The sequence below is a fragment of the Pelobates fuscus genome, chromosome 6 (assembly GCF_036172605.1).
Source record: "Pelobates fuscus isolate aPelFus1 chromosome 6, aPelFus1.pri, whole genome shotgun sequence".
Classification (NCBI taxonomy): Eukaryota; Metazoa; Chordata; class Amphibia; order Anura; family Pelobatidae; genus Pelobates; species Pelobates fuscus.
In genome coordinates, this window is record NC_086322.1 from 246,047,980 (window position 1) to 246,120,068 (window position 72,089).

Sequence of the window (72,089 nt, forward strand, 5' to 3'; positions counted from 1 at the left end):
ACGCAGAGAGACAACAACTCCAAACACCATGGTACAGCAGCCAACATTGAGGTATACCAAGCTGAGGTTAAACAATATACAGGGCATAACGGAACAAACACCCACATTGTACATAGTTAAGTAGTTAGATAAGGGAATAGACCCGGTGACCGCACACAGCGTGCTAACTAAGAAGGAGACAAAGGGTGATGAGGGGCTTCCGACGTCTATTTCCCCCGTTCTTCTTCCCCTACCATAGCCTGTCCCCAGGTTTCCCCCTTCCCATACCCCAGACCAAGCCCAGGTTTAGGACAGAAAGACAACCATGACACGGTACTAGACCAAAGGCACAAGGGCAGCGGAAAAACTCCCACGAGAATGAATAACCAGTTTGCTCTTGAATGTATAAGATGTAAATAAGATCGATGTACCTTAACCGCTTACCCTCCCTTTTTTACTTTCTGTATCCCGAACAAGTTCTCTGATAAAATAAAAATTGTCAGATTCAAGTTCTTGTGCCCCACAGTTCAAATTAACATTCAAATGACAATTCATGACAGATCACACAAGTGAATAGCCCTGCCAACGTCGTCTCAGAATGTTTTTGTTATCTAAGAAGAAATAGAAATGCAAGAGCAGAATAGAGACTGTTCCCCGTCCTCAGAGACCAAGATACACACTGACACAGAGCAGAATAGGGACTGTTCTCCCTACATAGGGTTACTATGTGCCTTTTTTTGGTTTGGTTTTTGAAGCCACAGTGCAGCACCAGAGGGCCTAAAAATGAGGCATGTACACATGCCTGAAAAATTTGGTATTGTTGCAGCCGCTGCTGTAGCAGCGGCCAGAAAAATTGATGTTTGTTTCATAGGCAGAAAGTGCCCTAAAACATGGCGGCTTGAACCCTAGTTGGTTGCGGATAAGTCACGCAAGTCAACCGGCATTCAGAGCTAAAATACAGCAGCGTGTGGACCATTTTTAGCCCAAGGCAGCTCATCTCATCAGGCCTTTTTTAATCGAATGTATCGCCCAGTGTCAGTCCCTTCGGGATCCATCCCTCATTCATCTTAATAAAGGTGAGGTAATCTAGACTTTTTTGACCTAGGCGACTTCTCTTCTCAGTGACAATACCTCCTGCTGCACTGAAGGTCCTTTCTGACAGGACACTTGAAGCGGGGCAGGCCAGAAGTTCTATCGCAAATTGGGATAGCTCAGGCCACAGGTCAAGCCTGCACACCCAGTAGTCAAGGGGTTCATCGCTCCTCAGAGTGCAGTTAAGACGAGGTAGTCTGCTACCTGTCGGTCGAGTCGCTCTCTGAGGGTGGATCCCGAAGTGCTGTGGCGATGCATAGGACTTAAAAAGGTCCGCATGTCCTCCATCAACAACACGTCTTTAAAGCGTCCTGTCCTTGCCGGCGTGGTCGTGGGAGGAGGAGGATGACTTCCACCTCTCCCCCTGTTAGATTCCCGTTGTGCTGTGACATCACCCTTATACGCTGTGTAAAGCATACTTTTTAATTTATTTTGCAAATGCTGCATCCTTTCTGACTTGTTGTAATTCGGTAACATTTCCGCCACTTTCTGCTTATACCGGGGGTCTAGTAGCGTGGACACCCAGTACAGGTCGTTCTCCTTCAGCCTTTTTATACGAGGGTCTCTCAACAGGCACGACAGCATGAAAGACCCCATTTGCACAAGGTTGGATGCCGAGCTACTCATTTCCCGTTCCTCCTCCTCACTGATGCCAATGAAGGTATGTTCTTCCCACCAGCCACGTACAACACCACGGGTACCAGATAGGTGACAACGAGCACCATGGGATGCCTGTTGTGGTTGGTCTTCCTCCTCCTCCTCCTCAAAGCCACATTCCTCCTCTGACTCCTCTTCCTCACAATCCTCTTCCAGCGTTGCCGCAGGTCCAGCAAGCGATGCTGATAAGGCTGTTTCTGGTGGTGATGGTGACCACAACTCTTCCTCTTCACGCTCATCTATGGCCTGATCCAGCACTCTTCGCAGGGCACGCTCCAGGAAGAAAACAAATGGTATGATGTCGCTGATGGTGCCTTCGGTGCGACTGACTAGGTTTGTCACCTCCTCAAAAGGATGCATGAGCCTACAGGCATTGCGCATGAGCGTCCAGTAACGTGGCAAAAAAATTCCCAGCTCCCCAGAGGCTGTCCTAGCACCCCGGTCATACAAATATTCATTAACAGCTTTTTCTTGTTGGAGCAGGCGGTCGAACATTAGGAGTATTGAATTCCAACGTGTCGGGCTGTCGCAAATCAAGCGCCTCACTGGCATGTTGTTTCGCCGCTGGATATCGGCAAAGTGAGCCATGGCCATGTAGGAACGCCTGAAATGGCCACACACCTTCCTGGCCTGCTTCAGGACGTCCTGTAAGCCTGTGTACTTATGCACAAAGCGTTGTACAATCAGATTACACACATGTGCCATGCACGGCACATGTGTCAACTTGCCCAACTTCAATGCCGCTATAAAAATTTTTCCGTTGTCACACACCACTTTGCAGATATCGAGTTGCTGCGGAGTCAGCCACTTTTCCACCTGTGCGTTCAGGGCGGACAGGAGTGCTTGTCCGGTGTGACTCTCTGCTTTCAAGCAAGTCAAATCCAAGAAGGCGTGACACTGCTGTATCCGGGATGTGGAATAGTACCTGGGGAGCTGGGGGGGTGCCGTTGATGTGGAGCAAGACGCAGCAGCAGAAGAGGACTCAGCCGAGGAGGTTATGGAAGAGGATGGAGTAGGAGGAGTAGAGGAGGTGGCAGCAGGACTGCCTGCAAGTCGTGGCGGTGTCACCAACTCCTCTGCAGAGCCATGCATTCCATGCTTAGCAGCAGTCAGCAGGTTTACCCAATGTGCAGTGTTGGTGAAATACCTGCCCTGACCATGCTTTGCAGACCCGGTATCAGTGGTCAGATGGACCCTTGCCCCAACACTGTCTGCCAGACATGCCATTACTTCCTTTTGCACAATCGAGTACAGGTTGGGGATTGCCTTTTGTGAAAAGAAATTTTGGCCGGGTACCTTCCACTGTGGTGTCCCAATAGCTAAAAAATTTTGAACGCCTCAGACTCCACCAGCTTGTATGGTAAAAGCTGGCGGGCTAATAGTTTGGACAAGCCAGCTGTCAGACGCTGAGCAAGGGGGTGACTTTGTGACATTGGCTTCTTACGCTCAAACATGTCCTTGTCAGACACATGACTGTGGGCAGATGAGCCGGAACTGCTCAAGGCGGGAGACGGAGTGGCGGATGGTTGAGAGGGGGCAAGGAGGACAGCAGTGGTTGACGTGGCTGAAGATGCTGGACCAGGAGGAGGATGGCGGCTTAGAGTAGGCGTGCTGCTAGTGTTGATCCCATAGGCGTTTGTGATGTGAGATCATGTGCCTACGCAAAGCAGTTGTACCTAGGTGGGTGTTGGACTTCCCACGACTCAGTTTCTTTTGGCACAGGTTGCAAATGGCATCGCTGTTGTCAGAGGCAGACACACAAAAAAAATTCTACACTGCTGAGCTCTGCAATGACGGCATTCTGGTGGTGGACACAGCATGCGTTGATTGGCGTGCTGTCGGGCTGACCCCGGGTGCCGATGCATGCTGTCCTGACTGTGCCACTACCTCCCCCTGCTTCCAACTCGTCTCCTCCTCTTCCTCTCTGTCTCCCCATCTGAACTTTCGCCCTGTTCTTCTTCTTGCCGAGAGGGCACCCACGTGACATCCATCGACGCATCGTCATCATCAACCGCTTCACTTGTATCTGACAACTCAGCAAAGGAAGCAGCAGCGGGTACAACATCATCATCACACTGTACATCCATGTGTGTAATGCTGCCTGCCTGAGACATATCCCTGTTATCTACATCCTCTGGCAATAATGGTTGCGCATCACTCATTTCTTCAAACAGATGTGTGAATAACTCCTCTGACATACCAAGTAAAGCGGCTGTATTGCTAGTTTTGGTGGTGGCGGCAGGCGGGTGAGTATCTTGAGAGGTGCCTGAAGCTAAGCTGGAGGAGGATGGTGCGTCAAGGTTCCGAGCGGAGGCTGTAGAAGATTGGGTGTCCTGTGTTAGCCAGTCAACTATGTCCTCAGAACTTTTTAAGTTCAGGGTACGTGGCCTCTGAAAACTGGGCATTATTCTAGGGCCAAAGGGAATCACAGCACCACGACCACGATTGCCCCTGCGGGGTGGCCTGCCTCTGCCTGTCATTTTTTTGGGGATTAGTGGTACTATGCGTGCAAGCTACTATGAGACCAGATATGAGTGGCAATGTGCAATGGCAGAGGTCTGCAGAGTACACGCTGTAGGCCTGACACACCCGCTTGAAGACAACTAACTGCTATTCAATCTATAACAGTGAAAAAAAAATATGTTTTTAAATGCACGCTATTGTGACACCAGAAATAAGTGGCAATGTGCACTGGCAGAGGTTGGCAGAGTACACACTGTGGGCCTGACACACACGCTTGAAGACAAGTAACTGCTATTCAATCTATTACAGTGAAAAAAGTTTTTTGGTTTTAAATGCACGCTATTGTGACACCAGACATGAGTGGCAATGTGCACTGGCACAGTTCTGCAGAGGCCACGCTGTAGGCCTGACACACCCGCTTTAAGGACACTGACTGCTATTAGCTTACACTGGAAACCTTTTTTTCTTTGTAAAAGCACGCTATATAGACACCAAATATGAGTGGCAACTGTCAAAGTAGGCTGGCAGTGTTCTGCAGGACACACGCTGAAGGAAAGCCTGACACACCCGCTTTAAGGACACTGACTGCTATTAGCTTACACTGGAAACATTTTTTTTCTTTGTAAAAGCACGCTATAGAGACACCAGATATGAGTGGCAATGTGCACTGGCACAGTTCTGCAGAGCACACGCTGTAGGCCTGACACACCCGCTTTAAGGACACTGACTGCTATTAGCTTACACTGGAAACCTTTTTTTCTTTGTAAAAGCACGCTATAGAGACACCAGATATGAGTGGCAATGTGAACTGGCACAGGTCTGCAGAGTACACGCTGGAGGCCTGACACACCCGCTTGAAGACAACTAACTGCTATTCAATCTATAACAGTGAAAAAAAAAATATGTTTTTAAATGCACGCTATTGTGACACCAGAAATAAGTGGCAATGTGCACTGGCAGAGGTTGGCAGAGTACACGCTGTAGGCCTGACACACCCGCTTGAAGACAAGTAACTGCTGTTCAATCTATAAGAGTGAAAAAAGTTTTTTGGTTTTAAATGCACACTATTGTGACACCAGACATGAGTGGCAATGTGCACTGGTACAGTTCTGCAGAGCACACGCTGTAGGCCTAATAAAAACCTGCTTTAAGGACACTGACTGCTATTAGCTTACACTGGAAACCTTTTTTTCTTTGTAAAAGCACGCTATAGAGACACCATATATGAGTGGCAACTGTCAAAGTACGCTGGCAGGGTTCTGCAGGGCTCACGCTGAAGGAAGGCCTGACACACCCGCTTTAAGGACACTGACTGCTATTAGCTTACACTGGAAACCTTTTTTTCTTTGTAAAAGCACGCTATAGAGACACCAGATCTGAGTGGCAATGTGCACTGGCACAGTTCTGCAGAGCACACGCTGTAGGCCTAATAAAAACCCGCTTTAAGGACACTGACTGCTATTAGCTTACACTGGAAACCTTTTTTTCTTTGTAAAAGCACGCTATAGAGACACCAGATATGAGTGGCAATGTGCACTGGCACAGGTCTGCAGAACACAGGCTGTAAGCCTGACACACCCGCTTGAAGACAAGTAACTGCTATTCAATCTATAACAGTGAAAAAAGTTTTTTGGTTTTAAATGCACGCTATTGTGACACCCGATATTAGTGGCAATGTGCACTGGCACAGTTCTGCAGAGCACACGCTGTAGCCTTAATAAAAACCCGCTTTAACCCCTTAAGGACCAAACTTCTGGAATAAAAGGGAATCATGACATGTCACACATGTCATGTGTCCTTAAGGGGTTAAGGACACTGACTGCTATTAGCTTACACTGGAAACCTTTTTTTCTTTGTAAAAGCACGCTACAGAGACACCAGATATGAGTGGCAACTGTCAAAGTACGCTTTCAGGGTTCTGCAGGGCACACGCTGAAGGAAGGCCTGACACACCCGCTTTAAGGACACTGACTGCTATTAGCTTACACTGGAAACCTTTTTTTCTTTGTAAAAGCACGCTATAGAGACACCAGATATGAGTGGCAATGTGCACTGGCACAGGTCTGCAGAGCACAGGCCGTAGGCCTAACACACCCGCTTGAAGACAAGTAACTGCTATTCAATCTATAACAGTGAAGAAAGTTTTTTGGTTTTAAATGCACAAAATTGTGACACCTGATATGAGTGACAATGTGCACTGGCACAGTTCTGCAGAGGCCACGCTGTAGGCCTGACACACCCGCTTTAAGGACACTGACTGCTATTAGCTTACACTGGAAACCTTTTTTTCTTTGTAAATGCACGCTACAGAGACACCAGATATGAGTGGCAACTGTCAAAGTACGCTGGCAGGGTTCTGCAGGGCACACGCTGAAGGAAGGCCTGACACACCCGCTTAAAGGACACTGACTGCTATTAGCTTACACTGGAAAACTTTTTTTCTTTGTAAAAGCACGCTAGAGAGACACCAGATATGAGTGGTGGCACTGGGCAAATGGGCACAGTATCCACTGAGCCTGACACAGAAGCTGGCAGACAACTAACTGCTCTTCTTCAATCTATTACAGTGAAAAACTTTTTTTGGTTTTAAATGCAAGCTTAAGCTATTGTGACACCAGCAGTGAGTGAGTGGTGGCACTGGGCAAATGGGCACAGTATCCACTGAGCCTGACACAGAAGCTGGCAGGCAACTAACTGCTTTTCAATCTATTACAGTGAAAAAAGTTTTTGGGTTTTAAATGCACGCTATAGAGACACCAGATATGAGTGACAAATTACACTTGCGGAGGTTGGCAGAGCACACGCTGAAGGCCTGACACCCAGACGCTTGCAGACAACTAACTGCTATTAGCTTACAGTGAAACCCTTTTTTTGTTTTTAAAGCCACGCTATAGTCACACCAGATATGAGTGGTGGCACTGGGCAAATGGACACAGTATCCACTGAGCCTGACACAGAAGCTGGCAGACAACTAACTGCTCTTCAATCTATTACAGTGAAAAAAGTTTTTTGGTTTTAAATGCACACTATAGAGACACCAGATATGAGTGGAAAATTACACTTGCGGAGGTTGGCAGAGCACATGCTGAAGGCCTGACACCCAGGCGCTTGCAGACAACTAACTGCTATTAGCTTACAGTGAAACCCTTTTTTTGTTTTTAAAGGCACGCTATAGTCACACCAGATATGAGTGGTGGCACTGGGCAAATGGGCACATTATCCACTGAGCCTGACACAGAAGCTGGTAGACAACTTACTGCTCTTCTTCAATCTATTACAGTGAAAAACTGTTTTTGGTTTTAAATGCAAGCTTAAGCTATTGTGACACCAGATATGAGTGGTGGCACTGGGCAAATGGGCACAGTATCCACTAAGCCTGACACAGAAGCTGGCAGGCAGGCAACTGCAATTACACAAAAAAAAAGAAGCAGACTGATGTTCTAGCCCTAAAAAGGGCTTTTTGGGGTGCTGTTCTTACAGCAGATATCAGATGAGTCCTTCAGGATTGTATTGGACACTGAATACCGTAGCCTAGAAATCAATTTCCCTATCTAATGAACAGCAGCTACTCATTCCCTCCTCTCAGTAAGCATGCAGCTTCAGAATGAATCTAAAATGGATGCTGGGAGGGAGGTGGGAGGGTGTGGAAGGGAGGGTCTGCTGCTGATTTGCTGGAATGTGTCTGCTGACCGTGAGGCACAGGGTCAAAGTTTGCTCAATGATGACGAATAGGGGGCGGATCGAACCGCGCATCTGTCCGCCCGCCGTGGCGAACGCGAACACGCTATGTTCGCCGGGAACTATTCGCCCGCGAACAGTTCGGTACATCACTAATCCCTGAGGAAGTCCCCCAATTGGACGAAATGCGTTGGACATCTATATTAGGACTCTATATGGACTTTTATTTGTTTTATTTGTTTGTTTGGTTTTAATACCTTCTGCTGCACTGTGAAGATAACCATGCTGTAACCTGGTTCCACATTGCGTGGAGACATGCCCAGATTTTCTGCTTGCTTGTAAGTTCAATCTTAATAAATCTTTTGTGATTTTAACTGTACTTCACCATATATGGCTCTCTTTCCTTCATTCCTTTAAGGAATTTATGAGGATTCCTATGGTTGATACCTACCAGCTCTTCAATTTTATTGTTACTGTATTATGCTATGTAATGTTAATTATTATTACAAATCTATATTGATTTTGTTATCCTGGTTCATCTTTCCAGGTTGTATTTAACCATTTTTCCGTGTACTGGGTGGTTTCTTCCCACTTCTTTCTACTCTAACTTGTAAACACGTAGGAAAACTGGAGTGCAAAACCCATGGAATAGTATGTATCTTTTGGATTCTATATGCACATGTATCCAGTTTATGCACCCGCTCTGCTGCTAATAATTAGCAGATTGTGTGTTGATAAGCATACATTGACCTTTAGAAGGACATTACTTACTTATTTTTTCACTGGTTTTTTCATCTTTTGGATTTTTAAAGAGACAGTTTGAAATTAATATTTTTTTGTTTTCATTTTTACTAAGATTCTGTACCCAACATCCTGGCACATCTACTATTTTTATTGTGCAGATGGATGATTTTTTGCAAGAAGCGGGGGCCATGGCTCCACAAACTCATACACTTAAATTTGCACAAGAGGATGCCAACAAAATACTGTTAGAATACACTAGTGCAGAATTACCTAACACAACGACTGAGCAGGATGTTTATTTCCAATTATTAAAACTGAAAAAGAAAGAAATAGACCTGGGCTTACATGGGTTGTTCCTCTCTGATAACTATCATGCTAAACAAATCCCTAGGGGATTTAGAGTCAGCAATATCCCCACCATTGGTCGTCTTTAAGCTAATGTTTGTAGAGATTGGACGTCAGTCCCGAACTAATGTTCAGTTAATCTAATGTTAACAAAAGATGTCAAGGAGGATCTAATGAGTACTAGAAAAAAGATCATGGATTTGGAAAATCAATATGCTGTATTGTTGAACACAGGAAGGGGTCTCACTGAAAATGAAAGTGGCAGAAGAAACCTTGAAGTATAAAAAACACTTATTAAATGCAAAACCCATGGAATAGTATATTTGTTTTCGGTGCAGCCATTGTAATGTTAACGTATACTGTGTGTTGATGTAACCTGTATATATGACCAAGTCGATAGAAGTGTGCCAAAATGGACATATGCGGTAAGACAGTAATAAAGTGGGCCCACTCCATTAGAGAAAAAGAGTTAAGGGAGTGGTGGGTGGAGCATGCTGAGCGTCAGACCACTACGGTAATGTAGGTAAGGAGGGAGTCCCTTAAGTAGGTCTCACATGCCTCTCCCACAACTCCAGGCAAAGCCTTCACATTTGTGTTTGGTGCAACCATTGTAATGTTAACGTATACTGTGTGTTGATGTAACCTGTATATATGACCAAGTCGGTTGAAGTGTGCCAAAACCGACGTATGCGGTAGGCCAGTAATAAAGTGGGCAAAAATAGAAGTGTCTTGCCAAAGAATATTTATTCATACATGTAAACATAATACAAATAATATACCTCAAGATGACAGTTTAACAAAAGCTGACCTCATTTCTAGCACAGGTTGAGGTGTGTACTTCCAATGACTTAACGACTTGATGACATGAACTGGTATGTCATGATTAGAGGCCGTAGAAGCCACCCCTATCCTGAAAGAGTGTCCTGAAAACTTACTAGCGTGCAAACCTAGTCTAGTCAGTAATACCCGTACATACTGCATGAACTTTGAGGTGGTCAGGACGGCCCTGTTGAGGACCAGCAGAGGGATGTCTGGGGTGGTAATTGTGACAGTAGTCACCATCACTGGGGATGGAAGACAGACACTATAGGTGGGCTCCCAAATTCCTTTTGTGTTCTGTCACATTGTGCCTGTTATTTGTGCAGGGTATGTTGGATGTATTGTTGGTCTGTGCATCTTCCCCCTCCCCCCTTTTTCCTGTCCTATTGTTTCCTCAGCAGGGCATTGTCCCAGGGACACTGCCAGACCAGTTTAATCTAGTTGATCTGTCATTCCTCAATCTCCCATCAGCCCTTGCTATTGTCTGACCCCACCCTTCCTTGTACTATAGTAATCTATGTAACCTATTGTTTGTAAATGAGGCTGTTGGGGGCTTAAACTATGTGTGCTGTATTCATTAAAGAGTTGCTGTTTAACCTTCACCATGTGTCGTCTGGTGTTTGGTCCAGGGTGGAAAAAGGCCCTAAGTGATCCCAGTCAAGCCTCAGCGTCTGGGTCTGAAGTGTTTTAGGTACAAAAAATCTTAATGTACAGGCACTCTTATATCTGTATTGGTGCAAAGTATCAAGGTGGCCCATTAACCTTCAAATATATAATACATACAAATTGATACTGCACTCAAAGTAATGCAAAAAATGATGCGTATTTAATCATAAGTGGTGAAACAATTTCATATATATACACAAAAAAAGAAATGAAAAAAGTTGGATACTATATATGACAAGTATCCTATGGCAACCAATGTGATGTCATGTAAAAAAACAATATCCTTACAAGAATCGAATTCATATGGGTATTTACATTCATATAGTTAAACGCTGTAGTAGTATGAGAAATTCTCAGTCTTGTGATATGGACCAGTATGGACAGGTAAGTATATACAGTATATACGATATATACAATAATGGTAGAAAAAATAAATAAATAAATATATACAGTAATAGTAGAAAAAATGAAAAAATGAAAAAAATTGGAAAAAATTGAAAAAAAGAGAGAAAAAATGAAAAATAGAAAAAAAAAAATTTTTTAATGGAAAAAAAGGTATATACAGTCACCAGTGTGTACACACTATTATATATGGATCGATCTCACCAGAATATTCTGCTGAAAAAAGAAAGCATCCAGTCCCAAATATGTCTGTCTTTGTTATAGATTGCAAACTGTTCCTCCTCTGTCGCTGTTGCTTGCTGATGATGATTTTGGTCGATACTTGGTAAGTGCTTGATAAGTTCTGGTGAGTCTTTAACCGGTCCGGGTCAGGTATATCCAGAATGTAGATTTCTTGCATCAGATAAACGGGCTATCCAGAATATAGATTTCTTGCATCAGATAAACGGGCTGCGCGCTCGGGACCCTTCAGCCCCTTCAATGGCCCTGTGTGAGTAAAATGAGATAATGAGTCTCTTATTTATGTCCCTAATTCGGCGCGCCCGCTTGTTCGCGCGGGTCGCGACCGAATGACGTAATGACGCACATGACGTCATTACGTGCTCCCCTCCGTGTACGCATGCGTGGATTGATTCTGCCTGCGCATGCGTCTTCCTGCTGATTGCGATCTGTCTGAGGTAGATTACTCAAAGCAGAGTGCATTATACCAAAATCATGGTCTTGTACAGAAATAACAGGATATTAACAACTTGTAATATATACAGAAAAGTGTAAATTCGGGGAACTTATGGACAAATACAGGCTCTTAATATATTTATAAAAACACAGAAAAAATACAGAAAAAATACATGACAAGACCTGCATATATTTTGCAGGATATACAGAGGGGTATTTCTTTGAATATGAAAGGAATATTATAATAGCAATGGCACTTGTAAAAGTTTATTTATATTGAAACAAACCTATTCCCATGTCTAAAAAGTGTATTCATATTTAAAGGATGTAATATTGCAACAGATAATCAAAAGATCAATGATTAGCATAATCAAAATAGTCTATGATTAGCATAGGCGAATACATTTGTGAAAAATAATGAATAATGGAAAATGAAAAAATAATAAGAACATTTTTCTAAAAAAATGAAAAAATATATTTTTTTATTTTTTTAAAAAGGAATATGTTTTAGCAAAAAAGGCATACTCACCAGCAGTGTAGCGTGTGAAGAATGCTCATGGGTTCTCTAATGTTGGACCCCGCTTTCTGACGGGTTGCGGACCAAACTTGGTCAACTGTTATGGAGATCCTTAAGGGATAATCAAGACCAGCGTGCCGGGTATAGACCACAGTGCATACTGTAAGATAGAGATAAAGTACAATATTTAGTCTAGTGGACAGGAACAAATGTTCTCGAAGATATACACTCCCCGTGGATAACTTCACAAGAAGTGTTTGAGGTCATAGTCCTCATTCAGACCATCCGGGTATAGTGTCTCCAAGATGCTAATCCACCTTGTTTCCTTGCGTAGTAGTGCTTTTTGTCTATCTCCCCCTCTCCGTAGGGGCTTAATACCATCTATAACTTGGAAGCGCAGCTGATTGACATTATGTCCTTGTTGTAAGAAATGCCTCGGTACAGGTTTCTCACCGGTCTCTCTCTGAATAGCTGTTCTGATATCCCTCTTATGCTCTCCAATGCGTTCTTTTACTGGTCTAATTGTTTCTCCAACATAGAGAAATCCACATGGACACTTCAAAATGTATACCACATAATCGGAGTTGCATGTGTAGTAATCAAGTATCTTATATGACTTACCCGATCGTGGGTGTACAAAGCATTCGCCCTTGATTATGCTGTTGCAATGTATGCAATTAAGACATGGGTGTGTGCCCCTCTTGGGTTCTGAAAAAAATCTTTTATATTTGCGACTGGTCCCTATGTCAGAGTGTACCAATTTGTCTCTCAGATTCTGCGCTCTCTGATAGGAGAATAAGGGAGGACTTTTAAATTCGTTTGGTAAGTTAACATCGCCCTCAAATATGTTCCAATGTTTCATGATAATTTTTTTAATATCCTTGCTATACGGTGTGTATGGCGAAATGAAAGGTATTCTACCTATCGCATTTCTAGTGCCAGTTGGATTAAGTGCTAAGTCTCTATCCATTTCTAAGACTTTGTTTTTATGTTGTTCAACTAATTCCTGTGGGTAGCCTCTATGTATAAACTTATTGCACATAAACTCCATCCCTAGATTGACCTGATCCTATTGTGAGATTATTCGTTTAACCCTCAAAAGTTGACTGTATGGGAGTCCATCCTTAAGATGTTGCGGGTGATAACTAGTGTACTCTAAGAGATTGTTTCTGTCTGTTGGTTTAGTGTAAATGTTTGTATATAGTTTACCTGCGGACAGATATACTTGAGTGTCTAGGAAGGGAACAGTTATTTTATCGCATGTCATTGTAAATTTAATGTTAGGGTCCAAAGAATTCAGCTGGTCAAAAAATGTGTCCAACTGTGCTTTCGTGCCCTCCCAACACATAAATATGTCGTCTATAAATCTCTTCCACACCAGGGTCTTCTTAAATAACGGGGCGGTGTATATGTGTACCTCTTCTAATCTATTCATGTATATGTTGGCATAAGTGGGCGCTACATTTGAACCCATTGCAGTTCCTTTGACCTGTTGGTAATATTTATCTTGAAGAGAAAATAATTTTCTGTTAGGACAAATCTTAGTAGGTTCAATATATATGTCTTAGTTTCTGGGTGTATAGTTGTGGTCAAGTCCTGATCCATAGTCCACCCTACTGCTTCAAGGCCCCCTATGTGGTCTATGGCTGTATATAGTGATTGTACGTCCAGGGTTACTAGCCAGACCTCAGTGTATTGTCCAATGTTAATAGTTTCAATGATTTTCAAAAAGTCATTCGTGTCCTTAATATACGACCTCTGTCTGGGTACATATTTAATCAGAAACTTATCCAGAATCACTGCTGGGGGTTGTAAAATGGAATCTGTGCCACTTACTATGGGTCTGCCAGGTGGTGCCTGTAGATTTTTGTGTATCTTAGGGAGAGTATAAAATACAGGAATGGTTGGATATTTTTTGTACATGTATTTATATTCTCCCTCTGTGATGATGCCCTTGTCAAGAGCTTCCTTGTTTAAGCTCTGTAAAATGGTTTGTAGCCTATGTACGGGGTTCCCATCTATCAGTTGGAAACTAGATATGTCATTCAGTTGTGACCTAATTTCCTTGACGTAGTAGTCACGATCCATTATCACCAAAGCCCCGCCTTTGTCGGCGGGTTTAATGATAATAGAATTATCCTCTCTAAGGTTGTTCAGGACTTGCCATTCTTTCTTAGTGAAATTGGGTCTTGGTTGGTAATGACTACTTTTTCTCTGTTTCTTTTTCCTCAATTTCTTAATATCCCTTTTCACCAAATTAGAGAATATATCTATAGATTGGTTAAAAGTGTATGGTGTGAATGTGCTATTAGGTTTCAAACCTGTATCAAGTCGAAGTGAAGGATCACTCATAGTGGGTACCAGATGTTGTGTAACTGCTGATGTTTCCTCCTGTCCCTGGACACTGTCATGGAATGTAGAGGTCATACTAATATTCGCCATAGTTGTCCTTGTAGGGTTCATGCGCCCCCTGTCTGTGTCAGGAGTAAAAAAATAGGCTTTTAGTTTCAGTTGTCTTAAAAATTTATATAGGGCAACATCATATTCATACCATTGTGGTGTGGGGGTGGGGACAAAGGAGAGACCTTTACTGAGTACCTGTTCCTCCTGTATTGTTAGTGGCCTACCTGATAAATTGTATATCAGTTTCTCCTCCTGTTGGATAGCGGTTTCCCCCTCTTTTTGTCCTGTGAACCTCTTGTGGTAACCCCCCCTCCTGACTGGTCTCGATGGTCTGTGGTGTTCTCTAAAAAAGTAGCCCCAAAAGAAGAGGCAGAAGAGGATGTGGAAGGTGCATCTGAATCCTGTTGCCATTTTGTATTTTGCCTGCCCCTATTGGGTCTATATTGTCTGTAATTTTGTTGATACCAAGTATATACTTGTTCCTTCTGGTAATCGTTTGTGTCCCTCTGAAATTTCCTTTTCTTATATTCCTCTGTATCTTTCTGGTATTGGACTAACTTATCTTCAATATCTTTTTTCAATTTCTCCAATTCTGTCTGGGTTGTAGATAATTCCAATTCTCTTTCCAAAGTTGCTATCTCCTTGATAAGTTTAACTAATTCTTTCTGTAACGTGTCTATGGTTAACACCATAAGGTCAACTGAGCACTTATTTAGTATCTTATACCAGATCTCACAATGGTCAGGGTTGTCTTTCCCAAGGGTCGGGTGTAATCGTACTCTTAAACCCCTCGGAATGCGTTTCTGTCTAAGATATTCCCCTAAGGTGTTGACATGTAATTCCCAACTTGTTTTCTTTTTTAATTCCTTTTCAAGTTTGAAGGCTATATTCCTCTCATTATCTGTTGTCAAAAAGTCTCTAGTTCCTTTTAAAGCAGAAGTGATTCGACTGATATCCCCTTCTGTATACGCAAAGGTTGCCATAGAAAAAATTTATCACTTAAGTATTGAATAATCTTTAGGTAAGAAATAATTTTCTAATGTCTGCTTGTAATTCAAAAATGAATATAGATAGTGGTGCTCCGTACAGAAGGGCGTTTATATACAAAAAATCTTAATGTACAGGCACTCTTATATCTGTATTGGTGCAAAGTATCAAGGTGGCCCATTAACCTTCAAATATATAATACATACAAATTGATACTGCACTCAAAGTAATGCAAAAAATGATGCGTATTTAATCATAAGTGGTGAAACAATTTCATATATATACACAAAAAAAGAAATGAAAAAAGTTGGATACTATATATGACAAGTATCCTATGGCAACCAATGTGATGTCATGTAAAAAAACAATATCCTTACAAGAATCGAATTCATATGGGTATTTACATTCATATAGTTAAACGCTGTAGTAGTATGAGAAATTCTCAGTCTTGTGATATGGACCAGTATGGACAGGTAAGTATATACAGTATATACAATATATACAATAATGGTAGAAAAAATAAATAAATAAATATATACAGTAATAGTAGAAAAAATGAAAAAATGAAAAAAATTGGAAAAAATTGAAAAAAAGAGAGAAAAAATGAAAAATAGAAAAAAAAAAAAATTTTTAATGGAAAAAAAGGTATATACAGTCACCAGTGTGTACACACTATTATATATGGATCGATCTCACCAGAATATTCTGCTGAAAAAAGAAAGCATCCAGTCCCAAATATGTCTGGGAGTGCAGTATCAATTTGTATGTATTATATATTTGAAGGTTAATGGGCCACCTTGATACTTTGCACCAATACAGATATAAGAGTGCCTGTACATTAAGATTTTTTGTATATAAACGCCCTTCTGTACGGAGCACCACTATCTATATTCATTTTTGAATTACAAGCAGACATTAGAAAATTATTTCTTACCTAAAGATTATTCAATACTTAAGTGATAAATTTTTTCTATGGCAACCTTTGCGTATACAGAAGGGGATATCAGTCGAATCACTTCTGCTTTAAAAGGAACTAGAGACTTTTTGACAACAGATAATGAGAGGAATATAGCCTTCAAACTTGAAAAGGAATTAAAAAAGAAAACAAGTTGGGAATTACATGTCAACACCTTAGGGGAATATCTTAGACAGAAACGCATTCCGAGGGGTTTAAGAGTACGATTACACCCGACCCTTGGGAAAGACAACCCTGACCATTGTGAGATCTGGTATAAGATACTAAATAAGTGCTCAGTTGACCTTATGGTGTTAACCATAGACACGTTACAGAAAGAATTAGTTAAACTTATCAAGGAGATAGCAACTTTGGAAAGAGAATTGGAATTATCTACAACCCAGACAGAATTGGAGAAATTGAAAAAAGATATTGAAGATAAGTTAGTCCAATACCAGAAAGATACAGAGGAATATAAGAAAAGGAAATTTCAGAGGGACACAAACGATTACCAGAAGGAACAAGTATATACTTGGTATCAACAAAATTACAGACAATATAGACCCAATAGGGGCAGGCAAAATACAAAATGGCAACAGGATTCAGATGCACCTTCCACATCCTCTTCTGCCTCTTCTTTTGGGGCTACTTTTTTAGAGAACACCACAGACCATCGAGACCAGTCAGGAGGGGGGGTTACCACAAGAGGTTCACAGGACAAAAAGAGGGGGAAACCGCTATCCAACAGGAGGAGAAACTGATATACAATTTATCAGGTAGGCCACTAACAATACAGGAGGAACAGGTACTCAGTAAAGGTCTCTCCTTTGTCCCCACCCCCACACCACAATGGTATGAATATGATGTTGCCCTATATAAATTTTTAAGACAACTGAAACTAAAAGCCTATTTTTTTACTCCTGACACAGACAGGGGGCGCATGAACCCTACAAGGACAACTATGGCGAATATTAGTATGACCTCTACATTCCATGACAGTGTCCAGGGACAGGAGGAAACATCAGCAGTTACACAACATCTGGTACCCACTATGAGTGATCCTTCACTTCGACTTGATACAGGTTTGAAACCTAATAGCACATTCACACCATACACTTTTAACCAATCTATAGATATATTCTCTAATTTGGTGAAAAGGGATATTAAGAAATTGAGGAAAAAGAAACAGAGAAAAAGTAGTCATTACCAACCAAGACCCAATTTCACTAAGAAAGAATGGCAAGTCCTGAACAACCTTAGAGAGGATAATTCTATTATCATTAAACCCGCCGACAAAGGCGGGGCTTTGGTGATAATGGATCGTGACTACTACGTCAAGGAAATTAGGTCACAACTGAATGACATATCTAGTTTCCAACTGATAGATGGGAACCCCGTACATAGGCTACAAACCATTTTACAGAGCTTAAACAAGGAAGCTCTTGACAAGGGCATCATCACAGAGGGAGAATATAAATACATGTACAAAAAATATCCAACCATTCCTGTATTTTATACTCTCCCTAAGATACACAAAAATCTACAGGCACCACCTGGCAGACCCATAGTAAGTGGCACAGATTCCATTTTACAACCCCCAGCAGTGATTCTGGATAAGTTTCTGATTAAATATGTACCCAGACAGAGGTCGTATATTAAGGACACGAATGACTTTTTGAAAATCATTGAAACTATTAACATTGGACAATACACTGAGGTCTGGCTAGTAACCCTGGACGTACAATCACTATATACAGCCATAGACCACATAGGGGGCCTTGAAGCAGTAGGGTGGACTATGGATCAGGACTTGACCACAACTATACACCCAGAAACTAAGACATATATATTGAACCTACTAAGATTTGTCCTAACAGAAAATTATTTTCTCTTCGAAGATAAATATTACCAACAGGTCAAAGGAACTGCAATGGGTTCAAATGTAGCGCCCACTTATGCCAACATATACATGAATAGATTAGAAGAGGTACACATATACACCGCCCCGTTATTTAAGAAGACCCTGGTGTGGAAGAGATTTATAGACGACATATTTATGTGTTGGGAGGGCACGAAAGCACAGTTGGACACATTTTTTGACCAGCTGAATTCTTTGGACCCTAACATTAAATTTACAATGACATGCGATAAAATAACTGTTCCCTTCCTAGACACTCAAGTATATCTGTCCGCAGGTAAACTATATACAAACATTTACACTAAACCAACAGACAGAAACAATCTCTTAGAGTACACTAGTTATCACCCGCAACATCTTAAGGATGGACTCCCATACAGTCAACTTTTGAGGGTTAAACGAATAATCTCACAAGAGGATCAGGTCAATCTAGGGATGGAGTTTATGTGCAATAAGTTTATACATAGAGGCTACCCACAGGAATTAGTTGAACAACATAAAAACAAAGTCTTAGAAATGGATAGAGACTTAGCACTTAATCCAACTGGCACTAGAAATGCGATAGGTAGAATACCTTTCATTTCGCCATACACACCGTATAGCAAGGATATTAAAAAAATTATCATGAAACATTGGAACATATTTGAGGGCGATGTTAACTTACCAAACGAATTTAAAAGTCCTCCCTTATTCTCCTATCAGAGAGCGCAGAATCTGAGAGACAAATTGGTACACTCTGACATAGGGACCAGTCGCAAATATAAAAGATTTTTTTCAGAACCCAAGAGGGGCACACACCCATGTCTTAATTGCATACATTGCAACAGCATAATCAAGGGCGAATGCTTTGTACACCCACGATCGGGTAAGTCATATAAGATACTTGATTACTACACATGCAACTCCGATTATGTGGTATACATTTTGAAGTGTCCATGTGGATTTCTCTATGTTGGAGAAACAATTAGACCAGTAAAAGAACGCATTGGAGAGCATAAGAGAGATATCAGAACAGCTATTCAGAGAGGGACCGGTGAGAAACCTGTACCGAGGCATTTCTTACAACAAGGACATAATGTCAATCAGCTGCGCTTCCAAGTTATAGATGGTATTAAGCCCCTACGGAGAGGGGGAGATAGACAAAAAGCACTACTACGCAAGGAAACAAGGTGGATTAGCATCTTGGAGACACTATACCCGGATGGTCTGAATGAGGACTATGACCTCAAACACTTCTTGTGAAGTTATCCACGGGGAGTGTATATCTTCGAGAACATTTGTTCCTGTCCACTAGACTAAATATTGTACTTTATCTCTATCTTACAGTATGCACTGTGGTCTATACCCGGCACGCTGGTCTTGATTATCCCTTAAGGATCTCCATAACAGTTGACCAAGTTTGGTCCGCAACCCGTCAGAAAGCGGGGTCCAACATTAGAGAACCCATGAGCATTCTTCACACGCTACACTGCTGGTGAGTATGCCTTTTTTGCTAAAACATATTCCTTTTTAAAAAAATAAAAAAATATATTTTTTCATTTTTTTAGAAAAATGTTCTTATTATTTTTTCATTTTCCATTATTCATTATTTTTCACAAATGTATTCGCCTATGCTAATCATAGACTATTTTGATTATGCTAATCATTGATCTTTTGATTATCTGTTGCAATATTACATCCTTTAAATATGAATACACTTTTTAGACATGGGAATAGGTTTGTTTCAATATAAATAAACTTTTACAAGTGCCATTGCTATTATAATATTCCTTTCATATTCAAAGAAATACCCCTCTGTATATCCTGCAAAATATATGCAGGTCTTGTCATGTATTTTTTCTGTATTTTTTCTGTGTTTTTATAAATATATTAAGAGCCTGTATTTGTCCATAAGTTCCCCGAATTTACACTTTTCTGTATATATTACAAGTTGTTAATATCCTGTTATTTCTGTACAAGACCATGATTTTGGTATAATGCACTCTGCTTTGAGTAATCTACCTCAGACAGATCGCAATCAGCAGGAAGACGCATGCGCAGGCAGAATCAATCCACGCATGCGTACACGGAGGGGAGCACGTAATGACGTCATGTGCGTCATTACGTCATTCGGTCGCGACCCGCGCGAACAAGCGGGCGCGCCGAATTAGGGACATAAATAAGAGACTCATTATCTCATTTTACTCACACAGGGCCATTGAAGGGGCTGAAGGGTCCCGAGCGCGCAGCCCGTTTATCTGATGCAAGAAATCTATATTCTGGATAGCCCGTTTATCTGATGCAAGAAATCTACATTCTGGATATACCTGACCCGGACCGGTTAAAGACTCACCAGAACTTATCAAGCACTTACCAAGTATCGACCAAAATCATCATCAGCAAGCAACAGCGACAGAGGAGGAACAGTTTGCAATCTATAACAAAGACAGACATATTTGGGACTGGATGCTTTCTTTTTTCAGCAGAATATTCTGGTGAGATCGATCCATATATAATAGTGTGTACACACTGGTGACTGTATATACCTTTTTTTCCATTAAAAATTTTTTTTTTTTTCTATTTTTCATTTTTTCTCTCTTTTTTTCAATTTTTTCCAATTTTTTTCATTTTTTCATTTTTTCTACTATTACTGTATATATTTATTTATTTATTTTTTCTACCATTATTGTATATATCGTATATACTGTATATACTTACCTGTCCGTACTGGTCCATATCACAAGACTGAGAATTTCTCATACTACTACAGCGTTTAACTATATGAATGTAAATACCCATATGAATTCGATTCTTGTAAGGATATTATTTTTTTACATGACATCACATTGGTTGCCATAGGATACTTGTCATATATAGTATCCAACTTTTTTCATTTCTTTTTTTGTGTATATATATGAAATTGTTTCACCACTTATGATTAAATACGCATCATTTTTTGCATTACTTTGAGTGCAGTATCAATTTGTATGTATGAAGTGTTTTAGGGTCCCTGATAGCTACAAGGAAGCAGACTTGGCGGAGGTACTCGGTCGGAGTACTGGAGCTCCATTACATTGGTTGGCAGCGGTGGGATGGCTTCCTAGCAGCTGGAGAAACATCCCTGGACACTGGCGCCTCTACTGGGATCCCACAGTGATACCGGAGAAACTGACGGAAGCCAAGCACAGAGAGATGGACACAGGTTTCTTCAGGAAGGAAGAGATTCTTTATTCGATTCACCGAACGGAACTCAGAGGGACTAATGTCACCAAAATACAACAAGATCTGAGCCCCGGACAATAGTGTAGACTCCTTATATAGGCATGTAACTCCACCCATAATTAGCTCCACCCACACATTCTCTTACCCAATCAATCGAACAAGAACTAACTTCCTGTTTGACCACATGGCTTGCCCAGCACAATGGAGGAGGGGAATACTACATCCGGTATTCTCTCACATGCTCCGTACACTACTGATTGTATCTTTGCCACGTGCAACCAACCGACCGATACACCAGTATATGCACGTACACATTCCACGTGGTAATCTCGGCCTACTAAATTTATTTTTACCGAGATTCCACCACATTCCCCCCTTTGATGCTTCTGATATTTTCACAATTCCAGAGGCATCACTTAACCATAGTTTACATATGCCTCAGGTTGCCATGAACCAGACCAGACTTTGCGACTCCCTAAAGATATGAATCCCTCAAAATTCCTCTTCCTGTACTGGTTCTCCCTGATTTAGAGCCTCATATCTATATATAGCCATTATCTGTGCAGCAGCCTTTCTCTCTGCTATATTCTCTATAATGCTCTGCACAGACCTAACTACCAAAGGAACAAGACATGGTAGAAGAAGACACAGCATTAAGATTAGCATGACTCCACCTACCAATGCCTTAAGTCCTCCAAACTGCTCATACCAATTACCAAACCAACTACTTGGATTATATCCTTTCCATACCTGAGTAGGCACATGTGCTAGTTTAACCATATGGCTAGTTAGCTCAGCTATTGCTTGCCCTTCATCATCAATTTGAAGACAGCAATTGCTTAGATTAAACTTCCCACATACACCTCCCTCTACTGCCAATAGGTAATCCAAAGCTAATCTATTTTGGTAAACGGCTGTCCTCATCCTAGTATTATGCTTCGCTAGGAGATTGAGCGCTTGCGATGTCTCATTGGTAATTATGTCAACCACTGCCTGTAACCTTATAATACGGTTGAGCTTATATATTGGGGTTCTATATCCAAAAGTACCATCCTCTGCCCATGTAGCTGGCCCATAATAATCTATAATACGCTGGGGAGGCCATTCATTATCTTCCCAGGTACCTATCTCTAGGGGTCCCCTTTTCTTCCTATGATTCACATCATATACTTTAACTCCCAAAGTCTCTCCTGTTTCAATAGGCAACAAGAAGAAGGATGGTTTGAGCATACCTAACACACATGCCCCTTCCCAGTCCTGTGGTAACTCCGAATAGGCTTTCTTACCACAGATCCAGTACAAATTTGCTGGGGCTTTCCAACTAGATGTGATATATAGATCAAACCACACGTCCTTTAAATTGGCATAACTTGCAAACGGGTTAGGTGGTTCTGAGACATTTGAAGCCGACCACCAGGTTGTATTCTTTGTATTATCATCATAAGCTTTTTGCCCTAGACAAGTCAATTCTCCTACAGATGTATTAAACATTATTCCTTTCCTTGCTATGCAAACATAACCTATAATGGAGGTCTTTAATCGCCACTCAGATTTACCTCTAACACTCATTTGATAATCGGCTTGAGAAGATATTATTTGTTCAATTGTCTCAGAACCAGAATACATTACCTCCTTTGCTTCCCAGGGCCATTGGTCTCCCATATTAGTACCTCCACACACATAGCAGTTGGTCACATTAAGACTACCAGCAATACTCTCAGCTAGATCAATAAACAGGTTTTTAGCATTATGGGGTATCTTATTTTCTACACTCATCTCTTCATAAAAAGAATGGAAAACCTGATGAGTTTGGGATGCTACGGTATCGGTCTCTATCCCTATAAATAATATTGTCCCAGGATCCAAACCCGTCCCATATATCTGGAACCCAAATAAGTTTCCGAACCTATCTATAAATTGTTCAGGATTATTAAGTATATGGACTGGGTTACACTCCATAGACTTACAATATGGTTTGGTAGGCAACTTAGTAACAATCATATCCCTATCTACTGTCTGTCCCCAAGTTGCCCACCCCACACAAGACCAATATGGACAATAATTATAATCCCTATCTGGGCATTTTGGATTTACATACTTGTTTTTACTACTGGGGCATATATACTTATCATTGGACCCGTACGCTCTTTCCCATTTAAGATCCCCGCATACATTCCACGGTTTTCTACTACTTGATATTGCCTTACATGCATCAAATAGCAGAACACCTGAAGAATGTACGGTTTCTAATACTGTCTTATTTATTAGGGTCCCCTGTGGGTCTCCATTCCGGAGGGTCAACCAAATTGTACGGGGTTGATACTCTGGATTGAAGCACTTAGGTTCTCCTACTCCTAAATGGCATACACTATAATCTATACCTAAGTATCTACACCTTGATACATATCCTTTACACTCATATTGTGAATGCCAAATTAGGGTCTGGGAAATATGATTACCTGTTTTAGTAGTCTTAATGCAAACCTCACAGCCAGGTGTGTCGGTACCTCTACCTTCCTGAATAATTAAAATCACAAAAATATACATTATCAAGAGCACTTCTTTCGACATCTTCATCCTCATTCTTCGTCCGTGCGATGGCACCTCAGCTTCCAGGATGTAAGGGCTGCAAGGAATGGAGTTCTTCAGGTCCTCTCTTCCCTTCACAGAGGTCCCTTCAAGACACTCTGGCTATGTCACGTGGGTAAGTGGTCAGGCTTTATTATGGCCGTCAAAACACTCACTTGCTGATCTCTTTAAACACACTTGAAATCCCGATATCTCCTCGTCACTCCGACTGAGTCGTGCGCTTTAACCGGATCTTGCAGGGATTCTCTGGATCTGGTGTAGCTTGCCAAGAATCTACTGCTGCTGGTTTAACCCTGGAGTGATGAATCCACAGAGTCACTTCAGCCACCTTTATAGCTGTAGGGGTAGACAAAAGAACAACATAAGGACCCCTCCACTTAGGCCCTAACGGTACACGGTTCCACTCTTTTATCCATACTTGATCTCCTGGATGATAACTATGAACAGGGGGATAAATATTCACAGGTAATCTATCTTGTACCCATTTCTGTACCTCCTCCATAGTTTTACCCAACTCTACAACCTGCTGCCGGGTAATTCCTTCTCCCAACTGACTCAAATCCCCCCTTAAGTTACCAAGTACGGGAGGTGGACGCCCATACATGATTTCAAAAGGTGAGAGACCCATCCTTCTGGTAGGTGTACTACGAATACGCAACAGAGCTATGGGCAAAAGAACATTCCACTTAAGCTGAGTCTCTTGACACATCTTTGCCAATTGGTTCTTAATAGTTCTGTTCATTCTTTCTACTTTCCCAGAGCTCTGAGGTCTATATGCCGTATGAAGCTTCCACTTAATACCAAGAGTATGAGTCAGTTGTTGTAGGCACTGGTGAACAAAGGCTGGACCATTATCCGATCCTATAGAACATGGTAGTCCATATCGGGGTATTATTTCTCGCAACAGGAATCGCACAACTTCTCCTGCTTTCTCTGTACGAGTAGGACATGCTTCTACCCAACCTGAGTAGGTACACACAACTACTAGTAGGTAGCGATGTCCACCGGATTTAGGCATTACCGTATAGTCTATTTGAAGATCGGGCATAGGGAATCCCCCCATATACTGGACTCCCGGTGGTTTCACTGGTCCTTGCCTTGCGTTATTCTTGGCACATATCACACATCTTCGTACAATGGCTTGAGTCAAGTTGGACAATCTTGGTATGTAGAAATGTTTCCTGAGAGATTCTTCCATACTATCTCTTCCAGAATGTGTCCCTTTATGATAGTTCTGGACAATTTCTACAGCTAGTGATGCTAGAATGACTATTCTTCCATCTTCTAACTGATACCAATTGTTCTCCAGGTACTTCCCAGCTTCAGTCTTTAACCACTCTTCTTCTTGAGCTGTATAAACTGGAGTCCATTGAGACAGTGGAGTTGGTATAAGAGCAGCTATGTTCCACATACTCCTGTCTTCCTGATTCACATACTCCTGTCTTCCTGATTCAGCGGCACGCTTAGCGGCACGCTTAGCTGCCATCCGATTTCCTTTGGTTACATCACCATCTCCTTTCAGATGCGCCCGACAATGTATGATACCAACTTCTTTCGGTTCCCACACGGCTTCCAGTAGTTGTAATATCTCAGCTGCGTACTTGATTTCTTTACCCTCTGAGTTCAATAATCCTCTTTCTTTATACAAAGCTCCGTGGGCATGAGTGGTTAAAAACGCATACTTGGAGTCCGTGTAGATGTTCACTCTTAAACCTTCAGCCAATTGTAACGCTCGTGTGAGTGCAATTAGTTCTGCCTTCTGTGCCGATGTTCCTTTTGACAATGGCCGAGCTTCTATCACCTTTTCTATGGTTGTTACTGCATATCCTGCATACCAAATCCCTTCTTTCACATAACTACTGCCGTCCGTATAGTACTGGACATCAGGGTTCTGGATGGGAAAGTCACGAAGGTCCGGTCTACTTGAGAACACTTCATCCATCACCTCCAGGCAATCATTTTGACTCTCAGTAGGTTGTGGCAAAAGGGTAGATGGATTTAAGGTGTTAACAGTCTCTAGATGCACTCTTGGGTTTTCACATAACATAGCTTGATACTTAGTCATGCGGCTGTTACTAAACCAATGATTGCCTTTATAGTCTAGCAACGTTTGTACTGCGTGCGGGACTCGCACATAGAGTTCCTGACCCAGAGTAAGTTTATCAGCTTCGGCTACCAGCAGGGCGACGGCAGCTACGGCTCTTAGACAAGGTGGAAGACCACTGGCCACTGCATCTGGCCACTGTTACTGGCCACTGTTGTTTGGACATATATGCAACAGGTCGTTGCCATGATCCCAAATACTGTGTCAATACTCCCACAGCCATTCTTCTTTGCTCGTGTACATATAAGTAGAATGGGCGTGTATGATCAGGTAGACCTAATGCTGGGGCACTCATCAAAGCCTTCTTCACATCTTCAAATGCCTTTTGCTGTTCAGGGATCCACAGGAAGGGAACGTGTTCTGTACCTTTTATAGCTGCATAAAGAGGTTTCGCCAATATCGCATAACTGGGAATCCATATCGTACAGAAGCCTGCTGCCCCCAAGAATTCCCGCACTTGTCTTCTATTCTTGGGTATTGGTATTTGGCATACAGCTTCTTTTCTCTATGGCCCCATTATTCTTTGACCTTCAGAGATATGGAATCCCAGATACTTGACAGTTGACTGACACAACTGAGCTTTCTTCCTGGACACCTTGTATCCTGCCTTCCAGAGAATGTGTAGTAAATCATGTGTTGCTTGCTGACATATTTCTCTTGTAACTGCCGCTATCAACAAATCATCTACATATTGCAATAGTACACACTCTCCTGGGATGGACTTGAAATCCAGTAAGTCTTGACTTAAAGCTGATCCAAATAGGGTAGGTGAATTTTTAAACCCTTGGGGCAGTCTTGTCCAAGTCATCTGGCGTTTCGAGCCCGTTACAGCATTTTCCCATTGGAATGCGAAGATACACTGGCTTTCCGCAGCAATTCGAAGGCAAAAGAAGGCATCTTTGAGATCTAGGACAGTAAAATAGGTAGCCCCGCCCGGAATTAAAGCAAGCATGTTATATGGATTGTGCACAACTGGGTGTATACTTACGACCGCATCATTGACTGCTCTCAAGTCCTGCACAGGGCGATACTCATCTGTACCGGGCTTTTGAACAGGCAACAATGGGGTGTTCCAGGGGGAAGTACAGAATTTTAGGATACCATACCTTATGAACTTATCCAAATATGATTGTATGTTCTTCTTGGCCTTTTGTGGGATATGATATTGTCTTAAGCTCACTGGATAAACCCCAAGTTTCAGTTCAATTCAAATTGGTGGAATATTGCGAGCAAGTCCTGGTGGGTTGTTCTCTGCCCACACTCCTGGTATATTGAACAAGGATTCATCACTCTTAGGGTTTTGGCTAGTCAACACTGTATAAAGTCGCCACTCTTCTTCCTTTGGTACACATAGTGTCATTATACCTGAAGGTCCATTGAACTTTAAAGATGTTGTTCCATTAGGTAGAAACTTTATCTGTGCTTGTAATTTTGACAACAAATCACGTCCTAGCAGTTGGACTGGACATTCAGGCATATAAAGGAATTGATGTTTCACTACATGGCCTCCCAATGTACAGAGTCGACTTTTAAGAACCGGTTTAGCAGCACTCCTTCCAGTTGCTCCTATTACGGTGATAGTTCTTCCAGATGGAGGAGCAACTAGGTCAGTCACCACTGAATGTTCAGCACCAGTATTGATCATGAAAGCACTCCTTTTTCCCCCTATTGCTACATCGACCATAGGCTCGGCCAAGGGGGATGGAGCCCGGTCGGTATCAATAGTCCTCCATGACTGTGTCAGCCAACCCCACAAAGTCCCTATCTTCTCTACCGCAGGGTCTCTGCGCTGCTGGATAGTACCTGTCTCCACTAACACTTCCTCTATTATTACCACTATTGCCTCCAGGACCTCCTCTACCTCTCGCTCTGCCTCTATAATTACTATATCCTGCCCTAGGTCTGTCTCTCTCATACTGTTCCCTTTGTGGACACTCACTTCTCCAATGCCCTTCTTCCCTACAATACGCGCATTGATTCCTACTCAAGGGTTCCCTATTCCATTTACTCTCGCCTTTATCCATTCCCCTATACACTTCCTTTTCCCTTCTATCTATGCCTATCTGCATATCTGCTGGCATATCTTTTCTACGCATCTTACGCTCTTCCTCCTTCTTTGTCTCTGTTTCCCTATTCATGTATACCTTATTTGCTACCTCCATTAGTTGGGTTATGGACATCCCTACAAACCCTTCTAACTTTTGTAGCTTGCGCTTTATATCTCCGTAGGCTTGGCTGACAAAGGCAGAGTTAACCATCCGGGAATTCTCAGGAGCCTCTGGATTAAAGGGGGTATTCAAACGGTATGCCTCCAATAATCGGTCATAAAAGACACTGGTTGATTCATCACATTTCTGTAATACCTCAGCCATCTTAGACATGTTAATCGCCTTCTTTCCTCCAACTTTCATGCCAGCAATAATAGCGTCCCTGTAAGCTTTTAAATGGACCATGTCTGCACCATTGGCATTCCAATTTGGATCGGTGTTTGGATAATGTGCTGCGGCCCATGCTGCCGGGTTGGCCTGATTTTGTGTACGGGCCACTTCTTCCAGCGCTTTAATTGCCGCTTGATTTATCCTTGTCCTTTCCTCATTATTAAACAATGTCATCAATAATTGCTGGCAATCAGCCCAAGTGAGGTTATGTGTCTGGACTATTGAGGTAAACAAATCCGTCATGGCTTGAGGCTTAAATAGATCAGTGGTAGTAAAAGGGACATAGACGAAGACTGGATCAGCATATTGTATCTGGCCGTCACCGTTAATATGTGTCGGGCCAGGAGTCAATCGAAGAGGCATCTGATAATGTCGGGGTTGTAGGGTACCAGTCATTTGTCGGGTTAGTATGGGGCTTCTTTGAGATGCGTCAGTTAGGGGTTCCAGTCGAGGGGTAGCAAGATAAGGGGATGGGGACGCTTTACTAAGGGGAAGGTTGGTGAGTAAAATATTCCGGGCCGGGCTAGGAGGAGCCTGACCGGAAACTAGATATGGCGCCAAATCTGGGTAAGTGGAGTTAACGGAAGTAGGTATCGGAAGGGGAGGGATTGAAACAAGAGGGCTGGACTCTTCCAACGGTCACACCCGTTCCCTCGGCAACAGCACCACGTGGTACAGTTACTAAGCGAAACGCACACAACAAAACACTCAGGGAATTCCCGTACACACACAGCTGTTACACCAGTCACTAAATAACTAATACTGTGCCCTTTGGCGAAACTATACAGTCACCCACGCTATAATTCCCTATATCTGAATTACCCGTCTATAACATACCCCAGTAACTTCGTCTTTACAAACAGTAGTTATAGTATGGTTAGCATAGGTTAGAGTACAATTTAAAGTCACAGTTCAATTAGTAATGGTTATGGTGTTAAACATACAACATAGACAACAATTATTAGTACTTATTTACAGTGTCAGTAATTATACATGGTTATGGTACCGTGCGCTATAATACAGTTACACACTATTCACACTCTCGCTAGATGGCAGAGCTCACGCTATCTAGCCAGACATACACACTACTACAACAATCTTTAGCACATTTACAATTCCCAACTAATCTTTTTTTTTTTTTTTTAATTCTTTATTTTTATTGTGCTGTGAATGAATAACATGCAGGCTCGTGGTGCCCCAACAGCATTCCTCGAGCTTATACACAGATAATACAGTTGGCGCATTAAGATTAACGGCACATTTTTATATATGTTAAAGTAATGCTGAGTAATTCTGTAGATTAGACCTTGCGAGTGGCAATAGCATAAGATTCATTTACAAGAGATATAGACAGAACTGTCATAGGTTGCCAACAGTATAATATAAACTTATGTCTTAATGTCTAAACTATGCAGGCAAGTAGCCTCACTGTGTGAATGCCAAGCCAATATAGGTGGGCAAGCTTTCCTAGCAAGCTTAGACATGAGATGTAGTAGTTATCTGGTACACAGGCTCAAATATGCTTAAACTTAAACTTAGACACAAAAATGAGAAAAAAGTAAAAGAGAGAGGGATTTAAGACTAAGATGGTACACCAGCTTGGTAAAGGATGTTTAAACCTGGAGTGTCAGATTATTATGAGTCACAGCACCGTTGATCAGGATGAACTTCCCAGCAGGTAACCCCCGGTGGTGAGAGCAGAGGGGATGTGTGGCAGTATGGTTGCGACTGGGTAAGAAGCATTCAGCGCTCTATTGGTAGGTATAGTCCCTGGATCAGTCCATACCCCTCGAGACTGCGTCATCCCCTGTGGTTGGGTCATGCAGTCCCGGGTCGAGGCCAGAGAGGGCCAGGACAACATGCCCCGTTGTCATGCAGCAGCCGTTGCGTTCCGTGTGCCGGCGTGCAGTGCTGGAGGGAGTGGGCACTGGCAGATCTGCGGCGCTTGCTGGCCGTGGTCCGCTCCCTCATCCTCCTGGTGTTTGGTGTCTGCCTCTGCTCGGGTGGCACAACGATCATTACGCCGCCGGCATCCCGCCCAGGAAGGCAGCCGTGGAGCCGGGCTCGATCTGTGGGAGGTAAGCAGGGGCTTTTCAGAGGGTCCGACGCTTGTCTGTAGGCTCATGGTGTATGCTGCGTGTGGTCCTGTGATCAGAGCTGCTTGCAGGTAGCTGCAGATGCCATTCCTGGCATCAGTTGCGTCTCCGCCATTTTGGCGCCCAGGCGTGCGGTGCGTTTTGTCAGGCGGGCTCGGAGGGTCAGAATTAGGTGGTGATTCCCTCCAGGGAGGACCGGGATAACCCCCCCGGTCCATGGGGGGGAAGCAGGGGCCCGTGAGACACATCACTGGGCTATTGCGCGGCAGCCAGGTTCCAAAGCAGGACGGCGGCCGTCCGCCCCGCTCTCCACCCGCATAGGCCACAGACCCCGAAGCCTCGCATCTCCCCCTGGGTCTGCAAAGCTCCCAATCTCAGGGACTGCAGTGGCACCGGTAACCGCCCGGACATGAGAGGTGGCCTCTTGGCTCCGAGTCAGGCTTTAAGTTGGTATTTTCTCCCAAATTAGGCCGATTCTTGCAGGAGCCTCTCCAGCCCGCGACCGGTCAGCATGGAGGTCGGGCCCCGCCCCCCCAATTCCCAACTAATCTATTGGCTATTGGCTAATCTATTGACCTTGATGGACTACCTAAAACTATCTACATCCGTTTTGGTTAGCCACACTGCCCAAGCACCACATATAGCGAACTAGAGGGCGGAATTTACAACAGCACCCTTTTAGTCTATTTACTCTATCAAAAATCTAGTGGGTTCCAAATTTACACGCCTTCCCACTTAGCCAAGATAGGTTGAGATCTAGCGAACCGAATTTACACAGGCGCCGCTTAGTCTCCCGGTCCCTCTGACCTAGCGAACGAAATATACACCATAGAACGCTAGTCTAGACAAGACACCGGTGTCCGGCTAGGGCTATTTACACCAGAACCCCGCCTGACTTCAAACCAAAATTAAACGGGCTGACTACAGGGCGTTTAATTGAGCGGTGCGCCTTCGCTCCTTCCCTCCACTGGAGGGGGCAGATTCCAAATAACCCCTTATGGGCCTACCGCACAATCGGTATCCAATACCCCTAGTGGGTCCGCCGTCTAAAACAGCGGTCGTCTTACCTCCTCGTTCCTGAACCTGAGTTCACACTTATCGACGGGGACACCCCAGCACTTACTACGTAGAGGCCGATGATCTCCTGGACAACAGACCAGTGGCGCCGAGACGAAGGGAGGTCCACGCAGAAGTTCAGGGGTGCAGCGTTAGAGAACGTGGGCAAAGATAGACCGTCTCACGCCTCTGCTTCTCAGCTACCGTTGAACGATGAGCTTCCCGGCCAATGCACCAAATGATACCGGAGAAACTGACAGAAGCCAAGCACAGAGAGATGGACACAGGTTTCTTCAGGAAAGAAGAGATTCTTTATTCGATTCACCGAACGGGACTCAGAGGGACTAATGTCACCAAAATACAACAAGATCTGAGCCCCGGACAATAGTGTAGGCTCCTTATATAGGCATGTAACTCCACCCATAATTAGCTCCACCCACACATTCTCTTACCCAATCAATCGAACAAGAACTAACTTCCTGTTTGATCACATGGCTTGCCCAGCACAATGGAGAAGGGGAATACTACATCCGGTATTCTCGCACATGCTCCGTACACTACTGATTGTATCTTTGCCACGTGCAACCAACCGACCGATACACCAGTATATGCACGTACACATGCCACGTGGTAATCTCAGCCTACTAAATTTATTTTTACCGAGATTTCACCACAACAGTGCTTTCTGGAATTCATGGAAATGGATAGAGCTAGCACCCGTGCAGCATCCCCATCTGAGCAGGAGGTACAGCAGAGGCTACAAGCAGCTCTGTCCCAGCACGATGGCCCTTTCTTAACAAAGTGTGAACTGGACCGGCGGGACTTGAAGAGGTTTGTTGTCTCCGGGGAGAATCCCTCCCAACCATTATGCAACGATTTTGGGATCAAGTTGATTTGCGGATGCAATTCTTGGGAGAGCAGCCCCTGGCGGAATGGGTGTTTAAATAAGAGAAGCTGGTACAGAAAGAATTGTTGCTGGATGATTCTTACCGGGCCTTAAGGTGGTATGCAGTCCAGCAGTACCCATTTCTAGCAGATGATGACCCTCCAGAGGGTGAGGACTATGATGGCCCTGGCCTATTGTGGGAGGCCTTTGAGGGTAAAATTGAATTGGGACGACCTGAGAGCTTTATGACATTAGGGAAAATAGAGAACACCTACTAGATCTCTATGACAACAGGTCAGTTGCTTCTGAGAGCTTTATGACATTAGGGAAAATAGGGAACACCTACTAGATCTCTCAGAAGCAACTGACCTGGAACCGTATTCTCCACACCTGAATCACAGGGATACTGGGCCGCTATCCCAGATCGCCCACCTCCTGGCATGGAAACTCATGCAGCATAGGTAGAGGTTGTCGGTTCCCCCCTTCAGCAGCAGATTGAGTTACTGGGAATAGAGGTAGTCGATCTCCCTCCCCAGCTGAAGTTTGCGTTACAGGGAGAGGAGGCAGTTGGTCTTTTTCCCCAGCGGCAAAGTGTAACCCCAGCAGAAGAGCTGGCATCAGGACCGAGGAACACTGGCCTCTGCCCCAACTTGTAGCAACGCCGAAAGTTGAGAGAAGGGAGGACAGCCTTTTGGTGATGGTGGAACTTGAGGAGTACAACACCACCCCAGTTGAAGCGCTGGCATTGAGTCAGAGCGCTGCTGGCCTCTGTGCCCAACGTGCAATGACGCTGGAGTTGAAGAGCAGGAAGGCTGAGAACTCCGATCCCCTACCCCATGTCAGAGGGGCCCCAGCCACCCTGCCTTCCCTCCAGTGGCTGAGAGAGATCCACGCATCCCAGGTACATGCTTTAGTAGATGCAGAGGTCGGCTGGGTAAGTGCTGCTCTTCCATGGGCCATTTGTTTGGGGGTACCAATTTGGTGATGGCCATGATGATCTGGATGTAGTCACTAACTTCAGAGTCAACTAGTCTGGGGTCTCCTGTATTGGTCTCCTTCTGAAGGGGGAGAAATATGCTGGAAACTATTCTGAGCTGGAGATACAGGGTTCCAGAAGTGCTATTGGGATCTATGGGGGTCACAGTCTACCTGGTTAGTCTACCTTTGGGGGGGAAGATATGTGACGGTAGTCACCATCACTGAGGATGGAAGACAGACACTATGGGTGGGCTCCCAAATTCCTTTTGTGTTTTGTCACATTGTGCCTGTTATTTGTGCAGGGTATGTTGAATGTATTGCTGGCCTGTGCATCTCCCCCTCCCCCCTTTTTCCTGTCCTATTGTTTCCTCAGCAGGGCGTTGTCCCAGGGACACTGCCAGACCAGTTTAATCTAGCTGCTCTGTCCCTCCTCAATCTCCCATCAGCCCTTGCTATTGTCTGACCCCACCCTTCCTTGTACTATAGTAATCTATGTAACCTATTATATGTAAATGAGGCTGTTGGGGGCTTAAACTATGTGTGCAGTGTTCATTAAAGAGTTGCTGTTTAACCTTCACCATGTGTTGTCTGGTGTTTTGTCCAGGGTGGAAAAGGCTCTAAGTGATCCCAGTCAAGCCTCAGCGTCTGGGTCTGAAGTGTTTCAGGGTCCCTGATAGCTACAAGGAAGCAGACTTGACGGAGGTACTTGGTCGGAGTACTGGAGCTCCGTTACAGTAACGTTTGGAGATATGAATCCAGAATGTTAACCGGGCGCCATTTATTTAGAGTAGGATAATATCTGAACTGATTTACCAAGCTGACTTGTTTTTTTAATGGGCAAGGATAGTGATCTTGCTGTTTAACTAGATAAGAACAGTGTAGCGGATGGCATTGGACTGTCCTCAAGGGCTATGTTAAAAATGCAATTTGTGTGTTTATTTTCCTGTATAACTGAAATTGTATGCGGCGGTACCCCCATCAGATTATAGGTTCTGCCATTCTGGGATCGTCTGGAAGCATTGACTAGGTCGGTAAGGGAGAACATCTAGGCAGCTCAGACTCGCCAGCGCACATGGTATGATCAGGGCGCCAGGGACCGTAGCTTCCAGGTTGGGCAGAAAGTTTTAATTTTAAAACCTGTCCGACATGATAAGTTACAGGCCGCCTGGCAGGGCCCTTATAAAGTGGTGGAACAAAGATGTGATACCACCTATATAATTGGCCCCTGCGCAGGAACTGGAGGGCGACGCATGATTCATGTGAACATGATGAAGCCAGGAACGGTCAGAGGAGGTAACAGCCATTTGTGCCCCCTCCTCTGAGGAGTTCGACAGCCTTCCCCTCCCAGATCTGCTGGGGGACGGTCGGCTGTCCGGGGATCTAGGGGAGGTTACGCTGGGAGAGCCCACAGGAGCCCACAGGAGCGTACCGAGGTACAACAATTACTAAAGGAGAAACAAGATACCTTCTCCAATATACCTGGGTACACCCCTCTGGCCACTCACTGGGTAGAAACCCCAGGGCAACTTCCCATGCGCCAGACGCCTTACCGCATCCCTGAAGCAGTAGGGGAGAACATGCGCAAGGAGATGCTCCAACTGGGGGTGATTGAGCAGTCAGATAGCCCCTGGGCCTCCCCTGTAGTCCTCATACCTAAGCGGGATGGTACGACCTGCTTCTGCGTGGACTACCAGAGGTTAAATGAAAAGACAGTATCTGACGCATACCCTATGCCACGGATAGATGAACTGTTAGACCGGATGGCCAGGGGCCAATACCTCACTACCATTGATCTTTGTAAGGGGTATTGGCAGACTCCCTTGGCCCCGGACACCATCCCTAAGTCCGCCTTTGTCACCCCATTCGGCTTGTACCAATTTAAGGTGATGCCGTTTGGGATGAAAAACGCACCGGCTACCTTCCAGAGGATGGTGGACTGGCTCCTAGATGGGTTCCAAGATTACACCTGTGCTTATTTAGATGACATTGCTATCTTTAGCAATACCTGTCAGGAACATCTGGCCCACATAGGAGCAGTGTTAGATAGAATCCGGGAAGCAGGATTAACCTTGAAACCGGCTAAATGCTGTATAGGTATGGCTGAGGTACAGTACCTCGGACACCGAGTAGGTTGCGGGAAGCAGAAGCCCAGGACAAAGATCCAAGTACTCGCTTTTCTAGGGACCGCCGGGTACTACAGGAAGTTTGTGGCCAACTATAGCGCCCTGGCCAAACCCCTTACTGACCTTACCCGCAAAAACCTTCCCCGCCAAGTAACCTGGGCCCGGAGTGTGAGCAGGCATTCCAACTTTTGAAAAATGCACTTATCAATGCCCCTGTCTTGGCCGCTCCCAATCCAACTAAATGTTTTCTTGTTCACACAGACGCTTTTATGTTTGGATTGGGGGCAGTATTAAGTCAAGTCGGGGCCGATGGCGGAGAACATCCCGTAGCATACATCAGCCGAAAACTATTACCTAGAGAAGTGAGCTACGCCGCCATCGAGAAGGAGTGCCTGGCTGTGGTGTGGGCCTTAAAGAAATTACAAGCCTATTTGTATGGACAGTCCTTTTCTTTGCTCACGGATCACAACCCGTTGGTATGGTTAAACCGGGTGATGGGGGACAATGTCCGGCTACTGTGCTGGAGTTTGGCGCTGCAGCCGTTTGACTTTAACATCCAGTACCGTCCGGGAAAACAGAATGGCAACGCTGATGGGTTGTCCAGACAAACTGACCTTGAAAAATGATCCGTGAGCCGCCCAGTCATCCCCAAGCCGATCCGTGTTGGATCAGACTGTGTATGCCGGCTTGTGGACAAGGGGGAGCAGTGTAGCGGATGGCATTGGACTGTCTTCAAAGGTTATGTTAAAAATGCAATTTGTGTGTTTATTTTCCTGTATAACTGAACTTGTATGCAGCATTCGTATGTTTGTTCGTTAGTTTTCATCCATATTCCATACGAATGAAAACTACCGAACCAGTAGACAACCCCAGAGAGGAGTCTGTACCTTATTAGGCTTTCACACTTTTCTAACCACAGGTTAATTGGTACAATCGGTACTTTATAGATGTATCTGGGTGGTTGCCGTTCGGCATACGAACACGTGGCGGCGGCCATCTTACGCACTAAACCTCAGCGGTGTTTGGTCGTCAAGTGTCTGGAACTCAAATCGGACACTCAATTACCTGAACACCGCTGAGACCTCCAGAGCTCCCTAACTCCCGAACAGAGGGGCCAATCAGCCCCTCGTTCAGTGAATTCAAAGTACCGAACAAGGGGATTCAGACGAATACCGTTTTAACAGTGGATGGCAAGGATTTATGTGTATTTTACCTCCCGAACGGAGACTGACCGCAGGGCCAAAACACATGGAACCCTTTTCGGCTACCACCTCATGTGCGGTCGGTCAAATTGTCTCTTCCACCTAACTCCTGAACCCCTGGTCCGATCTGGGTGAATTTTGAATATGTTGGTCACCTAGATCAGGGCTACCAGGGGGTGCCACTTAGATAATTGTACCTGGATGTTTTAGGGTATGTCCAGAAACCGGGTGAAACTGTAGCATGTATAAGTGGATTATGTGTCACACTGAGGGGAGGAGATGTATGGGAGGTAACTACTGTACTATTGGCTACTGTACCAATTATTTAAATCCCTCCCTTGCATGGGAGAAGCCTTTATAAGAAATCTGTGTGATTAGAAGTTCAGTTCTGCTCCTCATGCTGTGTGTCGTCCAGTCATTGAGATTGATGTTGGGATATTGTTGGATTGTTTTGCCTGCTGGAATTATTGCCTTATGGATTTCTAATACTTGTTCCTGAGCCTTACTGGGATCTTACGTGCAGATAACCTGTGTAATATCAGCACTCCGCTACAAACAGTCTTGTGAGTTTCTGTTACTATATATAGTGAATTTGCATGGCCTAAGAAAGCCATAATAGGCCAAGTAGATAGCGGTCTTGATGAATGAATTTGTGTCATGTTCGAAAGGGGTTGTATCTAATAAGTCTGACATATCCTTGAATATCTGTTTTTTGAATGGGTAACCTTTGAAGTGGAGTAGTGTTACTGGCTTTGTGTATCCCTTTCAGTATTTTTATATGTAGTGATTATTATTTAATTTTATTATTTTCAATGTACATATTTCCATGTCTTTGTAACACAGCCTGTGCTAATCATGCAAAGTATTTTATCACCTTTGTCTTTGTCCATCATGTTAAAAGTTAGTTTAACAAGCTCAGGCCCATATATCTTTCTTGTTCTTAGCTTAATGGTTTTATTTCCCTACTTAAAATTACCTTGTAACGGCACCCTGGGTATCAAAGGGGTTAAAGCCATTTAGGATGTTCCCTTTCCAAATGCAGAGATAGCTAACGAACCTTCCAATCAGCCGAACAGGAACCATATGAATACTCCACACCATACGAATGCTCCAAACACCCGAACAGGAGAAACCATACAAATAAATCCCCCCAAGTACGAGACGAGGCTTTGTATTGAGGGTCAAGCAGTGATCTGATTTAATGTGGGCTACCTGCCCGGTATTTATGCAGGTCTTGGACACTCCCCTAGGGGACCTGGTGGAAAACTGTGACAAGAATAGTACATTAGCCAATCACAGTGTTACAGACATAATCACTCCCCTTTAGCTGTATAGGATCTTCCTCTCTATCCTGGAGATAACTGGGAAGTAACTCAATTATTTCCGAGGATAGAGGCAAAACTCCATTTTATACATGGCATTAAAAATACATAAAAATATCTAACTTCTAAACTACAATACACACATTCAACGTATCCTCAGATGGCTGGGATCTGAGCGCACAAAGTTACCGAATAGCGCTTAGATCCTATGTATACAGTTCAATCGCCATGGAGCCAAAGTCTTTCACATAGTGCTTTCGTTATACGAATAGGCTCCATGGGATGGCTGAGGGTGGCTCCATTCAAATGAAAATGTAGGTGAAACAGATGAAGGGAGGTCGGCAGTTTCAGCGGTGTTCGTATGAAAATAGTAGCCATTTTTAGTTCCACAGAAAAGTCGCCGAACACCGCTGGGCGATTGCATGTCCAAGATGGCCGCTGCGTGTTCGTTCATACGAACGACAACCACCCAGCCGACCATTAACAAGGGGAAGTGTTAACCACAACATTCTAATGAGGCCAAGAGGTTAACAAGCGGCACATTTCCCCGCTGGGTGGCCGGCCGTTCGGCAAGTCTTTCGGTAAAAAAGGGGAAATAACACAGGACCCATCCGGACAGGGAAAGGCTTGAATAAACAGACAAATGAGAATAAAATAAATGTAATCCACAGACATATGGTTCTGTCACAGACCTTAAATCAAATGTCCATCTATGCATCACCCCATCTCTTAGCCCACCTGACCCTAATATATATATATATATATATCTCCCACAGTCTGATTTTTAAACATAACCAGTCCAGCAAAGAACTCAGAGCTCAATCAGCTGTTCCACGGCCATTTGCAACATGTAGCCTTCTGGAAGACACAAATTATCATACACCATGGCATGCTCTGTTCCTGTAACTTATCTGCGGAGTGCTGGTGGAGTGTTATTAAAAAATAGCCCTCCTACCCCCACCTCACTAAATTTTAAAGTATGTAAAGTATTCAATATATGGCCAAACAAAAATGATGTCCAAATTCCTATTCCTTATGTTACTTGCCCTTGCAAATGATGTGGAGTCTAACCCTGGTCCCCCAGCTAATTCTAGTCCTAATCTCCCCACTAAAAAGGCCTCTCTTTTGTGCATTGCAACATCCGTAGCTTACTCCCTAAACTAGATGCACTGCAAGCATGGGGTTCCTATTACAAACCAAAAATCATTGTGCTCTCAGAATCATGGTTAACAACTAAAATACCAGACACCGCCATTGCAATACAGGGTTATTCATGTTTTAGAAATGACAGAGCAAAGAGAGGAGGAGGCATTGTTATTTATGTTGACAATTCCATAACGTTTACCCCCTTACAAAACTTTAACCCTTCTGCCACCTTTGATTTCCTTTCTGGCACAATTGAGATTCCGTGCAGTAAATCAATCATTCTTGCAGGAATCTACTGCCCACTTAGCTCCCCAGTGCATTGCCTATCTGACATAGCCCATCTCCTTAGTGAAACCATAGCTCAAAACCCAAAAAGGGAACTTGTTGATCTTTGGAGATTTTAATATTGATTGGCTGAATCCTAAAAATAATAGTTCTTGTTTAAGACTTTGCAGCTAACGCAATTAATCTCCTCTCCAACTCGCATAACCATTAAAAGTCATAACCAGTGGCGTACACACAACCCATGGGGCCCCGGTGCGAAAACTGATCCGTGGGCCCCCCCGCACGCTTACTCTGCGCGGGCTGGGGCCGCAACACATGGCGGCGGCACCAGGTCGCAGGGCTGCGACCTGTGTGACCGCGGTATGTACGCCAGTGCATGCATAAACACATACACTTAAAGGACCACTACAGACACCCAGATCACATCAGCTCAATGAAGTGGTCTGGGTGCCAGGTCTCTGGTTTTAACCCTGCAGCTGATAATATAGCAGTTTCAGAGAAACTGCTATGTTTCACTGAGGGTGATCCAGTCTCTAGTGGCTGTCTCATTGACAGCCGCTAGAGGATTGTCTGCGATTCTCACTGTGAAAATCACAGTGAGAAGACGCTGAACGTCCATAGGAAAGCATTGAGTAATGCTTTCCTATGGACGGTTTGAATGCGCGCGTGGCTCTTGCCACGCATGCGCATTCGGAGCTGAGAGGCGGATCGGGGCGGAGAGATTCCCAGCGCCAAGGGAGTCCGGCGCTGGAGAAAGGCAAGTGCTTAAGACACACACACACTCTCATGAACAGACGCACACATTTACTGACAGACACACACTCAGTGACAGACATACATACACACTCACTAACAGATGCACACAAACATACTCAGTAACAGACACACACACACACACACACACACTCTAAGACTAACACACACACTCACACTCAAACACACACTCACACACTCACACTAACACACACTAACACACTCACTAACACACTCACTAACACACTCACTAACACACTCACTAACACACTCACACTCACTAACACACTCACACTCACTAACACACTCACACTCAAACACACACTCAAACACACACACACACTCAAACACACACACACTCAAACACACACACTCACACACACACTAACACACTCACACTCACTAACACACTCACACACACACTAACACACTCACTAACACACTCACACTCACTAACACACTCACACTCAAACACACACTCAAACACACACTCAAACACACACACACTCAAAAACACACACACTCAAACACACACACACACTCAAACACACACACACTCAAACACACACACACACACTCACACACACACACACTCACTAACACACTCACTAACACACTCACTAACACACTCACACTCACTAACACACTCACACTCACACTCACTAACACACTCACACTCACTAACACACTCACACTCACTAACACACTCAAACACACACTCTAACACACACTCTAACACACACTCTAACACACACTCACACACTCTAACATACACTCAACACTCACACACTCAACACTCACACACTCAACACTCACACACTCACTAACACACACTCACTAACACACACTCACTAACACACACTCACACACACTCACACACTCACACACACTCTAACACACTAACATACACTCACACACTCTAACACACACTAACATACACTCACACACTCTAACACACACTAACATACACTCACACACTCTAACACACACTAACATACACTCACACACTCTAACACACACTCACACACTCTAACACAAACTAACACACACTCTAACACACACTCACACACTCTAACACACACTCACACACTCTAACACACACTCACACTCTAACACACACTCACACTCTAACACACACTGACATACACTCTAACACACACACTCACACACTAACACACACTAACACACTAACACACAAACACACACTCACACACTAACATACACTCACACACACTAACACACTCTCACACACTCACACACTCACACTAACACTCACACACTCTAACACACACTCACACACACTAACACACTCACACTCACTAACACACTCACACTCACTAACACACTCACGCTCACACTCAAACACACACTCAAACACACACACACTCAAACACACACACACTCAAACACACACACACTCAAACACACACACACACTCAAACACACACACACACACACACACTCACTAACACACTCACTAACACACTCACTAACACACTCACACTCACTAACACACTCACTAACACACTCACTAACACACTCACACTCACTAACACACTCACACTCACTAACACACTCACACTCACTAACACACTCAAACACACACTCTAACACACACTCTAACACACACTCTAACACACACTCTAACACACACTCTAACACACACTCACACACTCTAACACACACTCAACACTCACACACTCAACACTCACACACTCAACACTCACACACTCACTAACACACACTCACTAACACACACTCACTCACACACACTCACACACACTCACACACACTCACACACACTCTAACACACTAACATACACTCACACACTCTAACACACACTAACATACACTCACACACTCTAACACACACTAACATACACTCACACACTCTAACACACACTAACATACACTCACACACTCTAACACACACTAACATACACTCACACACTCTAACACACACTCACACACTCTAACACACACACTAACACACACTCTAACACACACTCACACACTCTAACACACACTCACACACTCTAACACACACTCACACTCTAACACACACTCACACTCTAACACACACTGACATACACTCTAACACACACACACTCACACACTAACACACACTAACACACTAACACACAAACACACACTCACACACTAACATACACTCACACACACTAACACACACTCTCACACACTCACACACTCTCACACACTCACACTAACACTCACACACTCTAACACACACTCACACACACTCTAACACACACTAACATACACTAACATACACTCACACACTAACATACACTCACACACACAAACACTTTTTTTTTAATCTCCCCAGCCTCCTTACCTGTGGGAGAGCTGAGGGGATTACCTGGGGTCCAGTGGTGTCACCCGGCAGTCACCCGGCTGGCGGGCGCGCGAGGGAGCACTGTCTCCTGGGTGCTTCCTCTTCAGCTCCCTCGGGCACCGCAATGATACCGGAGCCGGAAGATGACGTCATCTTCCGGCTCCGGTATCAGTGCGGTGCGCGAGGGAGCTGAAGAGGAAGCACTCAGGAGACAGTGCTCCCTCGCGCGCCCGCAGGACCGGCCAGCCGGGTGACTACAGGGCCAGCCTCGGGGGGCCCTGAGGTGGCCGGCTCCTGGTCATAACTATACCCTGCTCTCCCACATGAGTGTGTGTTAGAGTGTGTGAGTGTGTGTTAGAGTGTGTGTTAGAGTGTGTGTTAGAGTGTGTGTTAGAGTGTGTGTTTGAGTGTGTTAGTGAGTGTGAGTGTGTTAGTGAGTGTGAGTGTGTTAGTGAGTGTGAGTGAGTGTGAGTGTGTTAGTGAGTGTGAGTGTGTTAGTGAGTGTGTTAGTGAGTGTGTTAGTGAGTGTGTGTGTATGTGAGTGTGTGTGTGTGTGTTTGAGTGTGTGTGTGTTTGAGTGTGTGTGTGTTTGAGTGTGTGTGTGTTTGAGTGTGTGTGTGTTTGAGTGTGTGTGTGTTTGAGTGTGTGTTTGAGTGTGAGTGAGTGTGAGTGTGTTAGTGAGTGTGAGTGTGTTAGGAGTGGATATCTGTCATGGATTTCTCTGCACGGCCAAATCTGAAACCCAAATTCCAACTCACTTCAACTCCGCCTCTTTGACTTAGCCCGACTCTTTGACTCAGCCTCTCTCTTCCCTTTGTCTTAACTTTTTAAAGGGAAAAATTATCTGTTCGTCACTAGGTGATAGACCAATAGAAAACTGGAGGTGTGGTTACCTTCCAGATAGCAATTTAAGTATTTGGTCTATAGAGGGCAGTCTCGTCCCACTAAACATACCTATCCAGGAAAGAGTTAACTTTTCCTGGTGGCTATTCTGATGTTATTTAGCTTATCTTTATGGTTATCTATAACTTAAGCTTTCTGTCAGTTCAAAGTGTTTATTTGCGTTTTGTCCAGACTATGTGTCTGGCAAATTCTGCTATAATTTCTAATATGACAGTTATAAACTAAATCTGACCCCTAAATTACAATGGGACCTTATACAATATCGAAAGTAAAATTAAATTATTTAATCTTCTCTGTCACAAATGTCTGGGTTTAGAATTAATTCTATTCCATTAGCATGTAGACAGTCTGTCCATCCCCCGTTCTCATTTCTTATCACTTGGTTTGTATATACTAAGCATTCCTTAGCTCTGGCAAAGTGGTTAGTTTTACAGAAGGGATAGAAATCGTGTGTCTTTTGTTAGCTTGAAAATAAATAAATAAATGGAGTCTGCTCTGTTCAGAGTGATTCTGACAATATACATTTTAATTTCTATCATAGCACAAAATGTCTGCCGATATAAATACCCTGACATAACCCCACTTTACTGCATTTCATAGCAAAAATTAATTTAGCTTATGAATAAGCACTACGGAAGTTACCAGACATATTGTGCAATCACATAATTTCTAACCTAGGCCCGTGCGTGGAATAAACATTTTTTATATTTTTGTACCTGTAAGAGTTTTGAACTTTATACTGAGTACAATCAACCATAATATCATTATTATCATAGCACACCCAATAACAATCTTAACACGGATGAACCAGTCAACACGAGCAATAAGGTCAGTAGCTAGCTCAGAGTACTTAAATGTGTCCACAGAAATGTTATCTTTTCTGATTGACATTTGGATAGTGTGGTTGGGCTTATGGTCCATGTAGCGGAGTGTCCACGTTTGAGGCTCGCGTCCAGGGTGGATTATTGAAGTGCCATCTGACACGTGACAAGTTTCTCCTGTTTGCACGGCGACTTCAACATTGTGTACTGTGATCAGAGGTAGGTAACCTTAGACAGTTCAGATGCTGTGAATTACATCTTTGCCAGCATTATGGGAGGTGCAGTCCAAAACATCTGGAATACCAAATATGTATGAATGAAAAGTATGGTGTGTGTGAATGGTCAGTAACAAGGGTTGAAGCCTTGACGTGGCGTTACTGCTCACATGTGTATTCATGTGCCAATTCAACCAATGTGAGTCACTGTAATACTTATAAGGTAACCAAAAGTACTGTGATTGTGTAGAATTAAACGTCTGTATCACCTACACACTGCTTACACTGTGACCGTATCTCCTATACACTGCTTGCACTGTGACCTTATCTCCTATACACTGCTTGCACTGTGACCGTATATCCTATACACTGCTTGCACTGTGACCGTATCTCCTATACACTGCTTGCAAAAAAAAGGGGGATAAGGACCACTATGGGAGGGAGGGGGGTATAAGGACCACTATGGGAGGGAGGGGGGGGGGTAAGGACCACTATTGGAGGGAGGGGGGTATAAGGACCACTATGGGAGGGAGGGGGGGTATAAGGACCACTATGGGAGGGGGTGGGATAAGGACCACTATGGGAGGGAGGGGGGTATAAGGACCACTATGGGAGGGAGGGGGGGGGTATATGGACCACTATGGGAGGGATGGGGGGGATAAGGAACATTATGGGAGGGAGAAGGGGGATAAGGGCCACTATGAGAGGGAGGGGGTGGGATAAGGACCACTATGGGAGGGGAGGGGGAAGTAAGGACCACTAGGGGAGGGGAGGGTAAGGACCACTAGGGGAGGGTAAGGACCACTAGGGGAGGGGTGAGTCAGGACCACTGGGGGGGGTGAAGGAACACGGGGGAGGGGAGGTAAGGACCACTGAGGGAGGAGGAGGGGAAGTCAGGACATATGGGGGGGGGAGGGGGCGGCAAAAAATTTTTTGCCTACGGCGGCAAATATCCTTGCACCGGCCCTGCACACACTGCATTCACACACTGCATTCATACACACACACACTGCATTCATGCACACACACACTGCACTCATGCACACACACGCTGCACTCATACACACACGCTGCAATTCACAGCATCTGAACTGTCTAAGGTTACCTACCTCTGATCACAGTACACAATGTTGAAGTCGCTGTGCAAACAGGAGAAACTTGTCACGTGTCAGATGGCACTTCAATAATCCACCCAATAATCCACCCTGGACGCGAGCCTCAAACGTGGACTTCTTCATTCCTCTTTATGTACTTCGTGCCCCATAGGAGAACATGCTTGTCAGAGTTGTGACACACACAAAAATATAATGGTTAGAGTAAAATGGCAAAACAGACACAGTGCATGCAGACTTGCGTGCCACATATTTACAGCAGACAAACACAAAGATTGTGAGAGACACACTGTATTAAATATAAGAATTGGGAGTACTATACATACACAATGCACAAAGACACGGAGATTACAGAATTCAGTGACAGACGGATTTGGTTGCAGATGTGGGGCAGTCCCTCTGGCTGGGGTGCAGTTTCTCATCCACCCCTGGTGAGTGACTAGATGGCTGGGCTTTCGCAGCAAAAAGCAGGCCATGGCGTCTGAGATCGCTGAAACAAAATATTTTGTAGTCAAACCAGGGCTGTACACATCTAACACACAGGCCCACATACTGCACAGCCCCCCATTTAGTACACTGCCCACCCCCCTCATCTAACGCACAATCTCCCCATCCCCACATCTAACACACAGCACCCTAATACACTGCCTCCCACATCTAACGCACAGCCCCCTAATACACAGCACAGACCGCCCCAATATACAGCACAGACCGCCCAATACTGCACAGTCCCCCCCATACTGTACAGACCCCCCAATACTGTCCAGACCCCCCATACTGTCCAGACCCCCCCATACTGTCCAGAACCCCCCATACTGTACAGACCCCCCTATACTGTCCAGACCCCCCCATACTGTCCAGACCCACGCCCACACACACTGTACAGACCCCCCCATACCCTCCAGACCCCCCCCATACAGTACAGAACCCCCCCAATACTGTCCAGACCCCCCCATACAGTTCAGAACCCCCAATACTGTCCAGACCCCCATACAGTACAGAACCCCCCCAATACTGTCCAGACCCCCCCATACAGTACAGAACCCCCAATACTGTCCAGACCCCCCCATACTGTCCAGACCCCCCCATACTGTACAGACCCCCAATACTGTACAGTCCCCCCCATACTGTCCAGACCCCCCCAATACTGTCCAGACCCCCCCATACTGTACAGACCCCAATACTGTACAGTCCCCCCTATACTGTCCAGACCCCCCCCAATACTGTCCAGACCCCCCCATACTGTCCAGACCCACCCCCCCAATACTGTACAGACCCCCTCATACCCTCCAGACCCCCCCATACAGTACAGAACCCCCCCAATACTGTACAGACCCCCATACCCTCCAGACCCCCCCATACAGTACAGAACCCCCCAATACTGTCCAGACCCCCACATACTGTCCAGACCCCCCCATACTGTCCAGACCCCCCATACTGTCCATAACCCCCCCATACTGTACAGACCCCCCAATACTGTCCAGTCCCCCCATACTCTCCAGACCCCCCCATACTGTACAGACCCCCCAATACTGTCCAGACCCCCCAAATACTGTCCAGACCCCCCCATACAGACTCCCCCAATACTGTACAGACCCCCCCAATACCCTCCAGACCCCCCCATACAGTACAGAACCCCCTCATACTGTACAGACCCCCCCCACACACTGTACAGACCCCCCAATACTGTACAGACCCCCCATACCCTCCAGACCCCCCCATACAGTACAGAACCCCCCCAAACCCTCCAGACCCCCCATACAGTACAGAACCCCCAATACTGTACAGACCCCCCATACCCTCCAGACCCCCCCATACAGTACAGAACCCCCCAATACTGTACAGACCCCCCCATACAGTACAGAACCCCCCCAATACTGTCCAGACCCCCCCATACAGTACAGAACCCCCCAATACTGTCCAGACCCCCCCCCATACTGTCCAGACCCCCCCATACTGTACAGACCCCCCAACACTGTACAGTCCCCCCATACTGTCTAGACCCCCCATACTGTACAGATGCCCCAATACTGTACAGTCCCCCCATACCCTCCAGACCCCCCCATACAGTACAGAACCCCCCAATACTGTCCAGACCCCCACATACTGTCCAGACCCCCCATACTGTCCAGACCCCCCCATACTGTCCAGAACCCCCCCATACTGTACAGACCCCCCAATACTGTCCAGTCCCCCCATACTGTCCAGACCCCCCATACTGTACAGACCCCCCAAAACTGTACAGACCCCCCCAATACTGTCCAGACCCCCCCATACAGACCCCCCCAATACTGTCCAGACCCCCCCATACAGACCCCCCAATACTGTACAGACCCCCCAATACCCTCCAGACCCCCCATACAGTACAGAACCCCCCCATACTGTCCAGACCCCCCACACACTGTACAGACCCCCCCAATACTGTACAGACCCCCCATACCCTCCAGACCCCCCCATACAGTACAGAACCCCCCAATACTGTACAGACCCCCCCATACCCTCCAGACCCCCCATACAGTACAGAACCCCCAATACTGTTCAGACCCCCCCATACAGTACAGAACCCAATACTGTACAGACCCCCCATACCCTCCAGACCCCCCCATACAGTACAGAACCCCCCCCATACAGTACAGAACCCACCCACCAATACTGTCCAGACCACCTGATACAGACCCCCCCTCCATACAGCACAGTCCCCCCTGATGGCTAAGAGTGTTGTGAGCGAGGCTTACTTGAGAGATGTCAGGATGCAGACACCGCGCATGCGCACTCGGGGGTAGGAGATTTCTTAGAAGAAGATATGGCCATCAGATTTCTATACCCCTCAGTGCGCATGCGCGTTATCCGTGCCCGGGTAGGCGCGTGCGCAGTGTGGGGCAGGGAGATCGGATGAATATTCGGCTGAATCCATCTCCCTGCCCGCTGGTGCGCACGCGCGCTGTATCCCGCTGTCTGTGGCCGACGGGAGTACTTAGGCGCGCGTGCGCACTGGCCCATTTAATCCCCTATCTCCCCCTCCCTTATAGCTACTGGCGCAGGCGCAGTGTGGGTTTCGCGCATGCGCATTAGGTGGCCTTCACTCCCGATCTGTCTGAAATTTTCACCTACCTGTTCTTATGCGCATGCGCTCCTCCTCCTCCAGCTCCGAAACGTCATGTCCGGTGCGGCCGCGTCACATCCGGTGCGGCCGCGTCACTTCCGGTATAGCAATCTGACGAGGTATAGTAATGTGATAGAACACCGGCGAACATAGCGTGTTCGCGTTCGCCACCGCGGGCGAACACATGTGCGGTTCGATCCGCCCCCTATTCGTCATCATTGAGCAAACTTTGACCCTGTGCCTCACGGTCAGCAGACACATTCCAGCAAATCAGCAGCAGACCCTCCCTTCCACACCCTCCCACCTCCCTCCCAGCATCCATTTTAGATTCATTCTGAAGCTGCATGCTTACTGAGAGGAGGGAAAGTGTAGCTGCTGTTCATTAGATAGGGAAATTGATAGCTAGGCTAGGGTATTCAGTGTCCACTACAATCCTGAAGGACTCATCTGATCTCTGATGTAAGAACAGCACCCCCAAAAAGCCCTTTTTAGGGCTAGAACATCAGTCTGCTTTTTTTTTTCTGTGTAATGTAATTGCAGTTGCCTGCCTGCCAGCTTCTGTGTCAGGCTCAGTGGATACTGTGCCCATTTGCCCAGTTCCACCACTCATATCTGGTGTCACAATAGCTTAAGCTTGCATTTAAAACCAAAAAAAGTTTTTCACTGTAATAGATTGAAGAAGAGCAGATAGTTGTCTACCAGCTTCTGTGTCAGGCTCAGTGGATACTATGCCCATTTGCCCAGTGCCACCACTCATATCTGTTTTCACAATAGATTATGCTTGACATTTAAAAAGAAAACATTTTTTTTCACTGTAATAGATTGAATAGCAGTTAGTTGCCTTCCAGCTTCTGTGTCAGGCTCAGTGGATACTGTAAGTACATTTCATGAACACTTACCTAATATTTGATACAGATTTACACTATGTATATTTATATCTTTTAATTTTAGATTTCTCAGCCGTATCCCAAATATCTCTGGTTGTTTTATAAGTTGTCTGCAAGCGTCTGGGTGTCAGGCCTTCAGCGTGTGCTCTGCCAACCTCAACAAGTGTAATTTGCCACTCATATCTGGTGTCTCTATAGCGTGCATTTAAAACCCACAAACTTTTTTCACTGTAATAGATTGAAGAGCAGTTAGTTGCCTGCCAGCTTCTGTGTCAGGCTCAGTGGATACTGTGCCCATTTGCCCAGTGCCACCACTCATATCTGGTGTGACTATAGCGTGCCTTTAAAAACAAAAAAAGGGTTTCACTGTAAGCTAATAGCAGTTAGTTGTCTGCAAGCGCCTGGGTGTCAGGCCTTCAGCGTGTGCTCTGCCAACCCCAGCAAGTGTAATTTGCCACTCATATCTGGTGTCTCTATAGCGTGCATTTAAAACCAAAAAACTTTTTTCACTGTAATAGATTGAAAAGCAGTTAGTTGCCTGCCAGCTTCTGTGTCAGGCTCAGTGGATACTGTGCCCATTTGCCCAGTGCCACCACTCATATCTGGTGTGACTATAGCGTGCCTTTAAAAACAAAAAAAGGGTTTCACTGTAAGCTAATAGCAGTTATTTGTCTGCAAGCGTCTGGGTGTCCGGCCTTCAGCGTGTGCTCTGCCAACCTCAGCAAGTGTAATTTGCCACTCATATCTGGTGACTCTAAAGCGTGCATTTTAAACCAAAAAACGTTTTCACTGTAATAGATTGAAGAGCAGTTAGTTGTCTGCCAGCTTCTGTGTCAGGCTCAGTGGATACTGTGCCCATTTGCCCAGTGCCACCACTCATATCTGGTGTGACTATAGCGTGCCTTTAAAAACAAAAAAAGGGTTTCACTGTAAGCTAATAGCAGTTAGTTGTCTGCAAGCGTCTGGGTGTCAGGCCTTCAGCGTGTGCTCTGCCAACCTCAGCAAGTGTAATTTGCCACTCATATCTGGTGTCTCTATAGCGTGCATTTAAAACCCAAAAACGTTTTCACTGTAATAGATTGAAGAGCAGTTAGTTGTCTGCCAGCTTCTGTTTCAGGCTCAGTGGATACTGTGCCCATTTGCCCAGTGCCACCACTCATATCTGGTGTGACTATAGCGTGCCTTTAAAAACAAAAAAAGGGTTTCACTGTAAGCTAATAGCAGTTAGTTGTCTGCAAGCGTCCGGGTGTCAGGCCTTCAGCGTGTGCTCTGCCAACCTCAGCAAGTGTAATTTGCCACTCATATCTGGTGTCTCTATAGCGTGCATTTAAAACCCCAAAACTTGGGGGGCGGAGCCTGGCAGCCATGCCGAGCAGTCGCATGCAACATGGGCTCCGAGGCAAAATCCAAAAACTGAACAAATTAAGCGAGATAAAGCCCTCTAATTTACTCTCACAACAGCCCCAGCCTAAGGGGCTTAACAAAATGATGTTACAAGCCACAAATTTAAACTGCCAGCAGCAGTCTCTTACCGGAGATCGATCCGAGGCCTACGGGAAGCAAAAGCAGGCGACGCGAGGGAGGCGGCCGATCCCTCTGCAGCAGCAGCATCCCTGGACGACGGTCACCCCGGAGGACTCTACCTCCCCCCCCCCATGCCGGCGGGGGTTATCCCGGCAAACACAAGCGACGACCCAGCACCAGAGAATCACACTGAGACACCCACGGTGGACGCCACGTGCGGGACCCGACCCAAAATGGCGGCTACCGCACGGCCAGCAGAGTCGGCAAATGGACAGCATGAACCTATCCTGTGCTCTGTGGACCGCATGCTGCAGACCCTGAACGAACACTTCCACCAACTATGGGTTAAACTAGAGACCCACATAGTTAATAGGGTGCCTACTCCTCGAGTTGGAGGTCGAGGTGGCAAGAACAAAAGGGCGAGGAGTACTCTCTCGGGCCTAAAGCACTCAGACAAGCCTGCATTACACACTGCTGGCCCACCTAGGCCGAGGGCCACCAAGGGTAAGACCTGGAGGCATCACCCACACGGACGGAGGGACGGCCGCCACAGAAGGCGGCAAACCATCAGCTCCCCCCGTGACTCCCAACATGGGAAGGACCTAGCCCACAGAAGCGCATGGGTCCGTGGAGTAAGGATGTTGGCCTTCATCCCGGCCCAGGGCTGGAGAGAGAACACACCTCGCTCCCATCAACCAGCCACCTATGTACCCACTTCTGCAGCAAGAGCAACTAGTAAAGCTAAGGGGCTAGAGCGAGGAAACAGCCCATATGAAATCCGCTACCGGCTCACCTTATGGATTCCCAACGGCAGCAATAGTGACTCACGCCATCCCCTCCACGCCACTGCGGCAAAGCGAGAAGCCGCAAAACTGCACACTTCACTGCATGCAGAGAGAGCCGACTCCCGATCCAGAAGCGCCCCTAAGTGGAACGCCACAGGCAAGACTCAAGTAGCAGCAAAGGGCATCGGCTAAGAGGACTAACTCGGTGCCTCATGAGCGGGCACGCCCCCATGGGGACAGTAAGCAGCCACCAGTTGGTCCAGTCAGACCCCACCTTGAGGGACACTACGAGACTCTCACTTACCTGAACGTGCCTATATGCAAATGCCTATTTTATTGTTATGTCTAGCCACTCTCACTACTCACATGCTCGCACTACTAGTTACACTACAACACCGTTTTTTCATGCAACAGTGAGTTACCTAATGCACCTACATATACTCCCACAAATTTTATCGCTGTTGATAAAAGCAAAGGTTAAAAGCAACCGTTATATGCCTTGTTATAGGGATAGGCTTTCTGAGTTCACACATGACAGCAACCGAAGCGAATACAGCTGGGCACAAACTAGCATGTACCTAAATGTCTAGACCTAACTAGTTAACATAACCAGACAAGCAACGACAAGCGTAGATTGATTTTGTTTTCTCATTGCCTTACACTTGTTTACTTAATTTAACACTGACGATACATTTGCACTGTTCATAGCTACTCTCACAATTGTTATTTAATGCGGTTTATTATCTCCCTGAAAAAGCTTGCTTAATATAAAATGAGGCTGCCATTCGTAGGAGATGTACTGTTGTGTTAACGTGTTCCCACCCTGTACAACTACTGTGCATCCCCTCTTCTTTATTTTGTACCCCATTCATTCCCTGCCTCAATAAAAGAAAGATTGACAAAATAAAAAAAACTCAAAAAGTTTTTCACTGTAATAGATTGAAGAGCAGTTAGTTGTCTGCCAGCTTCTGTGTCAGGCTCAGTGGATACTGTGCCCATTTGCCCAGTGCCACCACTCATATCTGGTGTGACTATAGCATGCCTTTAAAAACAAAAAAAGGGTTTCACTGTAAGCTAATAGCAGTTAGTTGTCTGCAAGCGTCTGGGTGTCAGGCCTTCAGCGTGTGCTCTGCCAACCTCAGCAAGTGTAATTTGCCACTCATATCTGGTGTCTCTATAGCGTGCATTTAAAACCCCAAAACTTTTTTCACTGTAATAGATTGAAGAGCAGTTAGTTGTCTGCTAGCTTCTGTGTCAGGCTCAGTGGATACTGTGCCCATTTGCCCAGTGCCACCACTCATATCTGGTGTGACTATAGCGTGCCTTTAAAAACAAAAAAAGGGTTTCACTGTAAGCTAATAACAGTTAGTTGTCTGCAAGCGTCTGGGTGTCAGGCCTTCAGCGTGTGCTCTGCCAACCTCAGCAAGTGTAATTTGCCACTCATATCTGGTGTCTCTAAAGCGTGCATTTAAAACCCAAAAACTTTTTTCACTGTAATAGATTGAAGAGCAGTTAGTTGCCTGCCAGCTTCTGTGTCAGGCTCAGTGGATACTGTGCCCATTTGCCCAGTGCCACCACTCATATCTGGTGTGACTATAGCGTGCCTTTAAAAACAAAAAAAGGGTTTCACTGTAAGCTAATAGCAGTTAGTTGTCTGCAAGCGTCTGGGTGTCAGACCTTCAGCGTGTGCTCTGCCAACCTCAGCAAGTGTAATTTGCCACTCATATCTGGTGTCTCTATAGCGTGCATTTAAAACCAAAAAACTTTTTTCACTGTAATAGATTGAAAAGCAGTTAGTTGCCTGCCAGCTTCTGTGTCAGGCTCAGTGGATACTGTAAAGACAAATGGAAATAAGAGCTGCGCCTAATAAAAATAAATAAAATAGAAACATAGAAACATAGAAACATAGAATGTGACGGCAGATAAGAACCATTCGGCCCATCTAGTCTGCCCAGTTTTCTAAATACTTTCATTAGTCCCTGGCATTATCTTATAGTTAGGATAGCCTTATGCCTATCCCACGCATGCTTAAACTCCTTTACTGTGTTAACCTCTACCACTTTAGCTGAAAGGCTATTCCATGCATCCACTACCCTCTCAGTAAAGTAATACTTCCTGATATTATTTTTAAACCTTTGTCCTTCTAATTTTAGACTATGTCCTCTGGTTGTGGTAGTTTTTCTTCTTTTAAATATAGTCTCCTCTTTTACTGTGTTGATTCCCTTTATGTATTTAAATGTTTCTATCATATCCCCCCTGTCTCGTCTTTCCACCAAGCTATACATGTTAAGATCCTTTAACCTTTCCTGGTAAGTTTTATCCTGCAATCCATGAACCAGTTTAGTAGCCCTTCTTTGAACTCTCTCTAAGGTATCAATATCCTTCTGAAGATATGGCCTCCAGTACTGTGTACAGTACTCCAAGTGAGGTCTCACCAGTGTTCTGTACAATGGCATGAGCACTTCCCTCTTTCTACTGCTAATACCTATACAACCAAGCATTCTGCTAGCATTTCCTGCTGCTCTATTACATTGTCTGCCTACCTTTAAGTCCTCAGAAATAATCACCCCTAAATCCCTTTCCTCAGATGTTGAGGTTAGGACTCTATCAAATATTCTGTACTCTGCCCTTGGGTTTTTACGTCCAAGATGCATTATCTTGCACTTATCCACATTAAATGTCAGTTGCCACAACTCTGACCATTTTTCTAGTTTACCTAAATCATTTGCCATTTGGCTTATCCCTCCTGGAACATCAACCCTGTTACATATCTTAGTATCATCCGCAAAAAGACACACCTTACCATCAAGACCTTCTGCAATATCACTAATAAAAATATTAAAGAGAATGGGTACAAGTACAGATCCCTGAGGTACCCCACTGGTGACAAGCCCAAGCTTCGAATATACTCCATTGACTACAACCTGTCAGGATCGGGACAGGGATCCAACACGCAGAGTACAAAGAGAGGAAAGGTACGTATACCGGGCCTTAGAATGGCCGGACTAACGTACCGAGAGTAATAGAGAATAGTCAGAGACAAGCCGAGGTCGAGGGAACGAGAAGACAGATAAGCGAGAGACAAGCCGGGTCAAGGGATAACAGAGAAGCAGGGTAGTACAACGAGCCGAGTCAAAACCAATAGAGCAAACAAGAATACCAGAGCGCTGAGTGACTAGACAAGCTAGAACCACGACAGGGCAATGAGCTGAAGTGAGAAGTAAGCTTAAATACCCTGGCTCTGGATGGTAATCACGCCTCTGACAAGTACCGATTGGATATCGGAGACTTGAGTGACAGGTCGCTCGTGATAGCGTCATGACGTCACGTATTGAGCGTCCTGCTAGAAAAGGACGTGGATTCCTCGCGGCCGGTGTTTAAGTGACTGGATGAACCGCGAGGAACGGAGGAAACAGCTCGCCTGGACGGATAAACCACCAAGTCTCTACCTCCCTTAGAGGTAGAGGCCTCAGGTACCCTGACAGTACCCCCCCTCTCAGATACGCCCACCGGGCGGAATGAACCGGGGCGAGATGGGAAGCGGAGGTGAAATGCTCTGCGAAGGCGAGAAGCATGAACGTCCTCCTGAGGTACCCAACTCCTCTCCTCAGGACCATATCCCCTCCAGTTGACCAGATATTGCAATTTTCCCCTTGAAATTCTGGAGTCAATGATGGAGCTGACCTCGTACTCCTCCCGACCCTCCACCTGAACAGGACGAGGTGAGGAGGCCTTAGAGGAGAATTTGTTGCAAATAAGAGGTGTAACGGAGCTCCGTGTACTCCGACCGAGTACCCTCCGTTGATGGATGCTCCTAGCGCTCTCAGAGGACTCCAAGCACTGCAGACGACACCACAACCACCGCAGACTCCACAACCGCCGTAGCTTAACTGGAGCCGCGCCGTCTTCCTTCCACCCTGGATCGGCTTCTGTCCTCCAGGACCGTGTGGGGAAGACCTCTCCTCCAGGAGAGCGTAACAGGAACAAGCTCTTAAAAGAGCTAAGTGATTGAGAGCTCAGGGGAATATGCAGAGCATAGCAATCCCCAGTGTGATATAGCAGTTCCCTCCAATAACGAGACAAGGCTACGTATTGAGGGTCAGAAGAGGTCTCAGGTCTGGAACACCCAGCCTGGCTTTTATTGAGGTTACATGCAAATAGGACACTCCCAGGGGGAGGATGAAATTAACCAATAACAGCATAGTACAGCCCACAGGTTCCCTCCCCTCAGATAAACAGTTAAACCAATTATTACATACAGTAAAAATACAGTTTTTACACACACACTGTAACTTTAAAACCATACATCCAATTTCAATAAAAGTTGCATATTCAGACTCAGCATACATCAAACATACACCCTTCCAAAAATCAGCCAAATCCCTCCAGTGGATCAAAAGTTAGCTGGAAGTCCTTTATGACCGACCGCAAGCACAATTTCCTGCCCAAAACAGTTCCATAGATTTGGGCTGTGCGGTCGGTCAATTTCATGCGAAAAAAACGACTAAGTCCCATTTCGAACGGGACTTAGTCTCTGGAGCTGCAAGTTCCGTATGGGAGAAGGTAAGGGTCAGCGGTGTTCGGCAGAATGTGTAGCCGATTTTAGTTCCACAGAATCTTTAGCATACACCGCTGACCGCATTCGAGGAAACCAAGATGGCCGCCGCCACGTGCAATTGACCGGCAGTAACCTCACAGCCTGGGAGGTAAATTGCCTGCATACTTTAACTTCTGGGTGGTCTGCCTGTGTGGTACTTGGTTCAGTAAGCCCTATTTACTGAACCAAGTGGGAGAGAGCCAGGAACAAGTTATTTTACCGGTCTGGGGACATAGTCTTAAAGGGGCATTGTTCAGCAAAGTCACAATATGTCCCCAGACGGTTCTTAAAGGGCCATACACACCCAATTAAAGTTAATACATTTTCAGGGGCACAATCTTCCAGGGGCCATAGTCATGAGGCAGGAGGCTGGCAAACATGCTTCTCCACAATCCAGGGAAGCAGGGCACTTTCTCATTTAAAGGGCCAGTTACAAATGGCGATTTGTAACACATCTCCCCTTTGGGGGGGAGACTAACCAGGCACCTGACCTTCTGTCGGTCAGTGCCTCCGTTAGTCGATCCACCAACCCACAATAACCAAATGCCAGAGTAGCCCACCCACAACAAACAGGTACAAGGGTGACCCACCCACAAGACACAATTACTGCACCTGGGTATTTTGCTGTGGTGATGTGGTAACATGCTGTGGGGACTTGTGGGAGGGCAGAGGCCAGCGGCGCTCTGCCCTGATGCCAGCTCTTCTGCTGGGGTAGCCTGCAGGACATCAGGCTCTGGACCAGGGACAAAGGTAGGGCAGAGGCCGACTGCACTCTGCCCAGCTGCCAGTTCTTCCGCTGGGGTAGCCTGCAGGACATCAGGCTCTGGATCAGGGACAAAGGTAGGGCAGAGGCCGACTGCACTCTGCCCAGATGCCAGCTCTTCTGCTGGGGTAGCCTGCAGGACATCAGGCTCTGGACCAGGGACAAAGGTAGGGCAGAGGCCGACTGCACTCTGCCCAGATGCCAGCTCTTCCACTGGGGTAGCCTGCAGGACATCAGGCTCTGGATCAGGGACAAAGGTAGGGCAGAGGCCGACTGCACTCTGCCCAGCTGCCAGCTCGTCTGCTGGGGTACTGAGACCATAGTCCGGCTCAGTAGCCAAGGGAACATGGACGTCAGTAGGGGTTAACATCGCCTCTGTTAACCCTGGTGCCACGCTAGGAGTTAGCGGGGGAGGGGAATTTGTACTTACCCCCTCCTCCTGTTGTCCTGGTGAGAGCAGTTGGGGATCTGGACAGGTTGTCCAGCATCCCTGTAGGTCAGGCACAGAGACCACGGTCCCATCTGCGCCGTCTGGGGGATTGGTGTCTCCCCTTGTTAGGGTAAGCTGCCGCTGGGGAGAGGGGGTGCTGTGCTCCTTTCCCGGAAACACAGGCTGCCGCTGGAGAGGGAGACCGCCTGTCTCCACTCCCGTAACATTGTCCTGTTGCTGTAGAGAGGGACCAACTGTCTCTGCTCTCTGTAGGACACACTGCTGCTGGGGGGGAAGGTCGGCACCTTCGGCCCCCTGGGGTACACACTGCCGCTGGAGAGGGAGACCGCCTGTCTCCACTCCCTTACCATTGTCCTGTTGCTGTAGAGTGGGACCAACTGTCTCTGCTCTCTGTAGGACACACTGCTGCTGGGGGGGAAGGACGGCACCTTCGGCCCCCTGGGGTACACACTGCTGCTGGAGAGGGAGACCGCCTGTCTCCACTCCCTTACCATGGTCCTGTTGCTGTAGAGAGGGACCAACTGTCTCTGCTCTCTGTAGGACACACTGCCGCTGGGGGGGAAGGACGGCCCCTTCGGCCCCCTGTAACTCACGCTGTTGTTGGGGCGCAGGGACGGAATACTTTGCCCTCACTGCCCGATATTCTGCTTCCATCTGCAGATACTCCGCCAGTTCTCTCCTCACTCTTGGTACAAGTTCCTCTGTTAGGAGGGGCCCGTAGACAGCCAACCGCCGCTTCAGCATAGCGTCAAACTGTACGTGACTATACCAATAGTCCAGTTTTGCTAGGTGTTCCCAGGATGCTGTTCCTCGCCCTAGGGAAGCCATCCTGTTGTAGCCAGGGACGCTGCCCAATGGCTAGCGTTGCCCTCAATTGTAACTCCAAACGTTACCAGTGTCTCTGAGCTGCTTCTCCTCGCACTAGGACGCCATCCCACCGCTGCCACCAATGTAACGGAGCTCCGTGTACTCCGACCGAGTACCCTCCGTTGATGGATGCTCCTAGCGCTCTCAGAGGACTCCAAGCACTGCAGACGACACCACAACCACCGCAGACTCCACAACCGCCGTAGCTTAACTGGAGCCGCGCCGTCTTCCTTCCACCCTGGATCGGCTTCTGTCCTCCAGGACCGTGTGGGGAAGACCTCTCCTCCAGGAGAGCGTAACAGGAACAAGCTCTTAAAAGAGCTAAGTGATTGAGAGCTCAGGGGAATATGCAGAGCATAGCAATCCCCAGTGTGATATAGCAGTTCCCTCCAATAACGAGACAAGGCTACGTATTGAGGGTCAGAAGAGGTCTCAGGTCTGGAACACCCAGCCTGGCTTTTATTGAGGTTACATGCAAATAGGACACTCCCAGGGGGAGGATGAAATTAACCAATAACAGCATAGTACAGCCCACAGGTTCCCTCCCCTCAGATAAACAGTTAAACCAATTATTACATACAGTAAAAATACAGTTTTTACACACACACTGTAACTTTAAAACCATACATCCAATTTCAATAAAAGTTGCATATTCAGACTCAGCATACATCAAACATACACCCTTCCAAAAATCAGCCAAATCCCTCCAGTGGATCAAAAGTTAGCTGGAAGTCCTTTATGACCGACCGCAAGCACAATTTCCTGCCCAAAACAGTTCCATAGATTTGGGCTGTGCGGTCGGTCAATTTCATGCGAAAAAAACGACTAAGTCCCATTTCGAACGGGACTTAGTCTCTGGAGCTGCAAGTTCCGTATGGGAGAAGGTAAGGGTCAGCGGTGTTCGGCAGAATGTGTAGCCGATTTTAGTTCCACAGAATCTTTAGCATACACCGCTGACCGCATTCGAGGAAACCAAGATGGCCGCCGCCACGTGCAATTGACCGGCAGTAACCTCACAGCCTGGGAGGTAAATTGCCTGCATACTTTAACTTCTGGGTGGTCTGCCTGTGTGGTACTTGGTTCAGTAAGCCCTATTTACTGAACCAAGTGGGAGAGAGCCAGGAACAAGTTATTTTACCGGTCTGGGGACATAGTCTTAAAGGGGCATTGTTCAGCAAAGTCACAATATGTCCCCAGACGGTTCTTAAAGGGCCATACACACCCAATTAAAGTTAATACATTTTCAGGGGCACAATCTTCCAGGGGCCATAGTCATGAGGCAGGAGGCTGGCAAACATGCTTCTCCACAATCCAGGGAAGCAGGGCACTTTCTCATTTAAAGGGCCAGTTACAAATGGCGATTTGTAACAAGAGGTTTCAACAAGGAGACATGAAAGGAGTTAGGAATGCGTAAGGCAGGTGGCAGAGCAAGGCGATACGCAACCGGATTGATACGAGTGAGAACCCTGTAAGGGCCTATGTAACGAGGAGCAAATTTCATAGATGGAACTTTTAGGCGAATATTCTTGGTACTCAACCACACCCTATCCCCAGGAACAAAAACAGGAGCCGCTCTTCTATGCTTGTCAGCGTGTTTCTTGAACAGCGAGGAACTATGTAATAGAATTTGCCGAGTCTGATCCCATAATTTCTTCAGGTTGGCGACATGATCATCAACCGACGGTATCCCCTGAGAAGAGGAAACCGAAGGAAAAATCGAAGGATGAAAGCCATAGTTCATGAAGAAAGGGCTAGAGCGAGTTGAATCGCAAACAAGGTTATTGTGTGCGAACTCCGCCCAAGGAATCAGACCGACCCAATCGTCCTGGTGTTCGGAAACAAAGCAACGTAGATACTGTTCGATCTTTTGATTAGTACGTTCAGCAGCTCCGTTAGACTGAGGGTGATAGGCAGAGGAGAAGTTCAATTTGATGCCCATTTGAGAACAAAAGGATCTCCAGAAACGTGAGACAAATTGAGAACCTCTATCAGAAACAATCTCTGAAGGAATCCCATGTAGGCGAAAAACCTCTCTCGCAAAAATCTCCGCCAATTCAGGAGAAGTCGGAAGTTTAGGTAATGGCACGAAATGGGCCATCTTAGTAAATCTATCCACCACCGTGAGAATAACAGTCTGTCTCTTGGAAGCAGGCAAATCAACGATAAAGTCTATGGACAAACAGGACCAAGGTTTCTCAGGAATGTCCAAGGGGTGTAACAGACCACATGGAGATGCATGAAGTAGTTTAGTCTTGGCACAAGTCTCACAAGCTGCGACGAACTCCTCAATATCTTTTCGAAGTGAAGGCCACCAGAAATCCTTGGATATCAGAGAGTATGTCTTGCGAATACCAGGATGACCAGCTATTTTACTTTCGTGAAAGCATTGTAGGAGCTCCAGTTGAAGTTCAGGAGGAACAAAGTTTCTTCCCTCAGGAGTGTTTCCAGGAGCTAGATGTTGTGACTTCAAGATCTGGTCAAGTAGCGGAGAATGAATTTTGAGACTGGTATTAGCAATAATATTGCATTTGGGTACAATGGAGGACAACAGTGGTTCAACTGAGGCAGAGGGCTCATATTGGCGAGATAGCGCATCGGCTTTAGAATTCTTTGACCCAGGTCTGTAAGTCAGAACGTAATTGAAATGGGTAAGAAACAACGACCAACGAGCCTGCCTGGAGGACAGACGTTTGGCCTCTCCGATATAAGACAAGTTTTTGTGGTCTGTCAGAATGGTAACAGGATGTAAAGTACCTTCCAATAAATGTCTCCACTCTTTCAAAGCCTTGATAACCGCTAGTAATTCTCTGTCACCAATGTCATACCTGCTCTCAGTACCGGTCAATTTTTTAGAGAAAAATCCACATGGATGTAATGGTTTATCAACACCCAACCTTTGAGATAGGACAGCACCTAAACCAGTCTCTGATGCGTCTACCTCAAGTAAAAAAGGCAGAGAAGTGTCGGGGTGAACTAAAATTGGAGCGGAAGCGAAAAGCTCCTTGAGAGTTTTGAACGCCAGGAGAGCTTCAGTAGTCCAATTCTTAGTATCAGCCCCCTGTTTGGTCATGTTAGTGATAGGTGCGATAATGGAAGAATAGCCCTTAATAAAGCGCCTATAATAATTAGAAAAACCAATAAATCTCTGTACGGCTTTAAGACCTTTGGGTAAAGGCCACTCTAGAATGGATTGGAGCTTATCCGGATCCATCTTAAATCCCTCCCCAGAGATCACATAGCCGAGAAAGGTTACCTGGGTTTGATCAAAGCTACATTTCTCCAACTTGCAGTACAAGCCATGCTGGAGAAGCTTGTGCAAAACCCTCCTGACTTGCTTGTGATGAATCTCAATGTCACTAGAATGAATGAGTATATCATCTAGGTATACAATGACGCAATCTTGCTGAAATTCCCTAAGAACCTCATTTATCAGATCCTGGAATACAGCTGGTGCATTGCATAACCCAAAAGGCATAACAGTATATTCATAGTGACCATATCGAGTATTGAATGCCGTCATCCACTCATGTCCCTGCTGGATTCTCACCAAGTTATATGCCCCTCTGAGGTCTAACTTGGTGAAAATTGTAGAGCCCTTCAAACGATCGAAGAGTTCGGTAATCAAGGGGATTGGATAGGCATTTTTAATGGTTATCTTATTTAGGCCTCGATAATCAATACAAGGCCTCAGAGAACCATCCTTCTTTTTAACAAAAAAAAATCCAGCCCCGGCAGGGGAGGAGGACCTTCTAATGAATCCCTTGTCTAAATTTTCGTGAATATACTCCTCTAGAACTGAGTTCTCTTTCGTAGATAACGGGTATACATGACCTCTGGGCGGCATGGTACCAGGGAGTAGGTTAATTTTGCAATCAAAGGACCTGTGTGGGGGTAAGGTATCGGCTTTCTTTTTGTCAAATACAGCCTTTAAATCTAGATACTGAGACGGAATTTGTGTCTCTGTAGGATTATCAGAGTTAGCCGCTGTATTGGTTAAGCCGAGAGGTGAGACTTTCCGCAAGCATTTCTCTTGACAATTCTGTCCCCACGAAACTATCTCCCCTGACTCCCAATTAATAATAGGGTTATGTCTCCTCAACCAGGAGTACCCCAGCACTATGGGAATAGACGGAGAAGAAATGAGCAGTAAGGATATGTCTTCTCTATGTAGGATGCCAACAGTTAAGTTAATCGGTATGGTCTCATGGAAAATAACAGGCTCAAGTAATGGTCTACCATCGATGGCCTCAACGGCCAGTGGTGTCTCTTTTAACTGGGATGGAATAGCATGCTTGGCAGCAAAACCCTGATCTATAAAGCTCTCAGCAGCTCCAGAATCGATTAGTGCCATAGTCTTAACTACTCCCTTCTCCCACTTTAAAGAAACGGGTAACAGAAGCCTGAGCTCTTTGTAGTTGTGAATAGAGGACAAAGTAGAAACACCCAAGGCCTGTCCTCTAGAGGAACTTAGGTGCGAGCGTTTCCCGAACGATTGGGACAGTTTAGGCGTAAATGACCCCTGACTCCACAATACATACATAAGCCCTCCCTTCTCCTGTACTGTCTCTCACTCTCTGTGAGATGAGTACTGCCTATCTGCATAGGTTCAGGAATACGTAAGTCCTCGAACTCAGAAATTTGAAAGGTAGGCGCTAGTTTAAAGGAGGGTCTACGGGTCCTATCTCGAGTGTTCAGCCTCTCTCTTAAGCGTTCATCAATACGAGATATAAAAGAAATTAAATCCTCCAAATTTTCAGGGAGTTCTCTAGTAGCGACCTCGTCAAGAATTACATCTGATAACCCATTCAGAAACACATCTATATAAGCCTGTTCGTTCCACTTAACTTCTGCCGCCAAGGACCTGAACTCTAGTGCATAATCCACAAGTGTTCAATTGTCTTGTCTAAGGCGCAACAGTAATCTAGCTGCATTGACCTTCCTACCAGGGGGGTCAAAAGTTCTTCTAAACGCAGCTACAAAGGCATTATAATTATAGACTAGTGGGTTATCATTCTCCCATAAAGGATTGGCCCATCTCAAAGCTTTTTCAATGAGTAGAGTGATAATAAATCCAACCTTCGCTCTATCAGTAGGATAAGAGCGGGGTTGTAATTCGAAATGGATGCTAATCTGGTTTAGAAAGCCACGACACTTCTCCGGTGACCCGCCATAACGTACTGGTGGGGTAATACGGGAAGAAGCACCTACAGTGGCTACCTCTAGACCTGAGACTGCAGGAGAAATAGAAGGAGTACGTGTCTCCTCAGGTGGATTACTAGCACGGGACAAAAGTGCCTGTAGTGCCAAAGCCATCTGATCCATCCTATGCTCCATGGCGTCAAACCTGGGATCCGAAGAACCAAGCTGACTGTTTGTACCTGCAGGATCCATTGGCCCTGTCGTAATGTCAGGATCGGGACAGGGATCCAACACGCAGAGTACAAAGAGAGGAAAGGTACGTATACCGGGCCTTAGAATGGCCGGACTAACGTACCGAGAGTAATAGAGAATAGTCAGAGACAAGCCGAGGTCGAGGGAACGAGAAGACAGATAAGCGAGAGACAAGCCGGGTCAAGGGATAACAGAGAAGCAGGGTAGTACAACGAGCCGAGTCAAAACCAATAGAGCAAACAAGAATACCAGAGCGCTGAGTGACTAGACAAGCTAGAACCACGACAGGGCAATGAGCTGAAGTGAGAAGTAAGCTTAAATACCCTGGCTCTGGATGGTAATCACGCCTCTGACAAGTACCGATTGGATATCGGAGACTTGAGTGACAGGTCGCTCGTGATAGCGTCATGACGTCACGTATTGAGCGTCCTGCTAGAAAAGGACGTGGATTCCTCGCGGCCGGTGTTTAAGTGACTGGATGAACCGCGAGGAACGGAGGAAACAGCTCGCCTGGACGGATAAACCACCAAGTCTCTACCTCCCTTAGAGGTAGAGGCCTCAGGTACCCTGACACAACCCTCTGTTGCCTGTCACTCAGCCACTGCCTTACCCATTCAACAATATTGGAATCCAAACTCAAAGATTGCAGTTTATTGATAAGCCTTCTATGTGCAACAGTGTCAAAAGCCTTACTGAAATCTAGGTAAGCAATGTCTACTGCACCACCCTGATCTATAATTTTAGTTACCCAATCAAAAAAATCAATAAGATTAGTTTGGCATGATCTCCCTGAAGTAAACCCATGTTGTCTCTGATCTTGAAATCCATGTGTTTTTAGATGTTTAACAATCCTATCTTTTAACATGGTTTCCATCACTTTCCCCACTACTGAAGTAAGGCCTATAGTTGCCCGACTCCTCCCTATTACCTTTCTTGTGAATGGGCACAACATTCGCTAACTTCCAATCTTCTGGGACTACTCCTGTTAACAATGATTGGTTAAATAAATCTGTTAATGGTTTTGCTAGTACACCACTAAGCTCTTTTAATAGCTTTGGGTGTATTCCATCAGGTCCCATTGACTTATTTGTCTTTACTTTTGACAGTTGAAATAGAACCTCTTCCTCTGTAAACTCACGTGTAATAAATGACTCATTTATCCTTTTTTTTAACAGAGGTCCCTTTCCTTCATTATCAGCTGTAAATACCGAACAAAAATATTCATTGAGGCAGTCAGCTAGACCTTTATCCTCATCTACATACCTTCCTTCTTTTGTTTTTAATCTAACTAATCCTTGTTTTACTTTTCTTTTCTCATTTATGTATCTAAAAAAAGTTTTGTCCCCCTTTTTTACTGACTGTGCTATTTTCTCTTCTGTGTGTGATTTGGAAGCTCTTATAAATTGCTTAGCCTCTTTCTGCCTAATCTTATAGGTCATTCTGTCTTCCTCACTCTGGGTTTTTTTATAATTACTAAATGCTAACTTTTTGTTTTTTACTATTTTGGCCACATCTGCGGAGTACCACAGTGGTTTCTTGAATTTTTTGCTTTTACTGACAAGCCTAATGCAATTTTCTGTTGCCTTCAGTAGTGCAGCTTTTAAATAATCCCATTTATTTTGGACTCCATTTAAGTTGCTCCAGTCTGATAATGACTCCTTTACACATATTCTAATTTTAGAAAAGTCTGTTTTTCTAAAGTCTAAAACTTTTGTTTTTGTGTGGTGTGACTCAGTCACTGTTCTTATATTAAACCACACTGACTGATGATCACTGGATCCTAAACTTTCACCTACAGTAATATCTGATACCAAATCTCCATTTGTTAACACTAAATCTAGTATGGCCTCTTTACGAGTTGGCTCCTCAACGACTTGTTTTAGAGACAATCCCAGTAGGGAGTTTAGAATTTGTGTGCTTCTGGCACAAGTAGCTATTTTTGTTTTCCAATTCACATCAGGAAGATTAAAGTCACCCATGGTGATAACTTCCCCCTTCATTGTCATTTTAGCTATTTCTTCAACTAGTAGATTATCTAACTCTTCAATTTGTCCTGGGGGCCTATAAATCACACCTACACGAACTACTGTGTGATTACCAAATTCTAACGTAACCCAAATGGACTCTATGTTCGTCTCACTAACCTTTATTAGGCTAGATTTTATGCTATCCTTCACATACAGGGCCACCCCTCCCCCTTTCTTGCCTTCCCTGTCTTTTCTATATAAAGAGTACCCTGGTATTGCTATGTCCCAGTCATTTTTTTCATTATACCATGTCTCAGTAACAGCGACTAAATCTACACTATCAGTTGCCATTTTTGCCACAAGTTCATGGATCTTATTCCCTAAACTGCGAGCATTTGTAGACATGACTCTAAGCTTATCATTTTTTAACACACTTGCTACAGGCACCTTCTGTCCTTGTTTTGGGGGACAATTGGATTGATGTTTTATCACCCTTTTGCCCCCCCCTCCTAGTTTAAATACATCTTAGCAAAACCTCTGAACTGCTCACTGAGAACATTTGTTCCCTTTTGAGAAAGATGCAAACCATCTTTTTTGTACAGTTTATTTCCGTTCCAAACAGAGCTACCATGAGCAATAAAGCCAAATCCTTGCTCCCGACACCATTCACCAAGCCACAAGTTAAAGTCCCTAATACGCATCCGCCTGTCATTCTGAGTGTTATGCACAGGCAGAACTTCAGAGAATGACAGTGTGGAAGCAACCTGCCGTATATCATTGGCAAAAACACTAAAAACTTCCTTAACCTCTGAAACCTCATTGCAAGCCAAGTCATTTGTCCCTAAATGGACAAGTACATCCAATTTCCCTTCCTGCTTTGCTTGCTTAACAATATTACAGATACGTCTCCTGTCTCTGTGAGCAGTAGCTCCGGGAAGACACCTCACAAGACCACCATTGTCCATCTCCACACCTCTTATGATGGAATCCCCCAACAACAACTGCTTTCTATTAGGCCTCATCATAGTCTTCAAGCCTCTCTGCACAACACCACTGGCCTCAATGCCTCTCTCCACAACAGCACTAGCCTCAGTGCCTCTCTCCACAACACCTCTAGCCTCAGTGCCTCTCTCCACAACACCTCTAGCCTCAGTGCCTCTCTCCACAACACCTCTAGCCTCAGTGCCTTTCTCCACAACACCACTAGCCTCAGTGCCTCTCTGCACAACACCTCTAGCCTCAGTGCCTCTCTGCACAACACCACTAGCCTCAGTGCCTCTCTGCACAACACCACTAGCCTCAGTGCCTCTCTGCACAACACCACTAGCCTCAGTGCCTCTCTGCACAACACCACTAGCCTCAGTGCCTCTCTGCACAACACCACTAGCCTCAGTGCCTCTCTGCACAACACCACTAGCCTCAGTGCCTCTCTGCACAACACCACTAGCCTCAGTGCCTCTCTGCACAACACCACTAGCCTCAGTGCCTGTCTCCATGACACCATTACACTCTGAAAGTGCAGAAAATGAATTATGTAGAACAACAGACTGTGCAATATGCCTTTTATCCACAACTCTAAGTCTACCAGATCCTACAGTAATCCATCTGCCATTCCTAGTATGTCTCTGTGGCAGTGGCTTTGCAGCAGTTCCAGCCTGAGTTTGTTTACCAGATAATTTACAAATCTCAGACTTCAAAAATACAATCTCCTGCCGCAAGATAGAGAACTGTCTACAGATTAGACAACAACTAAACCTCCAAAAAACGGAACGCGAAACAAATGCATAGCAACTATTACACGGAACTAAGTCTGCCATTCCAATGAGGTGAATAATTTAAATCAAACTAATCTTAACTTTTTATTTATCCTCCTGAATACCTCAGATTACCTCCAGTTTATCTCCAGAATATCTCCAACCACAGACACTTAGAAGCAACACTCTCCAGAATATCTCCAACCACACACACTTAGAAGCAACACTCTCCAGAATATCTCCAACCACAGACACTTAGAAGCAACACTTAGAAGAAGCAACCAAGCTCTATTAGCCAAGCTAATGACAACAGCCCTTATATACTCCTAAAATCACCTCCCACTAGGAATGTTTAACACCTGGGTAGGCCTCTGCTTATTAGCAAACAATAGCTAATTTACACAGCAATCAATAGCAAGTAGCTACCTAATCCAATCAAATGCCTTATAATTACCAACAGGAAATCAAACCTTGTGCAATCAGTAACCTTTTCCTACAGATGAATCTTACCTGTAACAGTAAAAAAGAAAACTCTTAGCACAACTCTTAGACAGTTGAAGCTTCTGTAAAACTCTCCAGAATATCTCCAACCACAGACACTTAGAAGCAACACTTAGAAGAAGCAACCAAGCTCTATTAGCCAAGCTAATGACAACAGCCCTTATATACTCCTAAAATCACCTCCCACTAGGAATGTTTAACACCTGGGTAGGCCTCTGCTTATTAGCAAACAATAGCTAATTTACACAGCAATCAATAGCAAGTAGCTACCTAATCCAATCAAATGCCTTATAATTACCAACAGGAAATCAAACCTTGTGCAATCAGTAACCTTTTCCTACAGATGAATCTTACCTGTAACAGTAAAAAAGAAAACTCTTAGCACAACTCTTAGACAGTTGAAGCTTCTGTAAAACTCTCCAGAATATCTCCAACCACAGACACTTAGAAGCAACACTTAGAAGAAGCAACCAAGCTCTATTAGCCAAGCTAATGACAACAGCCCTTATATACTCCTAAAATCACCTCCCACTAGGAATGTTTAACACTTGGGTAGGCCTCTGCTTATTAGCAAACAATAGCTAATTTACACAGCAATCAATAGCAAGTAGCTACCTAATCCAATCAAATGCCTTATAATTACCAACAGGAGATCAAACCTTGTGCAATCAGTAACCTTTTCCTACAGATTAATCTTACCTGTAACAGTAAAAAAGAAAACTCTTAGCACAACTCTTAGACAGTTGAAGCTTCTGTAAAACTCTCCAGAATATCTCCAACCACAGACACTTAGAAGCAACACTTAGAAGAAGCAACCAAGCTCTATTAGCCAAGCTAATGACAACAGCCCTTATATACTCCTAAAATCACCTCCCACTAGGAATGTTTAACACCTGGGTAGGCCTCTGCTTATTAGCAAACAATAGCTAATTTACACAGCAATCAATAGCAAGTAGCTACCTAATCCAATCAAATGCCTTATAATTACCAACAGGAAATCAAACCTTGTGCAATCAGTAACCTTTTATAATAATGAACAGATAGTCCAAATATAAAAATAAAAATAAAAATAAAAAGTCTTAGCTAAATCGATCTGATGTGGTCGTCTGGTACATCAATGTTCAGTCCGCAATCTTTATCCTTGTTTGGTTCTTCCTTATGGATCCACTCATATGTAAGAGACAAAGGGTATATAAAGGAAGCCAGATAGTGTAGTATTGTTAAAAATAAAGGGAATAAAATGGATAAAACTCTTGAATGCAAACTCACATTTGAAAGAGCAAAAGCCTGCTCTGGTGTAGAGGGCGTGCAGCGGTTTGGATCCCCGCTTATGGGATATGCAGTAGGTGTTCTCCGTCTTTAGTGTGTTTTCTTCGTCCTTTGTATGGCAAACACTCGGGTAGAGAGAGACAACCAATAGTGTACACTGGATATAAAACTATGGTTAAATGAAAGAAATAAAATGGGTACTCACAATGGGGGAGCAGGTACACTGCTCCTTTAAAATAGCGCTGGTGGTATTATCCCCACCTAGGATTTCTTGGAGTCCGAAGTGATGATAAAATGCCAGGTAAGGAAATAATAAATGTATATAAAAAAAAATACAATAAAAAGTGATAAAATATACTTTAATATTAAAAATACACAATATTATAACCATAAACGCGTTTCGCCAATACGGCGTTATCAATATGGGGAAAGAACCTGATACCTGGCAAAAGAAACTTTAAATAACAAACACAGTACTTTGAAATTGGCACCAAAAATTGGGCTAACCAATCACAGCAAAGGATTGAATATGATAATATAAAATCATATTAAAAATTATATAAGAACAGTATGTTAACATAAAAAAGCATATTCACAACATGATTGTACAAATGTATATAAAAAACGAGCGGGTAATGCAATAAAAACAATATATTAAAGCTCGGTCACATGACCGGCATAAGCAGAGCAGGGGGATTGTGGGAAATGTAGTGAGACGCCGGCAAGCACTGCGCAGCCGCCGGCGTCTCAGCAGAACTACAGATGGGAGGGAGGAATGAGCTGCATCACGTCGGCACGCATAGAATATGCGGCCGACGTGAGAGGGAAAAACGACGGCTCGCACGAAGCTGCGGCCGTCGGTATAGGAGGGGTGTGAATGGAATGACGCGGCTGATGACAGCCGTCGTCATGGCAATGAAAATAAACAGCCGGTCGGCTCGCACAAAGCTGCGGCCGGCCGGACAGAAAAAAAGCTAGATAAAAAAGCAAATAATAAAAGGAAAATACACATCATGTCTGATCCACTGAAACAGTGTGACCAGACATGATGGTATCACAATATAAAAACGAACATAAGAACAGTGCATGAAAACCAATGTCTTAAAGAAACAGCAGCCCCAAAATGTGAAAAATAAAATACAAAGAGGCAATGGAATAAAAATAAGCAGAAGCATATACAGAGAAATAAAAAATATTATAACAAGTTGAACAGATCAAAATCAACATTAAGACCAAGTGGGGCAAGGGTTTGGAGTCTATAAACCCACTCCATTTCTTTTCTGCCTAAAATATTCTTAATATTTCCGCCCCTCCATGGAACAACACATTTTGTTATTCCAATACATTTTAGCATTTTTGGATCTTTATTATGTGTAATAAAGTGTTTGGATACAGAATGATTTTGGTATCCATTTTTAATGTTTCTGCAGTGCTCACTTAAGCGTGTCTTTAAGCACCTTGTGGTCATTCCAACATATTGGAGGCCACAAGGGCATTCAAGCAGATATATAAAAAATTTTGTGGAACAATTAATAAAATCATTTATTTTATAAACCTTGTTTGTCTTATTTGATACAAATTCGGTGACTTTATGAGGGACGTCAGGATTGGTAGTTCTGCATACTATACACATTTTGCACTTACAAAAACCTTTAATTTGTGGAAAGAAAGATACAAAAGGTTTCTGGTTTTTGGTTTCTCTAGTAAAATTATTGGTTAAAATAGATGAAAAATTTTGTGCTCCCCTAAAGATAATATTTGGGCGTTCAGGTATAATTTTATTTAGTGTTTCATCTTGTTTTAACAGATGCCAATGCTTCCTTATGATCTTTTTTACATTGTTGCTTTTGTTATTAAAATTAAAAATAATTGGTAAAGGCATTGCCATATCTGTGGTTTTTGGTTTATATTTTAAAAGTTCAGTTCTATCTTTTTTTTGGATATCCCTGATGGTATTATCAAGTTCTATTTCGGAATAGTTTTTCTCAACAAATTTTTCTTTTAGGAGGTCTGCTTGTGTATTAAAATCTGTTATTTCTGAACAATTGCGTCTGAGTCTGAGCATTTGACTTTTTGGGGCGCTGTCTAGCCAGGGTTGGTAGTGACAGCTACTTTTGTCTATAGCAGTATTGACACAGACCTTTTTTAAAAAAGTCTTTGTGTGTAACTTACCATTTTTTATAAAAATATTAAGGTCTAAAAAAATAATTTGATCTCTACTATATTCGTGGGTCAGAATTATACCTCTATTATTTGTATTTAAATTAGTAATAAAAGAATTGAGATCGTCTTCAGTACCATCCCAAATAAAAAAAAGATCACCAATGTACCTGAAAAAGGAGAC